Genomic DNA, 72,089 nt, shown 5'->3' on the forward strand with positions numbered 1-72,089 from the left:
CTCCAGGGTCTACTCAACCTGCTCTCTACATCGCTGCAGATCACAATGTTATCCGCAAACATTATAGTCCATCTGTCTAATCTCGTCTGTCAACCTGGACATCACCATTGCAAATAAGAAAGGGCTCAGAGCTGATCCCTGTGACATACTGGGATCAGACTTGTGAGAAGTCAGACATGGAGACACAGACATAAAAAGGTGGTAATTTCCAAAAACAACAGTGGACTTTATTTACAGGTGCACAAAAACACAAAAATAGTGTCCCAATCAAAAACAGTGAATTATATTTACAGTAGTTTTAGAAAGTCAAAAAATGAAAAATAAAGACAAAAATGTATATACACAAAACAATCTGGAAGAAAATACACACATCAATATCCAAATATTTACAAAAAAAACTGTATATACAAGACAAGCAAAAACTGCACCACAAACCCTAAATATAAGATACCGCCACCAAAACAATGCTACAACTAGCAGATATCTACTATATAAAAATATTTACAAATATAGGCACATGCCGCTGTTTGACATACTAAATGAATTTGATATACCACCACACTATCCACACTACCAAGTCCAAAGATGACCGGGGAACAAATCTTCAGCCAATTCTGTACATGTTGCTCCCGTACACCAATCGTAAATGACACAGGTGCCTTCTGCACAAGTGCTCCCCTCAATCCTTGCAAGGCATGTATTAAATATGGCTAGCGACCTTGCGTGTTTGCAAGTGAGCATGAAACTAAACTTGAGCGCATCTCGACACGCTCCCTTTGAACGAACTGATACACACTACAAAAGTATGTTAGTTTTTCTTGGGACTTTATTCTGGGATCCCCTTCTCAAACTAATGCATGCACTAACTTAACTAAACGCTCTGCACCTTTCTATTTACTAACAGCAGGTTAGACGTTCGGCTTTATGACGGGGTACGCGCAGTGTCCTCCAACAGGCCTGACCTAGAGGCACAACTGACCTGTCGCCGTCATCCTACTGTGCCAACCTGACGAAGCCAAAATTAAAAATGATTGCGAAATTATACCCCGCACTTCAATGATTTAAACAGGTAAGTGCTTTAACTTTTTATTTCGCAAAAGTACCCCATTACCCTATGCTTAGCACTTTTTTCCTTTTAAAGTGTTAATGCCTGGTAAACAGATTACCACAATCCCTCCTGCAAACCTCACCACTGTCAGACTTCCCTCGACCTGTACCACTCTTACATACAGTACTTCTCTGCTACTCTCGACTTCCTCATACACTACCACAACTCCTCTCTAGGCACCCTGTCATATGCTTTCTCCATGTCCACAAAGACACAATGCAACTCCTTCTGGCCTTCTCTATACTTCTCCATCAACACCCTTAGAGCTAAACACCGCATCTGTAGTGCTCTTTCCTGACATGAAAATATACTGCTGCTCACCTTCCTCCTTAACATAGCTACCATTACTCTTTCCCATAACTTCATGCTGTGGCTCATCAATTTTATCACTCTGTAGTTACTACAGTTCTGCACATCTCCCTTATTCTTAAAAATCTGTACCAGTACACTTCTCAACTCCTCAGGCATCCTCTCACTTTCCAAGATTGCATTAAACAATCTGGTTAAAAACTCCACTGCCATCTCTTCTAAACACCTCCATGCTTCCAAAGATCTCTGGGCCAACATCCTTTCCAGTCTTCATCCTCTTCATATTTTTTCTTACTTCTTCTTGCACTCGTTGATTCATGACCTCTCCATCATCTAACCTTATCTCTCATTTTCTTCATTAATCAGCCTCTCAAAGTAGTCTTTCCATCTGCTCAACATACTCTCCTCTCTTGTGAGTACATTCCCATATTTATTCTTTTTCACCCTAACTTGCTCCAAATCTTTCCCAGCTCAATCCCTCTGTCTAGCTGATCGGTACAGGTCCTTTTCTCCCTCTTTAGTGTCCATCCTCTCATACAACTCATCATATGCCTTTTCTTTAGCCTTGCCCACCTCTCTCTTCACTTTATGCCTTATCTCCTTGTACTCCTATCTCCATTCTGCATCTCTCTGACTATCCCACTTCTTCTTCTACAACCTCTGTATACTCTCCTGTACTTCCCCATTTCACCACCAGGTTTCCATACCCTCATTCCGCTATCCAGATGTCACACCGAGCACCATTCCAATTGTCACCCTTATTACTTCTGCTGTAGTTGCCCAGCTATCTGACAACTCTTCACTGCCACAGGTGCCTGTTTCACCTCCTCCCTAAACTCAACCTTACAATCTTCCTGCTTCAACTTCCACCATTTTATCCTTGGCTCTGTCCTCAGTCTCCTACTCTTCTGATATCCAACGTCATCCTACAGACCACAATCCTATGCTGCCTAACTATGCTTTCCCTTGCCACCACTTTGCAGTCTCCAAACTCCTTCAGACTGATCCTCCTGAATAGGATATAATCTACCTGTGTGCATCTTCCTCTACTTTTGAATGTCACCCTATGTTCCTTCCTCTTCTTAAAATACATATTCACCACAGTCATGACCATCCTTTTCACAAAATCTATTACAATCTGATCTTCTGCATTCCTCTCCTTGACACCATACCTACCCATCACCTCCTCATCTCCTCTGTTTCCTTCACCAACATGCCCATTGAAATCTGCTCCAATCACCACTCTCTCTCTCTGCTGGGTACACTCTCTACCACTTCATCCACTGCACACCCAGCTTGTGAAGCATAAGCACTAACAACAGTCATCATCACACCTTCAATTTCCAGCTTCATAATTATCAACTCTGTCCAACACACTTTTCACCTCCAAAACACTCTTGATATACTGTTCCTTCAGAATAACCTCTACCCCATTTCTACTCTCAAACACACCATGGTAGAACAATTTGAACCCTCCTCCAATACACCTGGCCTTACCCTCCTTCCATCTGGTCTCTTGGATGCACAATATATCAACCTTCCTTCTGTCTATCATATCAGCTAACTCTATCTCCTTATCAGTCATATTGCCAACATTCAAAGTTCCTACCATCACTTCCACTCTCTTTACCTTCCTTTTCTCCCTCTGCCTCCAGACATGCCTTCTTTTCTTTGTTTGACCATGTAATATTTATATAATCCTAATCATTAAATGAAAAATGAAAAACGAAAGTGAGCAGGATCATGAATTGGGCTTGATACTTTCCTTTTAGTGTTTGCTACTTTCTGCCAGCAATGTCTTGCTATATTTTAACTGTTACAGACTTTAATTCAGTTTGTTAAATGCATTCTGTTCTTTTGGACTTGACTAATGAAAGTACTTTTCTAATTTACCAAACAGTCTGGAATCACCTCCACAGTGAAATAATTTTGCTTTGAGTAGACTGTACAATGACACCTGCTTATCCATCCATCCATTTTCTTAAACTGCTTATCCAGGACAGGGTTGTAGAAAGACTGGAGCCTATTACAGCAAGCACAGGGCACAAGGTAGGACAGAAAACGTCTTATACTGTACATGTTTTTCTTTCTTTGTCCAGACTTCATTAATGTATGGGTGCAGGCTGAATTCAAGAAATGAAACAGAAGAGAATGCACAGAAGCGGGGAATACACAAGCAATTGTCTGTCTCAACATAATAATATGATGTAACATTCTTAAAACCATTTTACCCAATTTAGGGAATAAAGCAACCAGCACAAATCCTGGTGGCACACATGAAACTGCCCCAGACAGTAATATTCTTTTGCATGGCCCACTTACATATACACTGACACTCGCACTAATACACTGCCAGTGTAGAATTGCCAATAAACCTAACCTACACATGCTTAGGTTGTGGCAGAAGAACAGAAAATTCCCCTGATAGAACAAAACCCATAGAGATAATGAGAAAGCACAACCTAGACATGAACAAACAGGCACAGAATTAAAATTCCAGGCTCTGAATATATAAGGTGACAGTATTACACACTGCACCATGCTAAGATAAGTAATTATAATATAAAATTAAAAGCTTAAAAAAATTATGTGTAAAATAGTAAAATAATAAGGGATAAACAGAGTAATGGGGAACCAAGCAGAATTCAGGTGAAAGTAAAAACTATGAAGCTGTATATATATATTTTTTTTTTAGTAAACCACATTGATGTAATATGCATTTAGGAACTACCATGAGCAACTGGGATCCACTAGCCTGTAAAGAACACATGAGCAACTACACAATTACACATGGACCCAGAGGTATGTATATGTGAATTTAATAACGTTAATTTTACTGCTATGTGGTTTTTCTGATATTTGCCTACCAAACCCATTTAGACAAGTTACTTATTTTAAAAAATCCATTTGTACATAAGATTTAATTGAAGTAAATCATAAAATGATTTCAGAATTCTTATTAATATTAAAATTGTTCAAATATACCTTTAATGGATTCTTATTTTAAATAGCAGTTTTTGAAATAAAAGGAATTCTTTTTAATAGATTAGGAAGTAAACTGTTATGGATAATTTTTAAAGTGTTCCCAAATGAAAAATATACAGTACTGCTTTAGGAGTGTTCAGAAAGAGAAACAAAATGAACAGTACTTAAAGCTTTTAGGAAGTAAACATTATTCTATAACAGATTAAATCATTTTCAGACATGTTTGTCAGACTGAACTGCTGTGTTAGCAAATATTTCTTACCAGAATAAGGGTAATTTGTTCCAAACAACTCAGTCCTGCCATAGCAGACAATATGTTTGAGGAAGTTCAGCAGTATAGGAGTTAATACTGTAATGTCTATCAGTTTGTAATGAAACTGTAAACTGCACAAGTCAAAAAAACAGATACTCCCAAAAAAAATAGAAGTGAACGATAAAAGTAAGGAAGAGTAAGCTTTGAATTTTTAAAGCCTACCATCATTTCATTTAATATTTCAAAGATAAGGATCAACTATGATTGACCTATAAGTGACAAATGGAGAACATAAAAATAATAAAATGATTATTAAGTATTAGTAAACCAAAAAAAAAATGACCAGTGCTTTTACAAATAGACCATAACAATATTTATGTACAGTACCTGAGTATAATTTCTGACCTTAAACCTATTAAGAATCTGTGGCGCAAATGGGCAGAAGCAGTTGCTAGCCATTTTCAAGAATTGTGAGAGGGCTGGAGCAAATATAACAAGAGAAATGGGCAAACACTTAACTTCCAAGGTCCATAAATGCTAACAGACCTTTACCCAAGAAGACCTAAAGCTGTTGTTGCATTTTTATACAATATTTTACAGTATTTGAAAAAAAAAAACATAATTCCCTTTATTCTCTCTTCACTGAGTGCTTTTACATAATCTTATGTTAGTTCACAAAAGACTTTTTAATGGAATACTGCTGGTAGCGAGAATCCATTCAGAGCACTGATTTTACTTCCATGTAAATGGAAGTTTGATGATGGAGTCCAAAATGCACTAGCAAGTTAACTTTAGATTTTGATTCTACTATGTTAAAAAATCAAGAAAAGTTGATTTTAGCATGGTGTTTGTATGTGTGTCAGTGGAAAATGAAAAGTGTTTCTCTTGTCTTAAAAATTCATTTTCATCAGAAAAATTATGCCTTTTTGTGTTGTTTGGAGATTCTGGATGACTGTGTCCCAACAAAGATTAAAAAAATAGAACAAGCAATTTACAAGAAATCTGCTCTGAATGCTTAGACCTATGTACCAAGGTAACTTCTGAAAAAGTGGACATTTTTCAAACAGGTTTTAATGTGTTTATCTTGTTACAGATTTCAGGCCTACTGGACCTTTCTTTTGGTATAGTCTGATTTCATGCATATCTCTTTATCAGGTCTATTGATTTGATAATTTTTTGCATGAGTAGTTTTTGAGACACATTTTTTAATATACATGTATGTACACACAGAGGCACAAGCAAGTGCATGCACAAACACACACTCACACAATCAAAGAGATTTATAAGAGTAGATAGCAAACAGATTGTTTACCCTAGCAGAGCACATGCTGGATGATGAAGAAAAATAAATGAACATGTACAGACACAAACACAGTTAGATCTGTAAAGGTGGATATGGAGAGAAGCATTAAGCCAACCCTGTACCAGTCTATCTATGCAGCATATTTACTTAATTTGACTCGATGTGTTTAGTTTCAAGTTAAATATTATTGAAGTTGTTGTCTTGATTCAGTTTCCTGTTCATTTAACTCTGCATTTTTGTGTACATTATAAATACTGTGTATTACTTCACTTGATTGTATATTATTGTGCAATATAATCAGTTGTATAGTACTGTATTGTAAAATCCCTGGTTGAGTGATTTCCTGTGGTATGTAATTTATAGCAATAGGAAATACTGTATGGACCTTTGCAAACCTATTTTATATCAGGTGAAGAGGCATTATTGGTCCATAATTAGGTTGTCTTTTGTGGCAGGGCCCCATTGACTTTCCTTTTATCCATAAAGACAAGTGAAAAAAATATATAAATAATGGGAAATCCCTAATAATTTTGAATTGTAAGAAATACTTCAGGAATTTTCAAAAGACTGATGGTTTACATTTAAATGATGCTTCACAATATCACTGCATACACCATTTTCAAGTCATGTCATTTTCTAAACCTCTTTGTCCTAAACAGAGTTGCTGGAGCCTATCCCACCAATTTCAAGTGCAAATTAAAAAAAATATATTCTTGTTACAAATGCTTTCCTCATTCGAAAATATTTTATTAATCCTTGGAATCTTGAGTAGTTCTGCATATTCAGTTTGTAATGTACACTCTAGTATGAATATATTTATTGATAGGTTATGATAAATACATATGGCCTGGCCATTTACAGCTTTACATGCAAGAAGAAGAACTTTGAAACCACCTCTAGACTTAACTGGAATCCAGTGTAAAGACTGGCATTAAAATAATTAATTAATTAAAAAAAACTTCTATTTAGAAAAAATACTCCAATTACATTACTTAGTCCAATCTAGAGGTATATGTGCTGAAGACAGGCACTCAAAGAGGAGTAATACTAAAAGATTACTTTTATTTTCTTTTGAATATTTAAAAAAATTGCTCAGGCTGTGATCTTTGATGCCTAGACAGTATTTTCAGTTTCAATGTAATCTTGTATAGAGCTCATCAGTGAGAACAGGCTCAAGCTGCAATGAGTATGATGAAACTAAAGCTTCATGGCAGCCACTTTTTCAAGTACTATAAGAAACAACAAATGGTAAATTCTGGCTATTGATCTGACAATTGACACTTTTAGTGTTTTAGGAACTATGCTAGTCAATAAAAATCTGTTTATACTGTCAAGAATTGCTGCTACCAGGACAGTGATTTTTTGAAAGGATTAGATCAAAGGGAGTATATTTTAACTTTAGAAATTAAAGTACTGCTGTAAAGTTGAAGTTTTTTTCCTTGCATTGTGCAAAAGAGAGATAGGGTTTAACACCACAAAACTATACAAAATTGCTTTAAAAACTTATATTATTAATTGTATCATTAAAACTCTGTGGTGCTAATGCCTATGGTCATTTTGCATTGCAGTTAAATTTAAATTTGTCAAATTAGCAATTGTTCTATAAAATACTTCTGTTTTTATCTATTAGTCTGGAATAGCTTTTGAAGTGGGCATGAAAAAGATCTTATTTTACCTTTTAACACTAACTGTCCATGCTTTTGGGAAAACGAGTAGCTTTCTTGCTCACTATCTCTGCTCTAGTTTTTGATATTCTATTTAGGTACAGAAGCACACCCTATAAACTAAAGTGTGATTTTTTGTAATTTTTTATTTTGAGTTATGTTACAGTATCTAAGTATCAGAGAGTAGTATAACTACATGTTCGCTGATCTACATTATTTTCCAGAATTATGAGCTATGTAAAGTTGCAGTCTACATGTAGTATTGTTCTAGCTTTAATCAATAGTTATATTGGTAAAAAGAGGAAGAAGTCAAATGTAATTAAGCACCAATCAGAAATAACAGCATTTAGTGGAGTACCACTTACATTTTCAATTTCAATACCATGAGTAATAACTGGACTGAGTATATGACTGTGATAATAAGTTGAACTTTTACCATTTTGGAAAACCCTACTGAATTAAGAAGATGAGCAACTTAAAGTATGTAAACGGATATAAAATAACCTAATATTTTAGAAATAATATGTAGTTCATTGTATAAAACTATTTCAGGGCCAATATATCTTTATTTAGAAATGTAATACCATGTGATGTGTCTCAGTTAAAAGACGAGCCAGATTTATTAAAGCAGTTTTCTGTAAGCAGATAGAAATCAGATTGCATAGTTAGTGTATAATGCAGATACCCCAGGAGAAGGATACATCTGTGTCTATTTATGCCTTCTGCTGGTTGGCTGGCAGTTGATGTGGATTTTGTTACATACAGTAAGTTATTGTATGTGCTGCCCTATAACTGGAATTTTGGGTAGCAGCTAATAATGAGTAATATGTTGGATTGAAAGTGGATAATCATTTAAAATCACAAGGCTGTGCCCTTGATGGTACTCTGATAGTTAACCAAGCAATTCTGTTAGTTTATTTTATTATAAAATATAAGATTCCCTCGGATTAGGATAAAGACTAATCCACCCATATCAGTGTCAGTTTTGCTGGAGAGTCTGGTTGTTTCAAACATCCAAAAGATGTGAATGTTGGGGCAAGTGGAGACTTTATATTTCCCTGGTGTGTGTGAGTGTGTGGTCTCTGACAGTTTGATATCATGTGATGCTACAGTCGATATAATACTGAACTAGATTAGATAATGGAGACAGATCAATTACTGTACATCCCCAAATGGCAACATACTGTAATGTATAAAAAGCAAAATGAATTGGTTTTAGCAATGACCTCTTAAAAATGCAATGCATTTGCAATAGTTGTCTCAGTCTTCAGACTTAAAAAAATCATATAGGGTCTTTCTATAGCGATTACTGTCCATGGACAATTTACAAGCCTTAGGCTCTCTAAGCCAAGCTGCTAGTATAAATATAATTTGGTAGAAACTTAACAAGATCAGGATATATTTTAATAGTTTACAACATATAATGTAAATATTTAATTTGATGTACAGTTTGTTAAACTGGTTTAAAGTCCACTCCCTAGCTACTTCACTATACTGTGTTTTTGAAACGTGATTGTAAACTCATGACCTGAATTGAAGGGGCTGCAATACTTCTGCATTGTGGAATGGAAGACCCAAAGAGTGTCTGATTTAAAAAGAACATGTCGTAGAGCTGAGCGTAAATGGAGGAAAACTAAACTCACTATCCATTATGAGATATTGAAGGTTAAAATAACAGAATACAATAACACAGTCCGTCTTGAGAGGCGCTGCTATTTCTCTAATATTATAAATAACAATGCTAGTAATCCCAGAGTCTTATTTTCTACAATTGATCGTCTGTTAAACCCAGGTAACTCAAAGGAATGCCCCCAGAATACTTCCAGTGAAACCTGTGAGAACATTGCTGTATTTTTCAATAAAAAAATTAATGATATTAGAGATAACATAGTATATCTCCCCAACACTGCAGAACCTCCAAAGCCCTGGTACTCCATTATAAACAAATTAAATTCTTTCACCAGGATAGATTTACCTGAATTACATAGTATAATCTCTCAACTGAAACCCTCCACCTGCGTCCTTGACCCAATACCAACAAGGTTTTTTAAAGAAGTATCAGCGTGCTAATTGACAATATTCTTGACATAGTAAATTCGTCATTAGATACGGGGGTCTTCCCAGACTGTCTTAAGACTGCTGTAGTTAAACCCCTGCTCAAGAAAAATAATCTTGACCCCTCTGCTTTTGACTTTGATGGGCTTTAGACCCATCTCTAAACTGCCCTTCTTAAGTAAAATTCTAGAGAAGGCAGTCATTATGCAGTTAAATGACCACCTCAATAAACATGCTATTCTTGATAAATTTCAGTCAGGTTTCAGAACAAATCACAGCACAAAAAACTGCACTTGTTAAAGTAGTAAATGACTTGCAGATAAATGCAGACAGAGGCCATTTATCTGTTCTCATCCTCTTAGATCCGAGTGCCTCATTTGACACCATTGATCACAATATTCTTAGAAATCGCCTTAGTCAATGGGTGGGCCTCTCTGGCAGTGTCTTAAATTGGTTTGAATCCTACCTGGCAGGTAGAAAATTCTTTGTGAGTTGTGGTAATCACATCTCAAAGACACATGATATCCGATATGGTGTTCCACAAGGCTCTATCCTGGGTCCGCTGCTCTTTTCAATCTATATGCTTCCGTTAGGTCAGATTATCTCAGGTTACAACGTGAGCTACCACAGCTATGCTGATGACACACAGCTGTACTTATCAATAGCACCTGATGACACTGACTCTCTCGATTCACTAACACAATGTCTTACTGGTATTTCTGAATGGATGAATAGTAATTTTCTCAAGCTAAATAAAGAGAAAACTGAAATTTTAGTAATTGGCAATAATTGATTCAATGAGGTTATCAGAAATAAACTTGATGCATTAGGATTAAAAGTTAAGATGGAAGTAAAAAATTTAGGGATAACTGTTGACTGTAATCTGAATTTTAAATCGCATATTCATCAGACCACTAGGACAGCATTTTTTCACTTAAGAAACATAGCAAAAGTTAGACCTCTTATATCATTGAAAGATGCTGAGAAATTAATTCACGCTTTTGTTTTCAGTAGACTAGATTACTGTAACGCACTCCACTCAGGACTGCCCAAAAAAGACATAAATCACTTGCAACGAGTGCAGAATGCAGCTGCTAGAATCCTAACTAGGAAAAGAAAATCCGAACACATTTCTCCAGTTTTGATGTCACTACACTGGTTGCCTGTGTCATTCAGGATTGACTTTAAAATACTGCTTATGGTTTATAAAGCCTTAAATAATCTCGCTTCATCTTATATATCGGAATGTCTGACACCCTATATTCCAAATCGTAACTTTAGATCCTCAAATGAGTGTCTCCTTAGAATTCCAAAAGCTAAACTTAAAAGAAGAGGTGAGGCGGGCTTCTGCTGTTATGCACCTAAAATCTGGAATAGCCTGCCAATAGGAATTTGCCAGGCTAATACAGTAGAGCACTTTAAAACACTGCTGAAAACACATCACTTTAACATGGCCTTTTTATAACTTCACTTTAACTTAATCCTGATACTCTGTATGTTCAGTTCATGGTAATAACTATTTATAGTGGCACCAAAATCCGTACTGACCCCAACTCTCTCTTCTGTTTCTTTTTCCGGTTTCTTTGTGGTGGTGGCCTGCGCCATCACCACCTACTCAAAGAATCATGATGCTCCAACATTGATGGACTTAAAGCCAGAAGTCTACGTGAAACATCATCATCAAGTCCTTCCATGAGAACCCTAAATACAAAGAGGACTGTTTGATTTATGTTAGGTAGATTGCCCAGAGGTGACTGGGCGTTCTCTTGGTCTGGAATCCCTACAGATTTTTTTTTTGTTTTTTCTGTCCACCCTGGCCATCGGACCTTACTTATTCTATGTTAATTAATGTTAACTTATTTTTATTTTTTATTGTGACTTCTATTTTTCTATTCTTCATTTTGTAAAGCACTTTGAGCTACATTTTTTTGTATGAAAATGTGCTATATAAATAAATGTTGTTGTTGTTGTTGGTACAGTTTTTTCCAAACTTACTATTATTAGCTAAAATTATAGGCTTTTGGACATACAATTTAAAAGCTGAATTAAAAATAAGGAAGTATTATACTGCCAACCATTTTGACATTGGACAAAGCCTATGAAGATCTGAAGTTTACATAAATTAGCATCATACCTCTTCCTTCAAGCACTTTTATGATATACATTCAAATGTTAAAGCAACTAAAACACAGTTAAAATCATTGAGTATAAGTAGTTCATTAGGAGATGTATATATGTATAGCACTTAATTGTAAACAGATATTTAGTTATGTTAAGGGCATAATGTACATTTTCTCCTATGACATAGCAGACATTGATAATTAGCAGACAGCATTTGAACTGGAAAATATAATCAGATTGCATTAAATAAATTAAGGGCCAAACTGCTATTACTACAACTTATAAAAATTGGCACCTTAATCACATTGTCATGGTGGGTTTTAAATTGAATCATCACTGTGTTATACTGAAATATGAGCTTTCCTATGACATTTCACACGAACAGCTTTCCAAAAGGTAGTTAGTTTCTAGTGGGACAGTTTGCAGATAACTTTGTTACCCATATCCATTGAGTTGTAACCTCCTTTCATTTTATTTTCTTATATTAAAAAACAACAGGCTAAAAAGAAATTTGATTTTGATGTTCCATTGCATTGGGAGAAATGCCATACCCACTAAATGCTTTTTTTTGCCATAAAAAAAACTTAAGAGACTCATTAACTGTTCTGGAGCTTAAACGGGAGAACATCTGCAAGCTTAAACAAGCTTGTGTTTCTCTCAGAGTTCTGACTGATGCTCCACATTAACGGAACAAACTTGGGAAGCATGACTTCACAAATAGTAACTCTAAAAACCTATAGCTTGTGAAGTAAACCGCTTTATGTTCTAAGTTGAATCTAACATATGATCTCCAAATTTCATAAACATAAAAATTTGGTCATGCATTTTTAAACTCATTTTCATTTGTTTACTTCAAGACAAAAAACAATCATTTTAGTGGGCTAGGAAGTCACTTTTTGTCTGATGTAGTAAAGAAAGTGATGAAGTTTTACTTGCATACATTTTAGGAAACCCATGAATTTGGCAAGTGTGACAATGGAAGGCAAGTGTGGCATGGAAGAATGCATAGATGGATTATTACCTACTGGTGCTTTTTGTTTGCTTTAGTACAGATTAACAATAATTCTTGAGCCCAAATATAAGTAAGTATACTACACACAAACACAGGCATATTCATTTATGGTTTAGTACTGCTTTTTATGTTCCAGTGAACTGGTCCAATTTTCAGCTGGCTTCCTGTCAGCATAAACTGTAATTTTTTTTCTCTTGGGTGTTCCTTGTTTCCTCTCAAATTTAAAAGATGTGTAATTCAGGTTATCTGGACGCTTTAGTCGATTTCTGTAATGCACTGTATTAAACTACTGCCAAATATATTGTCATATTTCCCCTGAGTACAAGTACCAGGGTTGATTTCTGCCTTGCAGCAGATTCTGCAGTTGGTTATCTCTGGTTCGCTATTAACCTGCTTTGCCATAAAAGAAGCATTTGCCTTATCCTATTGCAGCATTTTGAATCTGAATGTTTTCAGGTCTTCTAATATGCCGGCCCAGCACCTAAGTAAACAAATAATAACACTTTTTTTTCGTAAACATATGTATGCCATTTGTTAAATGAACAAAGCTGACCAATACCAGTTGGCGACAGGCAAAACGGAATTGCCCCGAGTTAAATTTGCCAAATAAAAGGGATTCATAGGCACATACAAGCACATCCACTAAACCACTGATTCTTAACGTTTTTGTGTCACGGACAGCTTTAAGAATCTGATGAAAGCTGTGGACCCCCTTCACCAGAAATATTCATATAAACACAACTTTGCGTGCAATGAACAATGAACTTTATTTATCGAAAATTGACTGTCTCATTGTGGTGGGCTGGCGCCCTGCCCAGGATTTGTTTCCTGCATTGCGCCCTGTGTTGGCTGGGATTGGCTCCAGCAGACCCCTGTGACCCTGTAGTTAGGCTATAGCGGGTTGGATAATGGATGGATGGATGATTGTCTCATACATATATGACACACACAAATTATTATTAAACTTTAAAGTAAACAATCTAAAAAACACTCATTTGTATTCAAAAACTAATGGCCACTTACTATACTTATGAAATACAATCCTCTTGTGCAAATTAAAAAAAGATCTACTATATGTTTTCTACTACCATTAACACTACTACTACATCTACTGTAAATCAACAGTACCGGTCTGTATAGTGAATATAAATGTTAATTTTATGTGACCCTAGGGGTCCACGGAACTCAGGTTAAGAACCGCTGCACTAAACAGTCGGTTAACTAATATTAAACAAAGGCAAATTGAAGGTACGAGTGTTATTAATATGACATATAATCAAACAAATAAAAAACTGTAGTAGGTACATATATAAAAGAGCTATAGTTCATATATCTTACATTAATAAATCATTCTCAGACAAGCACGAAATACCTTTTATAAGAATGAACATAAATCTCACGCACATCAAAGTACACAAAGTGGACGCAACACATGAAACCCTAGACGCCCCGCCTTATTTGGACACGTGACCAGGAACTTCAGCTCTCACGTGACCGTAAGCCTTCTTCTTTGATGGTGCTGGGCGGCTAGCGAATTCGTTGAGCTTCCTCTTTAAGTTATAAGTGAAGACCAGTTATTTGGTCGCAATGTTTGTGCGATGTCGGCTTCTTCAGCTAACCAATGGCACTTCCTGTTCATGGACCAGTGTTATTCGGTCGATCTGCTTTGTTGCTGTTCTGTTGCTGCAGTCTGCTGAAGCGGACGGTCAGGTGAGAGGTCTCGTGTAACGATCTTGACAGGTTGAAGATAGCTCGGTTTGAGTGAAGATACTGTTGCATACTTGTCAAGTACTTTTTTGTTTTATTATAATAACTAAATAATTGATTAAATGTATTTGTATTGTTTTATGATCGGTCAGTATGTTGCTACAGGATACAATTAAATACATTGCTCTGAAGTATTAGTACGCAGGGTGTAATAAATGTGTGAGGACACATACTAAGCCAGAACAATCTCTGTCTCTTACAATACATTTTAAAAATCATAACATTTATATCAATATAAATCTCTACAATAGTTAAACAGAAATTGCTGAGGATTTGAAAATACGTCAATTAAACAGGTTTATGTGTGAGGCTGAAAAACACGATTTTGATTTAATAATGCTGTGCATTTGTTTTTAAAAGGAACTGCATTTTACAGTCTCACGTGACATCCATCACCTGCTTGGGATAGATATTTGCCTTTACTTACTCTGTGAAACCTCAACATCTTTTAAGTCTTTTTCAGTTCCTATTTAATCCTGCTTTGTCACCAAAAAAGTAAATGTATATCTATTGGTATTTTTTGCAATACTGCTTTTTTGTTCTTAGATTTGTTGCCTTCAACAGAACAAGGTCAGTGGCAAACTGTTGAAGACTTTTTTTTTTTTTTTTTTACTTTTACTGTTTCTCCTTTGCAAAGCAATTGACAATACCTGTATATAGCTGGTCTCTTTTTGTTTTTGTATCCTTACTGGGAGCAAGTAGTAATCAATAATAGCTTTTTATACAATGAAATATGAAGATGCACGATGAAGGTACTAGGGCAATGTAGTTTTGCAGTTATAACAAGAATAGGAAAGAAAATTTAAAGTGACAAGGAACTGCTTTACTTTTAGAAATACATAGTTTTAATGATCTTTATTACAGAGTTTAATTGTTTTCTTTCTGTATTTTTTATTTTATGCTGTCTGTGTTTGTGTGGGTATGTTTGTCATCAATCCATCCATTATCCAACCTGCTATATCCTAACTACAGGGTCACGGTGTTCTGCTGGATATTCTAGGTTTTTTAAGGTGATTTATTTGGGGTTAATTAGATTACTAGAAATATTAAAAGTTGTATTGTTGCATGATTCCACACTGGTAAATCTTAACTTTTTTATCAATATTATTTACTTCTAAATACATTTACTTTGTTCTATTTAATAGTTTACATTTTTGTTTTATTTGAAACTAGGATTTTCTAAAGAAGGCCCACTTGCTGAAGAGTAGACAGTTGGTTCAAATGGAACTCTGTATGCTTCTTTTGTTTAAGATTGTCACTTGCACTTTTTAAATGTATTTTTATCAAAAAGGTGTAAGTGGTCACGGAGACAAAGCCAAATGTCCTTTCTAAAATGTGTTTTCCCAGTACAGAATTCATAAAAAAGGAAGCAAAACCAGGTGTCAAATATTTTTATCATCTTTAAGTTAACATTCTACCCAAGTTCATGTGTGCTGTATGTGAAAGAAGCCAGTCTCTCTTAATGAAACCTATTTACGTTACTTGCACTTAACAGCTAAGGCTGTCTGCTGCTGTCACACGTATGAAAAAAAAAAGTTAATTCACTTGATTTTTTAAAGGTTTCTGTGGAAATAGAACCTGGACTTAAAGCATCTGGCTTAAGACAGGAGCCAAGTATGAATGTCACAGCAGTCCAATGTAGCACAAACACATGCACACAGCCTCATTCACTGATACAGGGCCAAGTTAGAGTCACCAATGAAGACAAAATGTATAAAGGAACAGCATATGATAAAATCTTTGACAGCATTACAAATGAATGTAAGTTCCTGAAAAACCTTAAATATCACACTGTGGTGTATCTTTAAGTGTACAAAATATAAGAGTAACTAACTGAGCTTGATTCAGAGGTAGTAAAATAAACTATAGCAAGGTATCTCAAATCCAGTACTTGATTAGCACTATGACTGTCTATTTTATAACTACTGCAGTAGGGGATTCAGTAAGACACTGCGAGTGCTTGTGCAGGCTAAGCAGAGGAAGATGAGGCTACAGTGGGCATGTGACCACAACAACTAAACAGCTTTAAGAAAAATGTTATTGGGTATTTAAAATCTCTGAGACTTTCAGATGGTTGAATTAGAATTTGGTATACATAGCAGGAATCAATGGATCCAACCAGCCGCCAGATGAAATCAACTTTTATTTGTCATATAAAAATTATACATACAGTACAATATATATAGTAAGTTAAATATTTAGTTGCTCAATCCCAATGACTGTGCCTTTAAGACGAATAAAAAATAAAATAACAGTAATATATGACTTTATAAATATCAGTGTAATTAATAGAATTTTAAATATGTGATACATAATAATAAATAACTTGCTTACATTAAGTTATTTAATTTATTATGTTAACAGTAAGACATCATGTAGATCTAGACACTTTCTTTATTCAAGAGTTGGAAGGACTGTGGGGAAAATGCTTCTACTCTGTCTCCCTGAACTGGACTTTAGTCATTGGTAGCATTTTACTGACCGCAGCACAGAAAAGAGGTGTATGCTAATCAACCTCATACATATGCAATCTCGATGCTGCAATCCTTTCTGTTTTTCTCAATGCTTCTCTGTGAGATGTCTCAATGCAAAGACTGCATCAGTTGTTCCTCTCCCTAGCATACAACCAAAATTGTTCCTCCCGTCAGACTTTTCTCTGAAACCCTTTCCCAAATTTTTATTGTGTGTGACATCAGCCTTTCACCTCTATAGTTTCCACAATCCTGAATATTGCCCTTCTCCTTGTAATGGGTACAATCACACTGTTCTTTTACTCCTCTGGTATTTTCTTTTGCATCAAATCCCGCAACGAATGTAATCCCTTTTTTTTTCTAAATTCTTTCACACTTCCACTGGTGTTTTTTCTGGTCCTGTTGTATTTCCATTTTTCATTCTTTTCAGTGCCAACTTTACTTTCCCCTTCATTATTCATGGTACTAGCTCTTCATTTGGGATTTAAAACACTACCTTTTTCAAAATGAATCCTAAAGCATTCATCATCACAAACTGTTTCCACAAATGTCCCAGTGACTTCAGTTTATCCTAGTGGCCTGTATAGTCTCAAAATCTCAGTTCTGGGGAACACCTTTTTAGAATAAGGTGGAATGTGTCGTTTAAAATGTGCAGTAATCGTATGACATTAAGTTGGCATGGATTAACATATGTAAAGTGTTTGCAGAGCGCTTTGTTGAATCCATCACACTAGGAGTCAGGTTGTTCTATAAGCAAAAAGTCCTGTACAGTATTAGGTAATTGTACCTAATAAAGTGGCTACTGAGTGTGTATTTCATATTAAAATAGCAGCAGTTGTTCTACTCTTTGTTTTATAAGTACTCATTGTTCAGTTAACTGTTTTAACTAGGTGTTAGTTTTAATCTCCATTTGAGTTTTAATTTCCTTCAAAATATAATTTCTTGCTTCAATAACTAAAGCAGCTTTAATGTATTTTCTTCATGTATGTTGAAATAAATCAAGATTAGGTTGTAACTAGCAAAAAGTACTGACCCATTTTTAAATTTCTTTTGGGAAGGTTAATTCACATTCTCTAATTATTATGTTTGTCCATCTGTCATTATATGGGTACATATATCCTGTATTGAACATCTGTCTATCACACGGTTTTCACAAAGAAATAGGCGACTGACCACCTGCAAGACAGAGTTTTAACTAGTTGCAGATATTTAGACTCAGAGATGAAAAATGTGCAAAGCAGGTAGTTTTAAAATAGAACCCAGTTATGTGGCAATATTACCAGATGCAGCACTTAGTTACCTATATCTCACAAAATGTCTTAATAAAAATACTATAAATGCTATAAAATTTCATTTGAATGCACATTTTCTGAATATGAGAAGTTGTTTTAGATCAGTTGGTGAGGATTGTAGGTGTGAGCATTGTAGTACAAAGTTCAAGAACCTTTTGAAAGTGTGGATGTGTTGCAATAATTAGTAATTGGATAACTTGTTTAGCCAGCAATGTACCTTTTTATTTTAATTAGTCTAGTTATAGTAAGGCATTTGTGGAGTTATACTTGCATTACATGATCTGTATGTAGTCTTTCAGTTGACATGTGGTGTATCATATGATTCCTCTGTTGGGTAATACATACCAAGCCTTAGAATGTCAGCTCTGTATCTTAATGTAAGATTTGTCAAACTAAAGCCACCAGCTATGAGATCTGAGTGATCTTTTTGTTTTGGTTTGAGTTACAGTACAAGATCGGTATAGAATTCATTTTGAACTGCCTTTCATGTGGTAAGGGTTCTTTAAAGGCCACATGCAATATAATCGTTAATTATGATTAGTCAGTCCAAAGTACTGAACAATGTGAACAGCTTATATTGTAATTCAAATAATGTTAAATGCATTTTTATTACCTGTTATTGTAATAAAACTGTCTTGCTAAATTGGAGTAATTGGTCGCTGGTATCAGGTAATTTCCATTCTTTTAGTATAATAAAATTAATTTGAAATCTATACAAGAAGCACAAGTGAACTACAACAAAAATGTAGTTGATCTTATTTCAGCATTCATATATAGAGTGTTTGTTCTTACTGTGATATTCTGAACGTGTTAAAACATGATTAACAATTATAAATAAGTAAACAAATGCCATCCTCATGTAAAAGCATATATATCTTAGTACTGTAAACCATCTTCTGAAGTCAAAATTGGACCACATCTGACATCTTTTCCTCCATCCATTTACAAATGGGTAATCTAATTTATGGCCACAGCCTGGGTATATCCTTTCAGCTGTGATAAGCTTTAGAAATTATACTGCTACTGATTTTAGTTTGTATAGCAAGGTGACTTAAAAAATAAGGCATGAAATAACTGGGTAGATGAGATGTGAGTGACACCCCGTTAGCCCTTAATGCTGAGCAAAGTTGCTGATAGAAGTAAGAATAAGATATAAAGCTAAACGTATTACAGGAATTTGGGGTGACATCTGCCAAATAGAACACCCAAAGTGTACTTGATTTACAGCCTATTGGTAATGTTTGATTGAGTATGGGTGAATGCAATTGCTTTTTTGGATAACTAGACTAAGAAGAAGGGCTCTTTTGTTCACAATTTATCCATCCATCCATCCATCTATCCATCTATCTATCTATCTATCTATCTATCTATCATGTTATAAATGGTTTCAAGGGAAGTATAAAGGTCTTTAGATTCAGACTTGAACGAACTGTTACATTTCATTTTAGGGGCGGGAAAATGAAAATTGACTTGATTAAAAATCAAGGGACAGAAGGGCTTGCCCAGCTCGGTCTGAATGCAACACTTAGGCCCAGTGATAAAATTCCAAATCGGAAAGTAGGACACCTTCATCAGACCTGATGCAAATTACAGTTTAATTTTATACCTCGGTTTCTTGTTATTCTAAATAAGTCTACAGAATCTCTGACCAGCAAGAAGGTGTAAGGGTAGGAGAATATAGCTTATATACAGAAGGATGTAATCTACATAGAGATAAATCCTGTCGTGTATATTATGTAGTGGAACAGGAATTAATATTTTAGATGTACAGATACCAATGCCAAGCTGCAGGGTGTGGAAAGTTGAAGACTGCAACAGGATCAGATAAACTTGGTTTCATTTGGGTGGGCCAGTTTTTGAATGACCGATTACAGATGGTAAACTAGAACTTTAATAAAGATTTTAGCATTTGAATTCATTAAGGATATCAATCCAAAAGTCTGCCATTGAGATAGGTATATTACATATTTGGATGAAATTGCTGCATTAATCACTGAAAGGGAGGAAAAGAAGTTTTTTGCACAAGTTTGATGCATACTCTGGCTGAAAGCTAGACCTTTAAACTCTAAGTAATAGGGACTGTTCAGAAAATATTTTGGTATAATAATTTTAATTTTTTTTGTGTGTTAATGGTTGTTATACCTGTTTGGTTGTAATCAAAGAAATTGACTCATCAGAGGTGGAGTGCCAAGAGCTTGATGGGCCTAAACCAACATACAAATCTCAACAGGTTTCGTTATTATATATCTTAACTTCTGTTCTGAATCTATTTAGTTCAGCCCTGACTATTGCCATTTTAATTTTATAGCTTTTATCCACTATGGATTGGGAGCGACTCAGGTTCAGGTTTTGCTCCAATTTTACAGCAGTTACAATATGATGCAAATGAGGCAAACATTTTTAAATGCAGACCCCTTTATATCTTCCCTGGGAATCACTGTATCCTCCACAAAACCCAGCTCCAAAAATTAATTTATTCTCACAGATAATTGATCACAAAATTGTTGTCATATAGGAAAAAATGTATGGAAGGTCTATCTGCTGGCATGGGTTTGGAATTTCCAAATTAGAAATGAAAATGATATATTTTGTAGAGAATGCAAACACACACACAAACACACTCTGCTAAATAGCAGTACTACCACTGTGCCACAATGCTGTGAAACTTACTGAGGGTCACACAAAACCTTGTGGTTTGAAGGCCAGTGTTGTGTTGCTGCCCAAATGACCGCAAATACCATTAATGATATTGACAGTGATGAGGATTCAGTCAAGATTAGCAACTGTGAGGCCAAAAATTTTTTATTTTATTTCATGTTCTGTTTGTCCTGGCAATTTTTGTTTTTCCAGTTTCACTGGTAGAGCTTTCTCTTCCATCTTGGCACATATTTTATCAATATTAGTTTTTATTGATCTTTTTATAAAAATAAATATTATGCACTTAATTAAAAAAATGCCCAATCACTATATGTAAGACTATAAACTATAGTGGATATCTTATTCTATTGGTTGGTAATGTTTTAAAAGTAACTGAAAACAACTCTGTTCTTTCCTTTTTTTAGTTTCAGATCAAACCATTAATTTCTGAAGAGCAGTTGCTGTGGGTAAGTGGGTTTGAAGGAGCTGTCAATACATATAGGATCCCACTTTTGTCCTTCACTCCCAAAGGAAGTCTTGTTGCTTTTGCAGAAGCTAGGAAAGGTTCTTCCTCTGATGGAGGGGCAAAATTTATTGCCATGCGCCGTTCAGTTGATAAAGGTAAGAGAACTTTCAATGTAATCTGATACCAAATTGTACTTGATTATCAGTATAAAGAATTATTATGATAAATAATGGTAACCTGTATCAAATTTTAAAAATAATTTTGATATGCATTATTAACAATAACATAGTATTACAAATTATTTTTGTTTCTTTTTTGATGAACTAATTCCTTTTCTTGAAGCATGCTTAGGAGACTGTAATACAGTTTTTCAAACTGTATATTAAACTGCAGTGCAAGAAGTAGGTTTGGAGTACATATTTGTAATCTGTAACTTCTCAGAGCATAACCCTATGGAATTGTGGTCCATTTCCTTGTCCTGCTCAAACATACTTAAGGGCACTTTACTGACCAAATTGTAACACACTTTGGGCTTGAGTTTACTGCCTCTCTCACACATACATATAAACCTAAAATGTGTGCTTCAACAAAAGAAAAATATGTGATTAATAATCACATGGTTATACAGATGCATATGATTTATTCATTCCTTTCCACTTTTTTGTAGCAGAACTTAAACCAATATTTATTTTATTGCTGAGATTCATTTAATATGCAGGCAGCAGCAAAACAATTACATTGATTACAGACATCTTGCTTTGTGCAGTCACAGACAGGAATTGCATATGTAAATAAGATGCTCACTATTAACCGATATATACATTGGGCTCCTAACAGGTGAACTGGATGTGGTAAAAATGCTTCTTAACAATTAGCCCAAAAACTGCGTGAACATGGTTTTTCAGGCCTGTTTGTCTACTTTCTTGTTTGCTATTTTGTTACAATTTTTGATAACATGGATCACAAAAGACTTGAAAGCCCTATTGAATAGGAAGAAGAGAGCCTTCAGGTCTGGATATAAAGGTGAAATAAAGCGGGTGGAGTCAAAACTGAAGAAACAGCTCTGAAAGGGGAAAGCCCATTACAGATACAAACTGGAGCACAAGTTATAACAAAACAACATGAAAGAAGTATGAAATGGGCTAAGTAAGGAATATCACGGGCTACAAGGAGGCTGTTAAACATGGCAAAGAAGGGAACAAGAGCAGAGCTAATGAACTGAACTAGTTCAACAGGTTTGACTAATTATTGTCAGTACAGCCCTCCCCCAACATAGCTACCCACTGTGAGTGAGCTGAGGAAGTTCTAAAATCCCAAGTGCCATCTGCACCCTGCACAATCTCCCCCACAATGACTTCACAATTGTGGTCTCCAGCTACTCCCTACTCGCTGGGCTTTGTGTCTCTGCAAACAAAACATGTGCTAACTAGCTGTGAGGGGTCCTACAACACCTGTTCCCCCTTTCCCTGAATTTGCAGAAGGTTCCTGAGCTGTGGAAAACATCCTGTGCAGTCCCAGTACCAGAAGAAAGGTCATTCCAATGATTCCAAGAACTTCAGACCAGTTGCTCTCACTTCCTACGTCTTGAAGAGCTTTGAGAGGCTGATCCTACTAAAAAAGCTACGGCTCCTGGTATTAGAACATCTTGATCCTCTGCAGTTTGCCTATCAGATTACATATAGGTGTGGAAGTTGCTCTCATCTAAATGCTCCACAAAGCCTACTCCCACATGGACATAGCAGATTTCCAGCACAATACCAATGCTTGCCATATACAGAACTTTTCAGATGACTCCTCCGTCATAGGCTGCATTGATAATAGAGATTAGTCAGAGTACAAGAAGGATGTGGAGGACTTAGTCTTGTGGTGCAGGAACAACAATTTGCAACTGAACAGCAGCAAGACAAACTTTAGGCTTGCCAAGGAGCCTCGGAGAGCAGTCACCATTCGGGAGAGGATGTGGAAGTGGTGCAGAGCTACAAGTACATAGAGCTCCATATAAACAACAAACTGGACTGGTCTGACAACATAGCGGCACTGTATAAGAAAGGCCAGAGCAGACTGCACTTACAGCAAGCTACTGGAAATGTTCCATCAGTCCATAGTAGTCAGTGTGGTGTTCTATGCTATGTTCTCCTGGGGAAGCAACTTGAGCTTGAAAGAAGGATAAAACTTGAATAAACTTATCAGGAAAGCCTACGCCATCACAGGAAGCACCTTGAACACATTGGAAGCTGTTGCGGAAAAGAGAATAGTGACAAATTTAGATGTCATCATGAAAAATCACCTCCATCCCCTTCAGGAGGCACTTTCTTGGAGCGTTTTAGCCATAGGTTCATTCCACCACAGTGTGCTAAGAAGCGCATCTGGGGTCTTTTCTGCCCAGTTCAATGAGGCATTCCAATGCTTTCTACTGGGGCACCTGTTAATTTTTTTTTTTTTGGAAATACCACATTGAATTATCTGAACAGCATACATTTATTTATTTATTTATTTTTATTTACATATCGATTGATTGATTGGTTGTATTATTTGTCCTGTGAGTCTGTTTCTTTGTTTTTATGTTTCTGCTGCTATGTATGCATGTGAATTTTGCCTTGGGATTAATAAAGTTGATCTAATCTAATGAGGACCCTCTTAATGGTCCAAGCATGACAAATTTTAATGCAGCTGTATACACAGGTCACTGGATGTGGTTAGCTAAAGGTGTATAACGATGTAAGGGACATATTGCATCACAGAATAACACTGAAATTCAAACTGATATTTTTTATATATGAAAACAAAATTTTAGAATACAGTATTAATGCAATATTTCAGTTTGTTTTTTGATCACATATCTTCTTGTACTTTGGAGAAAGACCACACATCATCATGACATAATCCTTTAAAAATCGTCTACCGTATTTACTTGTGTATCACGCGCCCTCGTGTAAGATGCGCACCCTAATTTTTACAAAGAAAATTGCGAAAATCGTTTTGCCCCATGTACGACGCACGTTGTGATTGTGTAGGACACATTTAGAGAGAGCGCGAATGCGTGAGCGAGCGAGCGAGAGAGAGAGAGTAGTGCGTGAGCGAGCGAGCGAGAGAGAGAGAGCGCGAGTGCGTGAGCGAGCGAGCGAGAGAGAGAGAGCGCGAGTGCGTGAGCGAGCGAGCGAGAGAGAGAGAGCGCGAGTGCGTGAGCAAGCGAGCAAGAGAGAGACAATGAGCCCAAATAGAAGAAGTAAACATTACAGAATTACATTTCCTAATGTATGACGCACACCTGATTTCTAATGCTAATTTTCAAGAAAAAATGTGTGAATGGTACACACGTAAATACCATATTTGCTAAAATATTGTTTGAAGATGCCAATTTTGTTTGTATTATGGAAGAGTGCTACCCTCCACCCATTATGTAAAGGTGGACAACCAGAAAGCATAATCTGGCTACCAGTTTGGAAATGCTGGTAGCCCAGCAGACTACCATTTTCATTAACAATTTGTCCACCCCTACTTTTAAAGAAGGATAAGTAGAAAGGCTTTCTATTGTTTTATTTCACTTCCAGGGTGTGGGACTTGTAGGTCACTGATGAAAGAGCACATTCATTTATCCAGTATGTGCAAAGTACTTTTTTGTCAGCATCCTCATAAAAATCCATACTCACCCCAAAAAATGTTTGCTAATAAATATTAATAAAATTCAAGAAATGTTATTCAGAGTCCCTATTATCCACTTAAAGTTGTAACATACAAAAATGATTAACAGTCCTAGGAAAGACAGTTACTTTTCTCAGTTTACCGTATCTCTCTCCCACATCAGCCAGCTTCAGAAGATTTTTGTTTATATGTGTTATTGAGTAGCTTGGGGTGACATACAGCATAATTCACTATAACAGAGATGAAAATGCTCATTGTTTAAATGCATCTTTTCAGTGTATTAACAAAGATAATGTATTTCTATTCAGGTGCCACTTGGAGCCCAACCTCTTTTATTGTGGACGATGGCATTGTGCCAGATGGTCTGAGCCTAGGTTCTGTGGTTGTGGATGAGGAGACTGGATCTGTTTTCCTTTTCTACACATTGTGTGCTCACTATTACCTCTGCAATGTCTCAAGCACCTTTTTAATCGAAAGTACAGATGATGGCCTAACCTGGAGTAAACCACGTAACATTTCTAAAGAAGTGGGGACCAAAATGTTCTGTCCTGGGCCAGGATATGGAATTCAGGTGAGATTTGTAAGATTAAATGTTAAGGTTTATTATCTTATATTTCCTACTTTTATTCATCTCTGTCTGTTAATAAATGTTACAGAAACAGATATTAAATAAAGAAATGTAAATAAAATTAATATGAACTCAATTTGAAAGGCATTTTTAATAAATTGCGCCTCATTGTTAACAGAGGTATAAGTTTGTTTCATTGAAATGTTATTTATAAAGGAAGCTGAAGACATTTTAGTCTTAGTCTGTGTGAGATTTAAACTATATATTTAAACTGGTCGAGCCATTTAACTATTTTCAAAACTACTGAAGTTCATTTTGGTATAATTACATAATTGTAATTGTTTTCTCTCAATTTATGGAGAGCATATAAACCGGATATATTGTAGCTGTATTTTATTTCATTTTATATACTGCATCGTCTAGTAATGTACAAATAAATTACTGGACTAAGATTACTTAATTTCTTTTTAATACAATAATAAATTCTTATGAGCACAGTGACAATACTTACATATCAGTTGTGATTTTTGATGTGTTTGTTTTTTTAATTTACTTGATCAGACTTGGCATTTCGTAGTCTTCAGTCATCAGATATTTCTACAGAACAGCATACTTTTCCAACTTTATTTTAGTTTTGGCAGAGGATGGTTGCATTTAAATTATTTGGTGTAGTTGTATTTTTGTCATATTGTGATACCTCTTTATGTGCAGAAGTTTCAGCCATGGCCTCCAAAATATAGCCATATTGAGTGAATGTTCTTGTTAGTAAAAATTGTTATTAAAGTATACCCTGTGTCTTTTAATAGTAAACTATAATATCAGCTTTAAAGGAAGCCACTTGCTACACAGACTATAAATTTATTTTAAATAATCCCTGTATTGTTCCTTTTTTCAAAGCACAAAACTGTAGCATTCCATAAATTATCTGACTTCTATAGAATACACACAAGGATGATAAACAAAAAATAAAGTAATATACATTGGAGAATAAAGGCAGTATGGGTTCTTATAATACATACTGGTCTCTTTGTTTGATTTTAAATACAGAAATTAATATGTCATCCCTTACATTAAGGATTATTAAAACTTTGAGAATATACACATACACACATATATGTATATGTGTGTAAACAGAATCAAGAACCTGTCTCTGCCATTATTGTGATCCATGGTACAATAAATGGGTTGTTGGGAATTGTGGTTTGGATAGTAATATAATATGGCAAAAATATTTCTGTTTCCTTTCTAGTTTCTTTGCACCCTCCACTACTGTGCCATTTTTCCAGCATCCAGTGTAATTTCTGAAGCAGTGAGGATGCTGCATAAAGAAAGTTGTCCTACTTATCTTTTTGTGATGCATGACAATTTGTGATTTAAAACAAATTTCAGTAGATTGTTTGTTACAAACAAATGTCTTGCAGATGGTCTACTAAAATCTGTAGTGCAGTGGTATTAAAGGTAACCTTCACTAATGAAAACTGTTTTGATTGTGCTTTTAATAAAGTGAACTTCTGTCAGTCATTCAACATAGTACAGTATATTTGAGAATCTTAATCAATATTTTTCATTCTTTTTTCACACTTTCTGGTGATCAGTTTTATCTACATAATGCAAATTGCTCCAGAAACTTTTAAGCAGGACTGGTAAATGTACTATTTAAATTTTAACAAAATTTACATTTTTAAAAATGTATTTATTGGTGTTTTGACAATGAAATATTTATGAAATGCAGACTGTGGAAAAAATGCTAGGAATATGGAATATAAAACTAAAACTTGCTCTTGATAAACAGTGTCACATCTAATAGTTTAATATGTTCCTACAGAAAAAGCTGCCTCCAAACAAGGGACGTTTGATAGTCTGTGGACATGGAACAATTGAGGGTGATGGAGTATTTTGTCTGCTTAGTGATAATCATGGTCAGAGTTGGAGATATGGGGCCAGTTTAAAGAGCATTCCCTACAACCAGAAAAAAAAGGCCAATGATTTTAACCCTGATGAGTGCCAGGTGAGAATACATATTAGTTGTTTTCTCCATGATAAGTTGATGGTTTCCTAAATACCTGTCTGAAGTGCAAGCTACTGAACTAATTTTTAGTACACTTCCTTGGTATTCACTTAACCCAACCTGCCTGTCTGAAATGGTATTTTTATTTTAAGTTATGGTTTCAGCATTTTCACACTCGCAAAAGAAAATACTACAAGGGAAACTTCATCCATTATCCAACCCGCTATATCCTAACTACAGGGTCATGGGGGTCTGCTGGAGCCAAACCCAGCCAACACAGGGCGTAAGGCAGGAAACAAACCCCGGCCAGGGCGCAACCCAGGGCACACACACATTAGGGACAATTTTGAATCACCAATTCACTTAACCTGCATGTCTTTTGACTGTGGGAGGAAATCGGAGTCCCCGGAGGAAACCCACGCAGACACGGGGAGAACATGCAAACTCCACGCCGGGAGGACCTGAGAAGCAAAAACCCAGGTCTCTTAACTGCGAGGCAGCAGTGCTACCCACAGCTCCACCATGCCACCCGGGAAGCTCCACCTCCTCTAAAATATGAAAAAAAGTCGTCAAATATGTACCGTTGTATTTACATCGCTATTACAAAGAACATGTTCAACTGTTACAGTGAACATCCTAGAACATGTTTAGCTTCATGACTAATTCATTCAGAATCAGCAATAAGTTCTTGCAGGTCATCTAACATGATTTTTTTTTTTTCCTCATACATTTCCATTGCAGCACGATCCATTAAAACCTATTGAAGTGCAGCTTTACTGGAATTTAGTGGCACTTCAGAATACACTTTGTTTTCAGTGCAGCAAAGCTAGAGGTTTATTGAACAAATGCTTCAAAACGTAATTTCCAGGGAGGCTTAGAGAGAATGGGGCAGTGGGCTGACCGGACGCTGGGCTACTGTATGATGACTGGAGGGACTGTCAAAGTGGCTGGACATTTTTTTTGATTGAGAGCATTTTGGCATTGGAGCATTTCAAGTCCAACCCCATATGGATTTTCGGCATGTGAAGCTGTGATTCATTGTCTCTTATTTGCTAGCGATATAGCCCACTGTTTTCATTGGTACATATCCAACTGTAAATAAAATCATAAATACAGTGAACCCTCGTTTATCACGGTTAATCCGTTCCAGACTCTACCATGATAAATGAATTTTCGCAAAGTAGGATTCTTTATTTATAAATCAAATATTTTTGCAGTTAGAGTATAGAAAACCTGTTTACGACATTCTAAATATGTTTTTTAACATCATTAGAGCCCTCTAGACATAAAATAACACACTTTAGTCACCATTACACTCGTATTACCCAATATATTAGAGAAAATAAGAATTATTAGACATTACAAATATATTACTACTAGGCTCACCCGCCTTTTAAGGCGACCGACTTCTATCCTCAATTTGTGTGCGCTGCATGTGTACATCAGGCATGTAAGTGTAGGGAATAAGAACATTAAAGTGCCCATTCATAACATCTCCCGAATACCTACGTTTTTTTTATCATCTCGAGTGCCTGTCCAAAGTCGTACAATGTCAGCCCGAATCTGTACTGCTAAAGACGGAGTTTCATGCACTAAATAAGCTATAGATGAGAATAAGCAAGCACCATCTCCCCTGATATTTACTACGCGGTGAGGCATTTGTACTCCATCAACATTAGTTATTTCCAGAGACATCATTTTGTCTATTTTTCCAGCGCATTGCACACAAAAGCAAGGGAACGATGGGAGCACCAGAACTCTTCTCACATTGCATCGCTTCGTACCCCAAGTAGTAAGTCTGTGATAAGCGGAATACCACAACGCTTTGCACTCACGGGATGGAAGGACAATCCCGACCGCTTTTATATAGTAGATTATTGTACTGTACATTTAATTACACACACACACAGTTCTTACACACAACCACTAACCTATGAAGGCACAACCTCAGTAGGAGAGTCTTCAGGTGGTGCAGTATCTTCAGCAAATGCATCATTGTCTTCTTCCGCTGAAGGAGTACTAAGAGTTGGCAGTGGGTATCTGGGTGCACGGCTGAAGAACATCTTGATAGGCAGTTGCTGGCGCTGTCTTTTCATATGCGTGAGGAGGCTTTTGTAGGGTATTGCCATCTTTGATCATATCCAAGAGTTTCACCTTCTCCTGGATAGTAAGCATCTTCCTCTGGCACTTAGTTTTATTGTCAGAAGGCTTAGAAAAAGCAGCATGTTTAGGAGCCATCGTGGGGCTTAGATAAAAGTTCTTAGAAATCGCATGCGTAGTGACGTAAGTGTGTATGAGAAAAAAACGCGATAGAGTGAAACCACGAAAGTCGAAGCGTGATATAGCGAGGGCTCACTGTATAGTGTTCTTGAGTTTGTTCCTTGTTTCAGTTTAGTAAAGTTTGTTCATTTATTTTAAATTAGGCTGTTGGGTGGAACTAGCCAGCTAGGGGTAAGCTGTGTGATTTCTTGGTGTTTTTTTAAAGAAATGGAGTTATACAGTACAATGCCTTAGCTATACAGTACAAGCCATTGTCTTTAGTGGCAACAAATGGAGCTACATTAGCAGGTGTAGAGAGGAACTTTTCCCAGTTAAAACTAGTCCAGTTGTACAGCCACAACACAATGGGCCAAAACTATTTAAGAAACCTTGCTGTGCTGGCCACTGAGAGGAAACTTGTCAAATCTCTGGAAAAGTAGGTATGACAGGGTCACAGACCATTTTCTACAAAAAGAAAGGAGGGCATAATTTATATATTAATAACATGATGCAATAATTTTTATGTAAATGAGTTTATTCCAAGCATTTATTAAATATAGGTTTCCTTTACCATTTTTAGCCTTTTAAAAACAACGGCAGTATCAAATCGTAGTTATATGCTGCAATTGAATGTTACATGTTTTTGTATCATTTTAAAAATAAAATGAAATGTAGATACTGCTTATACTGTACATGGTGCATATACAAATATTTTACTTAGTGTCTAGTACATTCAAAGACATTTATAGATAAATTAGAAATGTGCATAAGCAGCTATTCAATTGATTCGAACTCTAGGACTGAAATAATAAAAACTGTGTTAAGGATGCTCAAGTATCTGTTTCGTTTTCCCTGTGAAGCAGTTTATTTGCAACATATTAACAGCTGCCTAAGCTAAACCCACATTTTGCTCAGAAAACTCAAAAAGTCTCCATTCCTCAGCGGTATGGTGCTTAATAATGTACTTTCGTCAATACTTCTCTTAAATTAGGGGAGGTGTGCAGAAATATGCATGAAGTTAAGTGAAATATTTAATTTTTTAAGACGGCAGTCCACATACCTAGTGCTTCCTAAAGCAGCAAATTTTAAATGAAAACAGCAGTCTGCAGACATCATGATCATGTTCATTTTCTTTCTTGCATATGCTTTGTCTTCTTTTCTGTGTGAGATTTTCAAGGGGCAGAAGAAAATAATGATATTTAACAATACATTTAAACATATTTTAGGGATCAAGTACCCATTTATAAACAGCTTTAGATAGATAGATAGTGATTTGATGGCATACAAACACTCGTATATCTGTAAATCAGTTGTTTAAACATGCACATGTGAGTAAAACCTCCATATCTGTTTGTTTGAATGGACTAATTTAAGAATAAATCCATCTGTTCTTGTGTGTCTCTTCATCTAGATTGTGCTTCTATAAGCAACTAATCAAATAATGCAAGTAAAGAATCTTCTGATATAATTTTCTGAACCCTGTTTTTTCTATTATTGGGTCCATAATTCTGGATCCTGTTCCTTGAAAATTGAATGGAAACAGGGAACACATCCTGTATGGGATGTTTATACTGCACTTCTGTTTATAGTTGTCACTTAACCTGCCTTTGCTGACCAAAATTCTGTATCACGGTATTTTTCTAAATTATCCCGGTTTCACGGTATTCAACGTTTTTTTTTTTTTTCCATGCATGTTAACCACATTTTCCACTGCAATTACTGCAGTAGACTAGCTAAGAATAACCTATTCCACTGTCATGAGCATTGTACATTGTACAAAAAAAAAAATTTTAATGTGCAAACAAATATTAATACAGGTTTGCATGGCCCCATAAAGTGATAGTTTTCAAGGGGGTGGCACTAATGAAGAGAAGAAATCACATTGCATGATAGTTGCAGTCAAAATATAGAATAGAACTTTTTTGAACAAATTTTGCAAACAACTTAAACTATAATTTTGACAACGTATTTTAAACTATCCAAAGAGGCATTTAAACTTTAGTAAAATAAAATATATACAGAGGTATATTTTATCCATGTGCATCCATGTGACGTATAACTGCCCATGACTGAATTTCTTTTCTTTCTCTCTATTAAATAAAATGACTTTTTTGAATGTTTGGCTCTGAGATTTTTTAATTGTCTTTGCAGAAGCTATTCTAACTGGAAACTGTTAATGTTTTAATACAAATGGCATATCAAGATCTCCTTTGTTGTCTAATGTTACCTGCTAAAGATGTACTACATTACCTTTCTTGGATACATCATTCTATGTACAGTAATTCATGCGGTGGAAGACAGGACGGTGTTAATAGTTGTAGATATTCTTTGTGATATTGTAAGTTGTTGTTTTCATCTTCCGCACGATTACCACCAACTGTTTCAGCATAGTCTATTGATACGCATTTAACCATTTTGCCGTGTTACCGATCGACATATTTGGCGTAAATTCATTTGACTTCCTCGTTTCAAGGTGCTAGGATTGCCCTTGTACTCATTTTTTCTGTTGATAACCCTTCGTGATGTAATTCTTCAATTAGATTTGGACATAATCAGTCTTGTTTACTTCTTTAATTGGGAACTTAAAAGTGAGGAGAACATTCAAATTTATAAGAGCTGAGAGCGCAGAAAGTGTGTCTGACAAAAGCATTCACAAGAATGATAGGTGAGAGTACCGTGGTCTTGTTTCAAAATAGTTGCTAGGAGGGTGTGACTTTTAACACTAGAATTACCAGAGCCTACGAAAACACTCGTAGGTCTGTCCCACCTTCTTAAAACCGTTCTCACCTCTCCGCCAGCGTCTTTTGTTAATCTAAATGTGCTGATAAAAGAAAAGCTGCAAGTAGCCGGCTATTCCATCCCCCCACCGACTTAGAACGTGCTCAAACTTCTCCCAGCTCATGCCTTGATTGATTACCTGGGAGTGAAGTGGAGTTTTAGAGTGGAAATAATAGATCATTATTTGGAATACTGTACACGCATTGCACGTGTGTTCCGTTTCTACAGTAATCCGTGTAAACACATTTTTAAAACAGAAACGTTTTTCATATTGTAGTAGTAAATGACAAAATGTAAGCATAAACTATATAATGTATGAAGCCTGAAGTCCAAATATCAAACACTTTCACAAAAGGTACAAATATAACAAAACAAATATGCTTTTATTCAAAAATATAACTGCAGAAAAAAGCCGCTTTAGCATGCCACATTGACACATAGTACTACAGCTGCCACGGTAGCGTAATGGTATCAACCGCCGACTAGTATTCAAAAGGTCACGAGTTCGATCCCGCACTGTTCAGTTTTGAGAAGTAAACTGCTCTTATTCTGACTACTTTAAAATAAAAACATACATTTGATTTCCGTGTGTAACAGCCGGTTAAATTTGTGATACTTGTAAAGGTTAGTTTTTTTTTTTATTCAACTTTCATTCTCTCAGTCGTGTTCAGGATCCTTCCCTAAACCCCAACACCCCCACCCCCCCACCCAACCAATCTGAGAATGCTGTTTTCACATAAAGATGCGCTACAGCTCTTCAGCGTACTTGTGACTGCATTCTCGTACCAATGCTTGCAAACTGAAGTGCCTGCGTTCACTTTTCGTGGCATTACATGCTCAAACACAGGAACATATGTTGGTGTATAAGTATAACAAAACAAGGGCACTTTTATTCTAGACTATAAGTGAAGAAAAAATAAAGCAAGTTACAGTAGGCAGTTGATACGACAGCTTGCGTGGTGCAATGCTAAGAACTGCTGATTTCCGATCCGTGCTATATAAAATCATCACATTCAAATATTAACAATTCCCACACACCCTTCCTACATTCACGACATGTGTACTTGTTGCAGTGTACACAGCTCTCTGTGCTATGGTTCCTATTACACTGAATGAGCACCTGACATTGTACTTTCTTCCCTATATAAATAACATTCGAGTATAGCGCGTCTCCATATAAATCACATTTGAGCTATAGTGCGTCTCCAAATAAATCACATTCGAGTTATAGCGCGTCTTTATGTGAAAACAGCAGTATCAGATGGGGGATCGTGAACGCGACTGAGAGAATGGAACTGAATTAAAAAAAAAAAGCTAACCTTTACAATTATCATGCATTTACATTGGCTCTTACAGACTGACTGAAATCAAATTATGTTTTTATTCTAAAATACTTCAGTACATGCAATATTATTTGAAAACGAACAGCATCAGATCGGGTTTGAATACACGCTGACGCTGTTACAGAAGAAGTCAGCTTATTCAGTGCAGCAGTTTCAACGCACAGTACATGCAATATTATTTGAAAACGAACAGCGTCAGATCGGGCGCATATTCAAACCCGATCTGATGCTGTTCGTTTTCAAATAATATTGCATTAGTGCGATGATGTTTTTACATATATTGTCTCTTTCATTCATCTTGCGGTTTGTAATCAGTGGCCGCGTGTTTTTTCCCCAATCTTGCCAGTTCGCACATGTTGCTGTATGGTGGTGTTTCTTTTGTACTCCAGAACATGCAGAGGACAGAATAATACAGAGCAGTAAGTGCAGCGCTATATGCAATCAGACAGACAGACAGGCAGAGAAGGCACTAGATATATAAATAAACAGGGAAGGCACTGTATAATAGATATATAAAAAACAGCTAAGGGGATAGATATATAGATAGGTAGAAAGGAAAGGCACTATATGATAGGCAGACAGGGAAGCTCCTATATAATAATAAAATTACTGTTAATACTATATAGATAGACAGGGAGTTCAGGCAGGCAGAACAGCGAAGGTTAAAAATAAATAAAGTTTTTCTCCAGCAGGGAATTGAACTCGGATCTCTTGAAGTACAACAAGTCTGCTGTGCTCTAAGTGACGAAATCTTACCAGTACGCCACGGAAGCTGTTGTAAAAGTCTTGAACCTTTTATGAAAGTGTTTATTTTCTCTTTGGCTGTCAGGCTTCACACATTTTATAGTTTATGTCTACATTTTGTAACATTTATTACTAAAATATGAAAAAGTTTCTGTTTTAACATTGTGTTTACACAGATTACTGTAGAAACGGAACACACACTATTATTTCCATTCTAAAACTCCACTTCACTCCCAGATAATCAATCAAGGCATGAGCTGGGAAAAGTTTGTGCACGTTCTGAGTCGGTGGGGGGGATGGAATAGCCGGCTGCTTGCAGTTTGTTTTTATCGGCACATTTACAGGACAAAGGAGGCTGGCGGAGAGGTGAGAATGGTTTTAAGAAGCGATTTAAGGTGGGACGGATCTACGAGTTTTTTCGTAGGCTCTGGTAATTCTAGTGTTAAAAATATCATGGCAATATTCTCGTCTTGCGGGACTTGAAAAAATCTTTTCCATAAAGTCTCGTCTCCTAAAAAGTCTCGTTCTATCGAAAGATTTTTTTATATAATAGAGAGATGCATTATCTGACTGAGACACCAGTATCAAAGCATGTTTTAATCCATAATTATTCATTTTTGCAGCGTTTGCAATAGGTTATTTTTACCATAATGGAAGTTATCCTACACTAAATGGTGGTGAATAAAAGTAATAATTTCATCATTTTTGCATTTACACACTACATAATTTTTAACAATTTACCAGTTGTTTTTTTTTGTCCTCAAGCCCATGGAACTACCTGATGGCTCTGTAATAATCAATGCTCGAAATCAAAATTTCTACCATTGTAACTGCCGAGTAGTTGTGAGAAGTGATGATGGTTGTGAAACCTTGCCACTGGAAAATTTGACGTTTGATGAAGAACTTATTGATCCTGCTGTAGCTGCAGGAGCACTTATCAAGAATAATGTAATGTTTTTCAGCAACCCTGCTGATCTTCATAAGCGTAAGTATTATTAGTTTGATTAATGTACTTTTATGTTTTTTAGTATATTGTTTTTGAATTTATTGTTTCATCAACACTTAAGAAGATTATGCTATTAACTTTTCAACAGTACAGTATAAGTAAAGTTTTTGAGCCAAGAATACACAAAGGAGTGCATGTGCCTATTTTATTCCCATAATCAGCTATGTGAATATAGGCTTATTTGAGTTATTATTGTCACTTGTGCAGTGCACAGTGAAATTTTTACTTACATGTGCTAATACAGATGTCACCATTCTCTGGTTCCATGATTACTGAATATAACTACCTACACCCTAAACATCTGTCTACCTTACTGTGAAACTGTCTTCTTTATCTGAAAAGTCTTGAAAGATATTTGTCATACTAGATTACAGGTACAAAATATACCTCAAATAAATTCTAATAAAAATGGAATGATATTTACCTTTGGTTTCTAATTATATAAAGAATAGCATAAAGGCTGAATAGAAAACTTTAAAGTATTCTGTAAATATTTTAGTTATATCTTTAACTTAGAGAGAAGTAGTTGTTCGATGGCGTGTATCTCTCTTTACATAAAATTTATCAAGTCAAGCATTAAGAGATCATTATAGCAATCATATCTGGTGAGTTCCACTGCTTCACAGTTTCAAGGGACAGGGTTTGAATCCTATGGCTGGTTGCTTTCTGTTTGTTGTTTGTACCTTCTTCCAGTTACTCTGTAATCTTTCCTCTAAATACTGCAGTATTTTTCCCATGTTCCAAAAATGTGCCTGTTAGATTAACAGCGCACATGTATGCACATATCCATAGTCACTTAGATTGTAAAGTAAAATCACCTAAGATGCATGGTTACCTTCTCCAGAGTTGGTTTATGTATTTTACATGATGCTGAGAGGAAAGCTTCTGCCCCCCGGTGTCACTGGACAAAGTAGGTATGTAAAGTGAACAAATGGGTTACTAATGGAGTAAAAAAAAGTGTGATGCTGTGTCATTAGTGTGTGATGTAATGTGTAATGTGTCCCATAGACCTTGAGGGTGCCATTCAAAGTTTGGGAAGGTTATCTTAATCAGTGCAGCACCTATGTAAACAACTGTTGCAGAATGAACAAAGAATATGAGACTCATATTTTTTATTTTTAAGAAAACAATGTATAGTCTCACAGCTTCATTAGGAGTACAGTATGCTAAAGTAGCGTTTCACAACCACTGGGTCATATGTTGCTATTGTTTATAATGGTAGTAGGTCACAGTGGTCGATCCCTTCCCTGCTCTGATGATTGTCCTTTAAACAATCTGCAAGTTTCTTATGCTCCAGTCTGTGAGCTGCAGTAGCATTACAGTATGAGTGAATCATTTTAAGTTTTTTCATGAAGAGGCTAAGCTGCAGCATGCCTTGCATAAAAAGACTCTTATTTGGACCTCCCTCAGCATGCTGTCACACGTGATGCTTTTAGACACCACCAGGTTCAAATAAATGTGTTTCAAACTGACTATTTGGTAAAAGTGAATATTTTGATAGTTTAACTTGTACACCAGCCAGGGATGAGACAACATCTGAGAGTAAACCTATTCAAGGATATCTGAAGAAAAGACCGTAATTAAGAATATTCATAGTTCTAAACGTATTTACTGTAAAATATTTAAGATTGTTTTGCCACTACTGGTGTATCTAGCAACCAATTTCAATTCACAGCATTACACAGAAGACTCCAGAGATGACCATCACAGATAATCTTGCTGGATCACCTTTGAATGGCAGTATCAATTTGAAGTTATATGATGCAATAAATGTTACATGTTGTTTAATGAGACAGTTGAGTCACCATCTTCTAATCTATATTATAAAGAATTGTGAGCTAGGAAAAACTGAAAAACATTTCGGTTATTAAACAAAATTCAGCTTTGTCAGTATGTGTGATATGTATTGAAAGTAAACATTTTGAAGAATAGAATTTGTTTAGCCCAGTACAAATTGCATTTCCTATTCAACCAGTATGTTTAAGGTCAAGATCACTTTATCTACAAAATGATCCTATCCACTGTACCACTATGTAACTTGCACCATATATATGTAGCTACATACAGTATGTGGACAAATAATTTCTAATATTTTTGTGAAATTTGCCCATAAAGAACTAGACAGATAGATTGAACTTTCTTTGTCCCCTGAGGGAAATTTGACTTTTTACAGAAGCCCTTTAAATAAATAAATGAATAAAAGGTAGATAAGAAAGTTAAGTAGATAAATGTATGCACACACTTCGGTCTGAACACACACCGGAATGACTTGAAAACATGAAAATTCAAAAGAAAGAAAACCTTTGACTTGTCAACCCCACTCGCAGTGAGGCATTATGCAGGCGTATTGCTGTTGGCATAAAGGAGCCTCAGTAGCGTTTCTTGACACAGTTCTGCTGAATAACTTGTTGTAAGTATTCTACAGTATGTTAGTGTGACAGAGCGAGGATGTGCTGCATTATTATTATGGTTTTAATTCTCTCTTTAGCTACTAACTCCAGGGTGTCCAGAGTGCGTCTGTAACTGAGCTTACACATTTAATTAGCTTTTTGATTTGATGGGCCCTCACTTAAAGTGATGTTACCAGCCCAGCATACCACAGCGTAGAAAATTGTACTGGCAATTGCTGTTATAGAAGATGTGAAGGATGTCACTTCCCACATTGAAGAAGTGCAGTTTCCTAAGGAAGAAGAGCCTGCTCTGACATTTCTTATATAATTGCTCTGTATTCCAAGACCATTCTCACCTGTTATAAATGTGGATCCCCAAGTACTTGTAGCAGAGGACCACCTCTACATCCACTCCTTGAATAGTGACTGGACATAGAGCCTCTTTGGTGTGATGAAAGTCAACAACCAGCCCCTTGGTTTTGCTGATGTTAGATGCAGACAGTTCTCTTTGCACCAAGAAACAAAGTTCTCCACCTGCCTCCTGTATTCTGTCTCATCACCTTTATCAAAACACCCCATAAGTGCAGAATCATCTGAGAATTTCTGCAAGTGACATGACCTGGTGTTATATTATATTATATTATATCTGTGGTGTACAGAGTGAAGAAAAAGGGTGACATGAGTGTTTCTTGTGGTGTTCTTTGTTGCTACTACCTGTACATTTTGTATAATAATTAAATAATTTTACATTAACAACTGAAATAAACCTTGCATATTCCCATTTTAATTTGAATTCTTTTAATTTCAATTCATCCATGGTCTTTTGTTGAATTATATGGAGTTGTAGCTTAGCCTAGCAGCATCAGGCAAGAGGCGAGAATCCTTGATGAGATGTGTTATTTAGTTAAGAAAAAAAAATGGATATGGGTTTGGGGAGAATAATCGTTTTCATGATTAGCCCAGTCTTCATATTGGTGCCTGAAATGAGTTGCCTCTGCTGTCAGAGTTACTAGCAGAACTTGATACAAGCATCACAGCAGTAAAATTTTAAGAGCAAAAAGAAATATCACAAAAAACTGTTTGGATTGCTGATGTCCGTTATTTAAAACAAATGTTTTTTAATAACCTCCTATAATAAGTTGTTAATAAGTCATACTTTTCAGTTCAACATGATATTCTGTTTGTGCCACAGCTTATAAAGTAGATGTCTAATTAATTAAAAACCACATAAATGTAATAAATAGTAGCACAAAATAACTGAATTACAACTAATGATGAAAAGGTCTGTGTTGCCAAGTTATCTTTTCAATGTATAGCTTAGTGGTTTTTGAGAAGCTTTAATAAAGTTAAGCCAAATTCTAAAGTATCTTTAAGTTCCTGAAATGTTATTTGTCTTAGCAAAATGTCATATTTTCAGATGTGATGCCAGGTTGATGACATAATTTCTAGTCGTAGCAAATTAATAATCTGTTGTAGAACTTGGTTTACATTGTGTGCATAAAATGGCTGTGTTCTTAACTGAGTATCATTTTTGAACACCATCATTTTGCAGTTGAAGGTCATTATTTAGGAAACCATTATTTTGTCTAACAGCCGTGAACAGGCTGACTGCTGTAATATTCCATGGCTTTTTTTTTTCATACTGTCTTTCTTAATTTGTAGGTATAAATTTGACACTGCGTTGGTCAACTAATAATGGAAAGACCTGGGTCCCAGAGAAGCTTCTTATTTGGCCAAATCCTAGTGGATACTCAACAATGACATCGCTAAGCAATGACATAGATGACAAAGAACATATATTTCTCCTTTATGAAAAGGGAATAAAGGATTATTTTGAAAGCATATCATTTGTAAAAATAAACCTTTATGGGAGGATTTAGGCTTCTACTATCTGGATACCTGATTTTTTTGGACAAAATGCTTTAATATATCTTAAGACAATTGATTTATCTCCCTTGACAACAAATCCTCACAGAATTTTTTTTTAACCTTCTTCAGATATTGAGAATTGCCAGTGCAGTCTTTGGAAGTGAATGTAGATTGTCCATATAAAACCTGATATAGTGATTATCTGTAAAATCTAAAAGAAGAGTTTATATATCTGTTCACAGTTCCATCTGCATATTGTGTTTGAGAAGAAGAAATAAGCTCACTTTCACTAATTTTCATTTTTGATTTGCACTTAGTTTATGATCAGAAAAAAATCATTTTATATTACCGGAAGCTGTTTCAGAGCAACAGACTTGCTCATGTTTAAAAATGACAAGGCTTTTATTTTAAGATTTGCATTTAACTAAATAAGGAAAATATTTCCCAAGATGCTCAGTGTTTCATTGAAATTATCATTTTCTGATTAATGCAATAAAAACACATTTTTATCTCTTTTTTTACCTCAGGAAAGTCTTTGTGACACCATATAGTTTAAAGAAAAAATAAATGCACTTTAAGGATTTATTCAAGGATTGTTAAAAGAAAAATGTTTACATTTTATAGTACCACGAATATTATTATGTAATTAGGAATTGTTTCCTTTTTTCTGTAAATACATTTGGAAATTTTGTAATGTGGTAATAAAGGTGAATTTCTAACTAATATGTATCCATTTCTCTCTTCTATTTATTAACAACTTTTATAATATGTTAGTTTTATGCTGTATTTTTAGTGTATGATATTTATATTTCAATAAGGTATGAAAGATGCATCCCTCTTTAGATAATACTGAAATTAATATCTCCAATGTCCATCAAACCAAAAACCTTTGTGTATTTTTTTCAAGCTGAATTAAAAAAAATGAAAAAGTGTAAAAGAAAGAAAAAATAACTTTGTTCAGTCATTTTCCAGACTCTCTTTAATTCAGTACAGTGTTGTCAGTATCGTCAGGGACTAGAGCCTGTCCAGACCGAACATCTGCCTTTCCAAAATATAGCGCAAGTCCATCAATCACATTTTATTTACAATAGATAGATAGATAGATACAATACGTACTGCATTTTATATCTGGTATCATCACAGAGCAGCTTTACAAATCTCTGGGCCTTCACTACCAATAAGAAAGTCTAAGATGTCAGTGGTAAAGAAAATTTCCTTACACTACATTAAACTTCTAAACTTAAACCAAATCACCTTGAGCCGGCACCAGATACAAAAATAAAGTTAAAAAGATAGAAATTAAATTAACATTGTCCATGTTGCCTTACACAAATTAAAAAATAATGCTATAGTTCATTTAAAAGGAAAGATGAAAACAAAAAATATATAATTGATTTTGCGAATATTTATATGCCTGACTAAACAAATCTGTTTTCAGACTCTGTCTGAATGCTGAAAAGGTGTCTATATTCAGATGTTCAAATATCTCAAAAGTGTTCAATTTTTGCTCAAGGCATCTTCCTTAAGTGGATAAGTTGACGATATTTTAGTTAAATGTATATGGAATGTTGTGAGCATACTGTATGACTTGATAATTTGAAGTGAGAATTATACCACAGAAGTACTGTGCAAAAAAATTTTAATGGACTTTTTGGTAATGTTTGCTGATACTTTAGATTTTTGGAAAGGAATGTGGCACACTTGTCAAAATAATAATGAGTTGGTCTTTCTCAACGTTAATAATGTGTGGCAAAAGACACTAGAACAGGAGGAATGGATAGAAAATTTAAGGAAACAGGTGAAAGGTCTGGAATTTGGTGACGAGAAGCACAGAATTTTAGCTTTCTGACATTCTTTGCATCCCACGTGTGTTTTTACTACTGGAGATTCAAAGTGTTTAGCAGTATTTTTACTCTTGTCTCTCATTCCAAGTACATGAACATGTGCAGCAGTCATAATAAAAGAAACAAATCTTGTAAGACAGAATGTTCCAAGTGTTTTGATTTCACATCATGGTTTGGACAAAAAAAAGTACACACATACGTTACAGTACAGATACAGTATTTCATTATGTAAGATTTGTAACACAGCATCATGCAGGAACTGACTGTCAACAACACTTTGCAACACAAACATTCAATCTCTTTGAATCGTTTCTTTTCCATGTTATCTATCGGTTTTCTGAACCTTATTGTACCAATACTGGATCAGGTTAGCCAGAGTCTATCCATCTTGACAGGAACCAACCATGGGAGTCAATTGTAGGAGAAGCTCCCATATTACCCATGCTGTTTTGGAAGTAGCGAAAAGGAGATGTGAAAGTAAAACAATCGTGTCTGCCACTGAATACCTGCAAAAAGAACTGATTATATGTGTATATATATTCCACTAATGTGACCAACTTTGAATGATTGTGGTAACAACAGAACTGGGTATGACTGTTATAAACTGTAATAGATGCCATCAATGTCGGGGAGGATCAGCCTGCAGAGGCACTAATGTTATACGATTTCATCTTAAATCCATGAGGGGTGGTGACTAGAGATGGAGAGGAGAACCCAGAAAACATCGGCAAATGGGTAGAGGCCTCATTGAAGTAAAAAGAGATTGTGATTGGGGCTGTCCTTCTTCTTGATCTCCTCATAAAACTGCTAAAGGTGGCAAAGATATTTATGGAAATTTTCACGAGATGATTCTTGCTATTAAATCTGATTTTCACTATTTGATTATTATATTGATTATTATAACCTTTGTACTATTAGCTTTTGCTCTTACCACTAGGCGTTTGTATTGAAGCCCTGTGATCTGTGACCCAGACTCAGGCTGCGCTGAACTTCCACTACAAGTACTAGGTTAAGCATTGATAAAGAACCTGTTAAAGTAAGAGTAACAGGTGTTACAACTCCAAGGGTCCATTTATCATTAACTTGTATGGAGATGAGAAATGCCCACTGATCACATACTCCTTTAATTAACCGCATTTAAGAAGTGTAATCAACAGCTGTCATTCAGTCATCTCCTTGTTGGTTTACTGCTGGTGACTCAACGCACATGTCATTAAAGGTATTCTCTTCATCCTGAAACTGCCTTCATTAATTTGTATTTGACAAAGAATAAAACTCTGATTAAGCATAAAACATCATTCCAATTTGATGCAATTTTCAAGTAAACAATGTGATTTGTAAATGTGAGCATATTGTGGTGTGTTGATTTAACCCAATGTATACAGTAGGCCTGAACAGCAATTAGATTTAGTGATTTGAAAATAATCAACCACAATGGTAGGCATTGTGTATGTTGAAGTTTGATTTCCCCAACCCCTCACCCGATTCAGTGATGCAGAAGACAAACAGATGTCCTGCCTTACTGATCTCTGGCCAGCTGATTAATGTCTATTTCCACCTCCTCCTTCAGTCATTCCAATCTGTTATTCTCCCTGTCATACTTCAGCAAACACAGCACATCCACCATCTTATTTACATATATTGTTATCTGTTCTCTTACTCCCACACCCTGCTCTAATGAATATCAAGATGATAAAATGGTCTAGTGTTCTTATTAACTGATTAACCTAAAATATTTTCTTCTGATTTATCCATCTACTCCATCTCACACCCTTTAACTCTGCCTTATTCTTTCTCTTCCTTATGCTCCGATTTTGTAATTGTTGTGAATCTCTGGCTTGATTTCACACACCAGGGTCAGCAGCTGCCTTAACATCTTCTCTCGGTTACGTTGGTAATTGGTCTGCATGGTCTGAATCTTCTTCTTGGTCTGCTGCTCCACCTCTGAGGACAAATTGCCTTGAGAGCCCATAGCCTAAAAAGAGAAAATAGATACATAAGTTCTTCATATTAACAGGGCATACTTTCTGAACTAATTCAAAAGACCATCGAAAATGAAATTATTATGACATTAAGCCATCACCAACATTCAATTAACAAACCCCTTTGATCCAATTCATGGCTGCAAGGGTCTAGAGACCATCCCAACTGCACTGGATGCAAGGCAGGAGACAATACTTAACGAAGAACCAGTCCATTGCAGGACCAATTCAGAGTCATCAGTTAACCTAATGTGCTCATTATTTGGGAGGAAACCCCTCAGATGAATGGAGAAAATGTAAACTCCACCTAGACAAAGTTGGTGTGGGCATTCAAACCAGCCAGAATTCTGCCTCCTTTTAAAATTATACTGCATTTCTAAATGATCAGTCTCATAAGTGTTTCACAAGATTGATATATTCTGGCAACAACAAACAGAAGAAAGAATCTGTCCACTAGAGCACATTCATTTTAACAGACTGCCTGCACGCACTTGAACTGGAGAAGAGAGCACTCAACTCTGTTTTTACTGGCTCAGATTTCAACTTGTGATGAGAAACTGGCATTGAAACTGAAAAACATTCATGAATGCCATAGAAATAATAAGGCATATACTCCACAAACGGTATAATATTTAATATAATTGTCACCTGTTAAGAATTTAGACTGAATGATTCTGTCAAGTCTGTCATCCGACATTTACAGTATGTTCTATTAAATAAATTATGATGGTATGCACTATGAAGGGGACAATATAAAGTAAAAACTGACTTGATTACTGGCACAGTGGTGAGTGCTGTTGTCTCATTATTCCTATTTCCCAGGAGCTTATACATTTTACAGTTACGGTTTGCAATGTGTCGTTGTTGTACTTTGGTAGTCCAATTTTTTTTTTTTCACCTCCAAAGATCTGAATTAGGTTAACTAGTGACTGCAACTTGAGTGTAAGTGTGGGTCTGAGTGGATTCTACAATGGACCAGTACCCTGTCCAGGCATATTTCCTGTCTTGCCTCAGTGTGGCCTGGACAAGCTGCATTCATGACCTTGAAGTGAATTGCATGGGTTTCAGAATGTTAATGCAGAATGTAAGTACTGCCTATTACTTTTAGTAATTAAAATGTAATCATTTTGTAACTCTGAATATCATCAACATGTTATGAATGACTAGTGATGAGTAAACCAGAACAGCTTCAAATTGAACATAACAACATTAGAAAAGTTGTGACAAAAACTGCCCTTTCAGCTCAACAAGCTTGTCCATTCTGTTCACTAAGACTGTCAAAAATAACATCAACTTAAGATATGAAGGTCCCTAAAATCCTTGGATCTCTTGTATAAAACTTGGTTATGCTTGTATGTAAGCCATTTCATACATAAAAGTAAGGTTTTATAAAACTCAAACTTGGTGTGGAAAATTGGCTTAAAGAAACAGAAAGTTTTGATCATCTCTAAATCCTATGCAGACTTTTTTAGTGTTTACAATTTAGTGACTCCAGGCAGAAGAACAGTGATGTGAACAGAAAATCTCATTTCATTGACCCATCAGTCACATTCTGATGTCCGTCCATCTATCCACCCATCTATTTTCTAATCCTAAAATAGAAAAGGGATTTCTGGGTGATGGTCTCTGTAGTGTAGGGTCCAATTCAACACACAGTTCCAAGAAGACAGGTCAAGAAAATTTGAAGCGGCTTATAAGTCAATCATCTTCACGAAAAAGGACACAAATAGAATTAATAACATTTAAGTAACAGAAATGTTTGTGTGTGTGTTTTATTTGTGACAAAATACTGAACACACATTCACACATCAGAGACCTATGTAGTTTCACCAGTTCACCTAACCTGCATGTCTCTGAACTGTGGGAGGAAACCGGAGCAAACCCCATGTAGAAACTCCACACAGGGAGCAACCAGGTCCCAACCCATGGGCTCCTTCATTCAATGTAACATTGCTACCCCTGCATCACATAGTTACATCAACTGTGGCCTTAACAAAAATACTGTTTATTTAGTAACATACCCTTAGTTTAGCAACATAGTGTATCCACTGGTTTCAGGACCCTCTCGCCATTACTTAAACTCCAACAAAATTCATTATTCTTAAGGGTCACAATTGCTGAGTTTTCTCTGTTCTCCCATGGTTTGAAAGTACAGACGTCACTCAGCAACATGGCCAAATTTACATGATGATTAGGTGATGAATATTCAAAAGGGACTTTTTTTAACCATATATGGTTACTGGTAGGAGGTGAGAAGGAGTGGCTAAAGAAGTGCACGAGTGCATTATTTTAAATTCATTTGAGATTTATAATGGAGTTTGGCACGGGACCTGGTGTACTTATGTGATTTTCTTTTGTGTGTGTATACTTCTCTTTGCCTTTCTAGAATGAGCAAGATTTTAGTATGGAGTCTAAGCAAGGTTTTATACTTGAGGCCCCTGCCCTCTACCACATTACTTTGTAGCTTATTCCATGTGTCTACATTTTTGTTGCATGAAGAAAATTTTTGTGTGAAATCTATCCTTAACAATTTTCAGAATCTATTTTGACCTAACGACTGGAATCTACTGTAAGAAATCATTTCGTAATTTTAAACACTTCAAACATGTCCCCTTTTAATCTCCGTTTGCTTAAACTAATAGGGTTCAGCTTCTTCACTCTGCCCTCATAGTGTATACCTTTTACTACTGGAATCAGTTTAGTCACTCTAACGTACAGTTTTGCAAAAAATAAAAATAAAATTTGCTTTGTTGCCGATTTCCCAAATGTTAAAAAAGAAACTCACTAAAAGGAGTTGTCTATTGGGTGGAGGGATTTAAAGGTTTTATTCAGGATAGAAAACAATGACTAGTGCTCCTTGAAGGCTCATTCACATAATTTTTTTTGGTCATAAGCTGCACACCACTGAAATCATATCTGTTTATCCATCTGATTCACATCATGGTAGAGGTGCAGTAGTTTTATTTTTCTAAATATGGCATGCTGTGTATTTTCTAGATGAAGACAAACCAAAACACAACATTACTGCGTTTTCTCCACAGGAAAATAAAACTATACTTTGCAAGTAGCCTTTCCTGTTTCTTGAACGCAGAAGATGAGGGATCACTTGCTCCAAGTGCTATGGAGCTTCAAGTTTCATTTGTGTCTCTGATGCATCTTTAGGATTTTGATCACCAAAATTGTCATTATAATTGTCAAAGTGGAGTTTCTCTTACCAGAACAAACAGGGCACATGTCTGAAGCTCAAGAAAATAGTTCCACGTGTCAGGAATTAAGTCTGGTGACTTTGTTTCACTAGATCAATCAATTAATCAACATTTATTTATATAGCACATTTTCATACAAAGCAAATGTAGCTCAAAGTGCTTTACAAAATGAAGAATAGAAAAATAGAAGACACAATAAAAAATAAACATAAGTCAACATTAATTAACATAGAATAAGTAAGGTCTGATGGCCAGTGTGGACAGAAGAAACAAAAAAAAACTCCAAAGGCTGGAGAAAAAAAATAAAATCTGTAGGGGTTCCAGACCAAGAGACCGCCAAGTCCCCTCCGGGCAATCTACCTAACATAAATCAAACAGTCCTCTTTGTATTTAGGGTTTTCATGGAAGGACTTGATGATGAAAGATAGATATATTTAGAAAGTCAGTCAGTCATTCTCCAACCCACTATATCCTATATATTTATTAAAATATTAAAACTCCTGTTGAATTAATGCATGCAAACACTTCCAGACTGGAAATAAACACCATTCATTCTGTGTCAATTGCACAAGTTTTGCTGGAAAAAAGCACAAATAAAATACTATGTTTTTCTCTGAACGCAATTTTGTGTAAATCATTTTACTCATCACTATGAATGACCAAAACTCAGTTTGATTAAAATATTAGGTAATCTTTGTTCTTACGGCCTACACCTCTATGTTTGGGCTACTGGATTAGCGTTCAGCTCATATGGTGAGAGAGCTGATATTTAGCAGAATACATTTTCCCCTCCTCTTTCGGATTCTCACCGCTTGCTGCTTCTGCTGAAACTCCCTTTCTCTTTCTGTCCTGTACTGTTCAATCTCAGCTTGAGCTTCTTCTTTGGCTTGCTTCAAACGTCGGGTCTTACCTGAAATATAATACATATTTAAGTTTTCATGGGTCAACTCAAATCTGATTTCTCAATAAGTAATTTTACAAAAAATAAAAAAGTTTAGCAACTCAGAACTTGCAATGGTTGACATAAAACTAAATGATTTAATATATATTGTAATGCTTACAGCACACTTTACATCTCATTATCTTTAAACAGCAGATACTAAATCAGTAAATACCATCTAAATATTCTGTGTCAGTGCAACTTCACCAATTTCTAGCTATTTTTCCATCCCAATTCCAAACCTGATACATGTCACTCAGGACATTCAGCATTAGAAATAAGGACATAGGACACACACATGCAAACATCTATCCTAACACATAGAACTATTAACCAGAGGTGCATTTCTTCTTCTGAAGAAGAACCCAATGAAAACTCTGCTTAAGGCGCTTTCCAATCTGAGGAGCTTTTGTAGGACCTAGAGACTTTTTAGAAAATCAGAAACTTTTTAGCATTCCCAACATTGGAACCCAAGCCATTTTTAGTTCCTGGTAGGTAATTCCTGGTCTTTTTTTCAGCTCCTACTCCAGGGTATGTACTTTTCATTCACTAGGAACTATCGTGGGTGGGGCGTGGAAAATGGATTTGCCGATTGGTTGACCACGAGCACAGGTACCATCTTACAAATCTTTTAGTAGTTTGGATTTTAGGGAGTAATCAGTGAAAATGGAGGTCCACACTTCCCACCGCATAGCCACCTATCTGGAGCACCACCCCATGCACCACATCAAAACAATCATTTTCCCTGTGAAATTGTGATTGCTTTGAAGAAATAAATTGGGACAGGGTCCCCCATGAACTCCCAAACTTCTGATCACACTGCTCTTTGCAGTGCATCATTCTTCATAGTCTCCTCTTTGGTATGCTGCACCATGCACCTCACTGAAGAAATAATCTACCCTGTAAAGTCGCAATCAGTTCGAAGCTATAAGGTGGAAGGGGCCCCCGTAAATTCCCGATCACGCTACACTTGCACTGCCTTGAAGCAATAAGTGCTGGCAGTGGGTACCCTATGAACTCTCAAACTCCCATCACTCTTCTTTGCATGTTACATATTTTGCAGAAAGATTACAGGTCTTGTTGTGTGGGTGGAGTGCAACACACAACAGCAGCCAGGGACCACAATCAACCCAGGGCCTACATCATAAAGGAAGTAACTGTTTTCTGAAATCAAGGTTCCTGTGGTGGGAAAATGCCTGCAGACATAAGAAGAATGCACATATTTCACACAGGCAGTACAACGCTGTCTTGTGAAGCTGTGAGGACGTAGTGCTAAACAATAAGCTGAAATACTGCCCTTAGTGTCACAGAATGCAATTTAAACTTTCCATTAACGATGACCATCCTTGTCTGGGGAATTTTACATAAAAGAGCCATTTTTTTTAATAATTTAATGGCTTCCATTCTGTAATGGGAGCATTTAAACAAGAAAACCACTACAGGAATTTTGAGCTGTTGACTTCATTTATATAATCATAGTCGGAAGCAGATGGCAGTAAGCTCCCATGAAGCCCATTGCGTAATGTAACATCCCCCAGTTACTCTCTCTGATAAAATTTATCAAACAGGTTTGATTTCTGTTTGTTTTAAGGGTGGGCTTTGTGTGTATGAGAGCTGACAACCAAAGAGTGTCCACCTGGAAATTCAATGCATTTAATGCAGCAATAAGGAATGCATATTTTTGCACTTCACAAACAGAAGAGAAGTTCATCTGTCTGATGTCTCATGTTTTATTTAACACAACAGAGTGGGAAAAAGAAAAAAGGGCAGAGAATGCAGCTGAATGTTAATGCCATACCTATTACCCATACCTGTTCACATACCATAACCATACCTGTTAACCTTTTATACAGCGCCGACTCTATCAGGCAGCATGCAATTGGCTGTCAGAAAAAGGAACACGACTGTGCTGCAAGGTCGGCCCACAGTCAGTAAATTTGACATGTCCAGTGATTTTCAGTTGCTTAAACTGACACAATCTGATGACGGTATCAGCAACTGTAGTCAGAAAGTCTGACGTGGCCCACAAGTAAAAGTTACATAATGTGGAATTGGCTTGAACAGGGTGCACAGAACATAATAAATAATTTAAAAATAAAAAGTAGTGACTTGATTATCACACAGGTTTTGACAGAAAATCAAAGATTAATTTTATTTTAAGAAGTAAATGCAGTACTTTAACAAGTTTTGATTTGAGGTATTAAGTGTCAGACACATGAGCAAATACTAGAAGAAGTACTCACCAATCAGCTTCAGTCACACCTTACGCATTACAATTTATTTGAGAAATTCCAGTCTGGTTTCCGCACTGGTCAAAGTACAGAAACGCCACTAACGCGGGTTGTAAATGACATTCTGATATCCTCTGATGAAGGAAACTCCACTGTAATTATGTTGTTAGACTTACAGTAAGTGCAGCATTTGACACCATTGACCATTCTATTTTACTGCACAGGCTAGAAAATGATGTTGGGCTTACAGGCCCCGTGCTCGCTTGGTTTAGTTCTTATTTATCAAATCGATTCCAATATGTACAGAAATGTGCTGACAGTACTCCATCTTTATACACAGAAGTGAGATATGGTGTCCCGCAGGGTTCAGTACTGGGACCTTTACTATTTTCACTTTACATGTTTCCACTTGGATCTCTCATTAGGAAACAATGTTAATTTTCACTTGTATGCAGATGACACCCAGTTATACCTTTCATTTAGATGACTTTAATTAGCTGCGTTAGTGAATTAAAGGAGTAAATGGATGAGAACTACTTGTCTTTAAACACAGATAAAACAGAGATGTTAATTTTTGGAGAGAATGACGCTGATCACAACAATATTTTGTCATCATTTAACTCAGTTGGAATCACCATTAAATTTACTGAATCAGCCCGCAATCTAGGAGTTATCTTTGACTCTAGCATGTCATTTAAAGTGCATATTACAAAGTTGTCCAAATCATGTTTCTTTCATCATAACAATATTGGGAAATGAAGGTGCTTTCTAAATAAAAAGGATTGTGAGAAATTAATTCATGCATTTATTTCTAGTAGGATTGACTACTGCAATGCGGTGTTCACTGGATGTTCAAACTGTTCGTTATACAACATCCAGTTAATCAAAAATGCTGCTGCAAGAATTATTACAAGAACAAAAAAATACGAACACATAACTCCAGTTCTTAAATCCTTACACTGGCTCCCAGTTAAGTTTTGGGTAGATTTCAAAATCCTCCTTTTAACATATAAAGCATTAAATGGCCAAGGTCCTGCTTACTTGTCTGAACTTATCATGACTTACAAACCAGAGCGCACATTAAGATTTCAAGATGCCGGTCTGCTTATGATTCCAAGGATTAATAAAATAACAGTGGGAGGTCGAGCTTTTAGTTACAGGGCCCCTAAACTGTGTAATGGTCTTCCTGCTGCTATAAGAGATGCCCCTTCGGTCTCAGCTTTTAAATCCCGGCTGAGGACTCACTACTTCAGTTTAGCATATTCTGACTAGAGCTGCTGATTAACTGTACAGACTGCATCTCTGTTGTTAGTCATTAGAACTAAAACATAAGTAACACGATAGTTATAATTTTATACTAACCCTCACCTATTCTGTTTCTCTTCTCTGTACTCAAATGTGGCACTTGGTGTCACGGCCAACCTGCCAGGTTGTTTTGCCTGCCTACGGTAAAGTCATCCCTGCTGGAGGATCGCATGAATCGTGTGGTAGAGGGGTCCTTTCATCGGATTGGCTAGCCCAGCACTATTTCAGCTGTGGAATGGCCAAATGGGGGAGGCAGCTTGATGGATGAAGTCTCCAGGACTCTAAACAAATCCAAATCATGTTATGTGATATCATCTACTGTTAAATTCTGCTCCGTACTTGTAAATTTTTTTATTTTATACTGTACTGAGGATTTGTTCTGTTCTGTGTATTGTATTGTATTGACCCCCTTCTTTTGACACCCACTGCACACCCAACCTACCTGGAAAGGGGTCTCTCTTTGAACTGCCTTTCCCAAGGTTTCTTCCATTTTTTCCATACAAGAGTTTTTTTTGGAAGTTTTTCCTTGTCTTCTTAGAGAATCAAGGCTTGGGGACTGTCAAGAGGCAGGGCCTGTTAAAGCCCATTGCAGCACTTCTTGTGTGATTTTGGGCTATACAAAAATAAATTGTATTGTATTGTATGGGTAACTGTAGAGAGGTTATTAATTAAATCTCTTTCTATTCCCAGATTATCTTGTCTAATGTATACAGTGTACACTGCGTGTTTTTTACATGCATCCTAAACTGCTGGAAGAAATTCTGACAATCTGCAATCTTGTACAGTACTAAATAAAAGAATGAATGACTAAATTAATAAAATACAAATACAGAGCAGAATCAATTGTCAACCATACTTTTAATGAACTTTCATTTTTCACTTCCAATCAGAAGATTATTGTGCAAAGTAGACATGTGGTGAAATCTTTAATAAGGCTATGGTATATTAAGAAAACAAATTATTCCATTGATAAATGTAATATACAATGTTTCATGAAAGGCAATTATTTGAAAAAAAAACATTAAACTAAAAAGCAGTATATTTTTAAATTTATAATGTTTATTTGTTTATCCACTCATTGAATTCACTGAACAGTGGCACAGTGGGAGTGCTGCTGCCTCACAGTAAGGAGGCCTGGGTTCACTTCCCGGGTCCTCCCTGCGTGGAGTTTGCATGTTCACCCCGTGTCTGCGTGGGTTTCCTCCGGGTGCTCCAGTTTCCTCCCACAGTCCAAAGATATGCAGGTTAGTTGCATTGCCGATCCTAAATTGTCCTTGGTGTGTGTGTGTGTGTGTGTGTTCTGCGGTGGACTGGCGCCCTGCCCAGGATTTGTTCCTGCCTTGTATCCTGTGTTGGCTGGGAATGGCTCCGGCAGACCCCCGTGACTCTGTGTTAGGATATAGCGGGTTGGAAAATGACTGACTGACTGACTGAATTCACTGAATCCTGTTAGTCTAGATAAAGGGTTGTGATGAACCGGAACCACTCCCAGTAACACCGTGTTAAAACTGGCAACCAGACATGGTGGGACATCACAATACAATTTTCATCACCAATACCTGGGTCACATTAAAATAATATTCCTTTTTTGTTTTAAAATACTAAGCAATTGAACAGAACATATTGCCATTTATTATTCCCTTTTCATGACTGAATTTATAGCTTAAAAAAATCCTATATGAATAGAGTACTGTACATGTATTCGAAATGAAGGACAACTGCATTTAAGACTGAAGCCAAATAACATTTTTTCACAGTACTTAAACAGGAATCAGATTACTGGCAACACTATATTTGTGGAAATACATTGGGGTCTGGTATTTGCTGGAAACTCTCAGAAAAAGTGTCGATACAGTGATCGTAATTTGTTGCAATACAATGACAGTCGACCAAAGAGATTTCGGTTCATAATGAAGAGGTGTCAGGTCTCACAGGTACATTAAGAAAAGGTGAATGCATTCTATGTTGAAACTGGTATGAAGTGCACCAGTGAGTACTGGCCCAATGCATGCACTGTTTTTTTTTCACATAAAGTATCCTGGAAATCTGAAACAAACTACCAACTCGTGTAGTTAAAAGCAGAAACCTTGACATGTTTAAAAACTACAGTACAGTATATGGATTAGATTTTGGGACAATTTAAGAGCTAAACAAATAAGCTTGATGGACTGTGTCTCCTCTCATTTGTCAAAAGCCTCTTGTCATTTTCTTATATTCTTTAAAATCAAACAGAAGTCAATACATTATACGGAATAAGAAAAACCCTTCACTCAATTAATTCCAGTTAAATCACTTTTCATTGTGGATGTCTCCTGAATGGATAGTCATAAGGTTTCACCTCTCCTTACTGGGCCATGTATGATATTTAAAAGCTAAATTATTAATGATGTGGTGGTTACAATTGTGCCTCTCGGATTCAACCCCCCAAGATTAACTCCGTGTGCAATTTGCACGTCCTCAGGCTTTACCGCACACACGCATGCGTGTTAGGTTAGTTAGCGATCCCAAATTGGCCCCGTGTGTGGGTACTGGGTTCTGCTATATATTGATACCCGTCCAGGGATGGCACTGTGGTACCGAGTTAAGCTCCGGCCCCTCGCGACTTTGAACTAGGTTAAATAGATTTGATTATGTAAAAGAAAAAACATTATAAAACTGCACATTGTATTCAATGTAAATGTGCCCTTTTCTACATATCTGCCTTAATCTTTATTATTTTGATCATTCCTTATGAATATACCAGCATCTGTCCGTTCTGCGAGTTATCCAATGTCTAAGGGTCGAATTCGTTATAATAATGTTGTATACCGTATGTATATTACAAAGTGTAAACACTGACAAATATTAAAAAAACGGGATGCGTCATCGCCAGGAAATCAGAAGATAACTGGGCATATAACAGCATACAGAAGTACATTTAACAAAAGATGCCTTACACGAACAGATGACGAAATGAGTCGAAACGTGACAAATAATTGGAAGTAAATAATCTGCGTATATATAGAAAAATGGCCTTGTTTTGAAATAAATCAAACATATTGCGCTAAACTGTTATATATATGCAAGTCAATACAGTTTATTTAAAAACAGCACAGGTCAATATGCAGCATGTCCTTCAAGCCCCCACGTAATCCGCAGCACTGCCACTTGCGCGCGCACCCCTGCATCTTTTTGCCTGCGCCCTCATAACAACCAATAGGCAGAGCACCCCAATAACCAAACGACCGCTATTTTCCTTACGTTTTCTCGCTTCGGCGACCTTCTCAGCGGCTCGTTTTTCTGCTTGCAAAAGCTGTTGGATGCCTTGGGACTGGCTGGCCATTTTCCTTTTTATTCGCAGTTCTTTATTATGATTTATTATCTTCTCCGGTCTTCCTCTGCATCCCTCTGTGCTGATGAGGTTGGAAGCTACGAGAGAGGTTGACTCCGCCTGGTCCTAGCGCGTCCTGATTGACATGCTGATAATTTATATACTATTTCAGTTCAGTACATACCAAAGCACATTACCAGTTAAGAGCTACGCAACAAATACAAATACAACATGAATAAAGAAATGCAACAAAAAGAGAATTCGTAATACTAATACATTAACTGAGAAACAACACGTAATAAATACAAAATATATATAAACATACATTAAAATTAGAGTGTTCTGACTCAGACTGTACAAGGGCATAATCAAATTAATAATTCCACCGGTAAATAGTGACAATTTCATGTCGATAGCAGATAGCTGAAAAATAAGTTCATTTTATTGAAGACACAGCCATTTCAAGTGAGATCAGGTGAACCAAATTTGAAAAGGGGGGCAATCTCAACAACTGTGTGTGTACGTAAAAGAAAGCAACACAAAATCTGTCAGCAATCGTTATTTAAGTGCTGAGACAGATGTGGTAGGTAGATCATTAGAGTATGAGTGTCTTATAGGTAAAGGTTCTGTACCTGAATTCCTTTTTTTATTTTTATAATTATAAACAGGCCTGCAAGATGGAATCACAATATATTGCAGTGGTCGGATTGCTGCTGAGGCAGGTAGGCGGGTCAAGGATTCAGAGCGGTGAGACTTTCGGGAAGACGAATGGAGGTGGGCGGAGTCTAAGTGCGGAGAGAGTTAAATAGGAGCCGGCGCGACAAGGGCCTAACTGCAGCTTACAATATCTATGACATAGGTCAGGTAATGGGCACGACGCCAGTCACAAAGCGGCCTTTGAGCCAGATAACCCTCCCACAACCCTAATCTTAACCATAGTGTAACGGGGCGCTAATGAGACTAGCGGGTTAAGATGTTAAGTACCTTCTCGGGAATTTCCTGTGCTCAAAGAACAAGAGGAAAGTATTGTAATATTCCTTCCCAGACGGGCAAATGAATCTCGCAGGCAAGTGGTGGTAATTATCAAATAAAAAACTAATCAATGGTTTTATTCACTTTTCTTCTTACTTCAACAAGCCGAAAACAAAATGTAGTCAGGACAAAAAAATAACAGCAAAACGCACCACACTAAAACCCAACCCACATACGAGTACCCCACCTTCCCAGCACCGCAGAGGCTGTTTTATTAATAGTGGCAGTTGTGTCTCTGCCCGCCCCCTTTTTTTCTTTTAACTATTTATAACTAAACACTCTGCCCAGTGGCAATTTCTTTCCTAGATCGTTACGTGTATCTGGAGTTGTTTTTTTGGTTCGAAATAAAAAGCCCAGTTCTGCTTTCTTTAAGCTGGTGTGCGTGTGTCGTTACTGCCGTCCTATTGGTCCTAACAATATATATGACTTGAAGCACGACATTAGTAATACTTTACTGTTTGGTGTGGGATGCAGTGGATACAGTAAATCATAACGGTATATGGAAGAAGGATATTTTTAGAATCAGCTTTCAACCTACTGTATCTTTAAACCATTCAAGTGATTAAAGTACTGGATTAATGTATGTGGTCAGTCTTCCTATATCTAGTTATCATTACCACCATTTTGTGAATTAAACTATAGCAAATGAACATTTCAAGTTGTCTGACCTGAAAGCATTACAATAGCAAATTATCCTTGAGGCAAATTAATGAGGAAGCTTTTCTAGATCTTGCACTTTAAGAAACCATGATTTTTGCAATACAAAGAGAGTGGATTTTAGAAAGAATAGAAATGTGACAAGTGAAAGTATCAAAGATCCATCCATCCATTTTCCAACCCGCTGAATCCGAACACAGGGTCACGGGGGTCCGCTGGAGCCAATTCCAGCCAACACAGGGCACAAGGCAGGAACCAATCCCGGACACGTTGCCAACCCACCGCAGGACACACACAAACACACCCACACACCAAACACACACTAGGGCCAATTTACAATCGCCAATCAACCTAACCTGCATGTCTTTGAACTGTGGGAGGAAACTGGAGCACCCGGAGGAAACCCATGTAGACACGGGGAGAACATGCAAACTCCACACAGGTTAGGTGGATTGGCGATTCTAAATTGGCCCTAGTATGTGCTTGGTGTGTTTGTGTGTGTCCTGCAGTGGGTTGGCACCCTGCCCAGGATTGGGTCGTGCCCTGTGTTGGCTGGGATTGGCTCCAGCAGACCCCCGTGACCCTGTATTCGGATTCAGCGGGATAGAAAATGGATGGATGGATGGATGTCTGTCAGTCCTCATATCTTATGCTTCACATAGAGACTAATTTGAATGATTATTCTGCTTTTTGCCGAGATTTTGTTTACTGGCTTTTGTTGATGAGACACGCGTAGGCCTTAGGTCTCAATAACACTGAACAAAAATCATGTGTGGAACTGTTTTAGACATTTAGATGTACATATGCCAGAACTATTGGGTGGACTACACACATGTGAGGTTGGAATTGTTTGTGAATGTTTCCAGCAGTTGCTGACATCCCTCGCAGAGTTTGTTCTGTACTGTTGGGATTCCCTTGATCCTGAACTGGATTAGCTGGTTGGAAAAAAGGTAAATGGACAGCTGGATGGATGAAAGTAAATGATGGACACCCACAATATGTTTGTTTCGATAATTAATTATCTCAAAGTGAAGTGGCTTTTGCTTGTAACCATTGAAATTCTTTTACAATTCATGAAAGGTAATTCATTGTTACTGCTTTGTCATTTTCATATAATAAAATATTTTAGCAGCTGAGTGGATTAAGATATTGAATATACTCTTTATGCATCCCTACATATCTGTTAATATTTTCACTTACTGTATTAATTGGATTTTCTCTGTTCTGAATTGAATTTTGCCGATATTGGATTATGGTTTTGAAAATGGTTGGATGGGTGGCAAGACTGATTTCTGATTGGGCCTACTTGTGATAATCTGCTTTAACTGCATGAAAAAATTGGAAATAATTTCTAAAATACTATTAATAAAATTAATCACAGCTGAAACAGTGCTGGGCCAGCCAATCCGATGAAAGGACCCCTTTTCCCATGATTCCTGCGATCCTCCATCAGGGATGACTTTACCATAGGCAGGCAAAACAACTTGGCAGGTGGGCAATGGCACCAAGTGCCACATTTGAGTATACAAAAAAAGAAATTATTAATGTTTTATAATGAATAAGGTCACATGCATCATGACCCCATGATCATAAGAGGTGACTGTGTGCAGAGATTGGACTGGACTGCCAATACTGATGCTCTGTGCAAGAGAGGACAGAGCTGACCATACTTCCTTAGAAGGCTGGCACCCTTCAACATCTGCAATAAGATGCTGCAGATGTTCTATCAGATGTTTGTGGCGAGTGCCGTCTTCTACGCGGTGGTGTGCTGGGGAGGCAGCATAAAGAAGGGAGACGCCTCACGCCTGGACAAACTGGTGAGGATGGCAGGCTCTATTGAAGGCATGGAGTTGGACAGTTTGACATCTGTGGCAGAGCGACAGGTGCTGAGCAGGCTCCTGCCAATCATGGAGAATCCACTGCATCCACTGAACAGTGTCATCTCCAGACAGAGGAGCAGCTTCAGTGACAGACTGCTGTCACTGTCCTGCTCCACTGATAGACTGAGGAGATCATTCCTCTCCCACACTATGCGACACTTCAATTCCACCCGGGTGGGTAAACATTAACATTATACAAGATTATAGACTGTTATACCTGCCTCACACTCTCCACCTTGCATTTTTTAACCTGCACTGCATTTTTATCACTATTTCATTAATATTGTTTTTATCAGTGTGCTGCTGCTGGAGTATGTGAATTTCCCCTTGGGGATTAATAAAGTATCTATCTATCTATCTATTGTGATGGACAGCGGGGTCCCATGCCCGGCCGGGACGCCCCTGCTGCATATGTTCCGGGGGAGCCACCATGGGTCAGATCAATACCTCCCCCAGAACACTTGGTGGCAGCCTCCCTGGCCGATGTTCGTTTCCCAGTCTCCCGCATTGCTCCATGGGACATGGCGTCCTCCACAACCTGGGTGGGAGCTGGGGTAGCCGCTAGGGGGTGCTGCCGAGACTCGAGAACCTGGCTGGACGAGTCATCAGCCCCACCCGGAGGTGCAATTGGGATCAGGTGGTCAAGCACCTGGAACACTTCCGGGTGGGCTATAAAACGGGCCAGCCTACACCACTAAAGGGCCAGAATCGGGAGGAAGAGGACGAGGTTGCCTGGGAGGAGTGGTGGTTCAAGGCAAAGAGTTGTTGTTGTTTGTGACAAAGTGCTTTTGGGACTGTGTATTGCCTGTGGGTCACGGGGAAGACGGGCGCCCACGGGTGAAGAAAAATAAAAGCCTGTGTGATTTTTACACGTGCCTCTGCATCAGTCTATGCCAGGTTGGGCGCTATATAGCATCTTTCACACTATCTATCGTATCAAAGTTTGATGTTATGGTATCAATTTTCCCATATAAAGCAGGGACATAATACAAGCTTGTGAGACTTCACTTTTGTCATCTTTTTTGTTACCTTTAAGCCATTTTATTACTTTGGTGGTTGTGATTTTGGACACTATTTCTGTATCTTCGAACAAAGGTTATTTTATGATTTTTTTCATTTGTTGTCTGGTTCTACCATAATGGTTTTTTTGTGCCCTTCAGGAGTTTGTTAAAGTAGTGGGAAAAAAGATGTGAAAGAGCTGGGGTCCCAGGTGAAAATACCCTACTTAATAGTAATAGGTAATAACAGAAAAAGTGAGGAAATGGAAAAAATAGCCTCAGGGCAACACCACTGTAGGCTGCAGTGTCATTCTCTCTGTGCAATGTATTCTTGTTTTTGGAAGAGATAGTGAATGTTTGATGGTGTTCAATGCTCCAGAGAGTGGAGAAGACGGGTCATTGTTTGGAACTTTAGCAGGGTAATGGGTCTTCTACCAGGTCAGCTACTTCCTGATTGCAGAGAGCAAATTGAGTCGTGATTCCTTGTGCTGTCACAAATGCGGTTCCTCTGTGTTCACTTTAAGTTGGTCCCTGTTACAGTAGAGAGGAGGGCAATTTTGGTTTTAACAATATCAGATGGACAAGATGGTGCTAAGGAAAATTTTAAAAAGTGCTGTTAAACTAATTCTAGAATTGTGGAATCTTAGTTATGAGGTAAAATGGAAGGAGTTTAAAATTTTAAGCCTAAAAAAGCAAAGACTAAGAGAGATGTAATAAAAGTGTTTAAATTACGAAGAAAGTTAGTAGGGTAAAAAGCTGTTACTCTGAAATGAAGTAAAAAATATCAATATCACATAAAGGATACATTTTTGACAGGTATTTCATCCCACAGAGTATTTTAAATGCATACAAATTTATAAAGCATTGTACCTTGTTGTTTCACCATTTCCATCAAAGTCAGGCTGACATTTTGTAAAGGTTACCTCAACAAGAATTGATATGCTATATTAAGTTGAATGTTCTGCCCTTTACAAAGTATTTCTTAAATTACAAATTACAAAGTATTTCTTAAATGGAAATACTGAAACATGTACAATTTTTCAATTTTTACTAATAAACTACAGAATAGTTTTCCAAACCATTGAAATTGCATTTAGAGACAATTTTATGTCTTCGCATCAGTACCTTGGAGTTTTACTACTTGCTCTTCCCTGAATATTGAACTAATATAAATTTATAACACTATCAACCCTCAGTCGATTGCACTTTAGTTAATATTTTGTCTAGTTTGTCTTGTTATCAATTAATTACTATAACCACAGTACCAAGCATAATATACTCTACCTGGTCTTCTTCATTACTTTAAATTTCCCCCACACACTATATTTGTGCTTTCTTTAATTTCCTAAGCTTGCTTGGGTAAAGCTATCAGCTAAATTGTCCCAGTGTGGAAAAGTGTGGAAGAGTAGAGCAAGAATGTTTTTAATACTTGTTTGCTCCTACTCCTCTTCAGTCCTGCCTACTACACTGTTTCCTAATAAACCCAGTACAATCCTCCAACATAAATAAATAATAAAAGTAATTTAAATTCTGTGAACAGAGAAGACAGATTTGTTATATCAGTGAAAACAAGTCTGCCATATTCTACAGCTATGAAGTATTAACTAAGCTGCTCAATCCTTTTACCAGCCACAAAATACATTTTGCTTGCTAATGCTAATAGGGAGCACATCTTGGAAAGATTTAAAAAACATGTTGCCACCATATTTGTCACAGCTCAGATTCTTCATCTCTTTTCCAGTGAAAACCTGATCCACATATCTGTCAGCTGCATTTCCTCAATATGTTTCAAGTATCTGGAGCTTATAAATAACCTAAAAATAATGCCATTATGAAAGGATTTAAAAAACATACACTAGCCAGAATTTTTATAAAGTGTTGATTTTTTTTTTGTTTTTCCTATTATTTTAATTCTGACCACTGTAAAAACTAGTTGGACACAGGTGCAAAGGCTGAGGTACCAAGCTGGCAACAACTCATTTAATTGGCATTTTTTTTTAAAGAAAAAGTCCAAAAATAAACAGAAATCAGTACACCCCATTGCACCTAAGTTATTTGCAGCTTCTGAGAGTTCCGTCATTTCTGTTGTTCTGTGGTCTAAAGTCGACCTCCTTTGATCAGTTGTCTGCATTTGTAGGCCTGAGACCTGGGAGGGTAAGGTCAGTGCTATCACTGCGGAAGGGCCTGTCTGGAGGATACAGACAATCCTGTTAGTGACAGCACACCCTCTCGCCCTGGGGTGGTACTTGTAGATTTACTAGTCCCTTCTGGGTGATCCCTAAGTGTACATGTGTGACACCGTTTATTCTCACCTGAACATAAATCAAACAGTCCAAGAATTGTTGTGTTTTGTGAGAATCTAATCACAATACACAGCTTCCTTAGCGACTTTTTTGCATTAGACTGGTGTTCCGTCCAGGAATGGTCCATGTCCTCTTGGATCAGATGCTGCCAGAATGTGATTTATTTCCCCATTACCCTATTGTAGATTAAGTGGCCTAAAAAATTAATAATGAGCACAGCTTAATGATAGTACGTTTTGACTTTGAGGTAAGGTAATTATTTCATCTATGGAAGACAGATGTTTCGAGGTATGGTAATAATGTTTACTAATCATTGGCCCAGAGGTTGGCAGCATATTTGATAAACACATGAATGTGTAAATTTCACTGTACTCTGCACATCTGACCATATTGACCCTATAAAACCTCAATCACAGTTCTGGAGGGCCACGGTGGCTGCAGGTTTTTGCTCCAACCCGATTGCTTAATAAGAAGCACATATTGCTCAAGTAACACTTCTGCTTCACTTTAGTTGTCTCGCTCGTTAAGATTTTGAACCCTTATTGCTTATTTTAGTCTTAAACAGATGTATTCCTGGTTTTTAACATGCAAATGACAAAAGACACCAGCATTTCTCCATTTAGCTTGTGACCATTTACACCTGTGTGGATTTATTGTGCACTAGTGGGTTTAATTAAATACTTGGAAGGATAGTGAAAAGAAAAAAAGTGAGAATTACTCCTTCATTTTAGCCTTCAAATCATTTGGATGATATCCTTAGAAAGGGGAAGAAAATCTAGGATATGAGAACTACCTGACATAGCAGAGTTAAAGCACTAACAAACCATGAAATTAAAGTATTGGCAAGAATTGTTTTCTAATTAAGCAACCAGGTTAGAACAAAAACCTGCAGCCACTGCGGCCCTCCAGGACTGTGAGTGAGGACCCCTGCTATAAGCCTTTTATAAAGAAACAGTGTAACATCCTGTTGTAAATGCCATTTTGCACCAATGGATGTCGCCAGAGTCAAAGATTTTACAAATTCGACTTCTCCACATGATTATATGGTAATCACAAGCTGCTTATTTTTCCATTCTTTCTCGTCTGTAAAAGCTGCTGCTATGGGCTGTTTCCTTCCTTTAAGCATCCTAAACTTTTAAGCCTCTGAAATCTTCTTGAAAGGATATTAATTCCACATACAACTACTGAATACCAGAAATGTTTGATTGCTTTTAAAGGCGACATTAATTTTAAACATTTTGTTTCTATATTTCTGCTTAAAGAAATAAGTAAATTTTGAGTCATTTAGATTGAAAGAGAAAAAAACTTATCATTTATGAGAAGAAAGTACTGAACTAAAAGACCCTTAAATAATTTAGGTTATTCACTCATCTTGCACAATCCCTTCATCTGAAAGCAGATTGTGGTGCTGATAAAACATACCACATCAGTAATAGTTGTAAAGGTGTGCATTTCTTTATTATTATATAATATTTTACAATCAGACACAATTCTGCTGTTTGTATATGCAGTCTGAATTTTTCTTGAATTTTTATTGTTATTCTACAGTCAAAAACACATTATCAAAAATAACTAAACACTAAATTCTATTTAATGTCTGTTGGGTCTCACTCTCAAGCAGGTCCCTTAAGAAAATTTTCTTCAAGAGCACCTTATAGTGATTAAAAGCACTGTCTTCCTAAACTGCTATGTAGAGGTGTAATGTGTCTACCAGCTAAGGATTCTTTATTGCTCTGTCTCTTTCTAAATGTGCTTGATGGGCTCTTCACCACTCCTGTGATACCCTGACGATATCTTGGTCCTTAGCGATCTCCTGTCAAGTAGGTAGGCATCTAAACCATTCAGTCAAAAAATCAGTATAAGCTAAGGAAAAATTGTCACCACTAGCTAAATCATTAAAAAGAAAATTCAACCTTCTTAAGACATACAATACTTTTACATACTCAAAGAAAATCCATCCATCCATCCATTATCCAACCTATATCCTAACTACAGGGGCACATCCCATTTGAATAATTGTAATTAATGATATCATGTGTTCATAATATTAAAAATAATTGTATGGTCACAGTCTGAGGTGGTTTTGCATGAGACCATCTTGCCATTTATTCTTCTGAAAACGTAACTTGTGTTTTTGTTGAAGAGGGAGATTATTTGGTCTACAACAACACTAAATAAATAAATGGACATGCTGAAAGATATCAAAGACACTATTGAACAGCAGATAGATAGATAGATAGATAGATAGATAGATAGATAGATAGATAGATAGATAGATAGATAGATAGATAGATAGATAGATAGATAGATAGATAGATAGATAAAGTAATGCCATACTGATAAAATTACTTCTTTATTCAACATAACATTCCAAAACCTACTTAATCTAATTGAGAGTTCATACCACTCATTTACAGGGCCGCTTAGGCTGATACACACACTTCCATCATCAAATAATACAATGGAACCTGAAAGAGAAACCTATACAGTCACAAGAAGAATGATCCATCTTCATGTATACAATGAATGACTTCAGGATCCAGGGTACCAGATGTGTGAGACGGCAGTGCTAACTGTTATGATGCCTTGCTGTCCACTTTTAGAATAAGGAAGGTTAAATGTTTTATAATTCATTTTAGAATTTAAATGAAACATTCCAGTGCTGGCCACACTCATATATACATGAGTAATGTTCCCTCCACTGTGGGTTTGAGAAACATGCAAAGTAAAACTGGACAGGTTCCAACAGATGATGATAGCAGGATTTTTTTTTTATTTGCTGTTTGTGACCACAGAGATCAGACATACCCTTAAGTCTTAAAAGAACTTGTTAGAGCCTACAGGATGTTAGTGTAGGTTACTATGGGGAAAACCCTTGGTTTCAGTGCACTTTAATTATTAGACCATTGCACCCACAAGTTTGAAACCAGACAAGCATAGTCTTTAATGCAGATTGACTTTTGTAATATTTCAATAGGCAAGAAAAGAAACTTAAGTTGATATGTAGCCATAGTCGCTCTGGTGTTGGGTTATACTGGGTAGTCCCTATTGCCTGACAGGATAGGTCTCAAAAATGACCTGAATTAAAGCAATGGCAGAGCTCCAAAAGATATAGAATTAATGGCTTTGGTAAGAGAAGAGTCACAGAGTGAATACTAAAAATTTATATAAATATAACAAACAAACTGTTTTTTCTACTAATGTTGTTGGAATCTGTCTATCTCCTGTGTAGAGATTTGTTACCTTGATGTCTACAAATTCAGTACTCCCTTTTGTCTCCCTCCTTTAGCTCTCATGATATTCAATAAACCTGGAGAAGTTAGAGAAACCCTGCTGGCCTCCTTCTTATTTTGGGTCAAGCCCCACAATGACCTCCAGAACTGGAAGCGGTCCTCCTTACTAACAATTAGAGTGTCCTCTGATGAGCCTGCGATGGTGAACCCCAAGTGACTTTCTGTTTCAGCATGTACCCTCGCTATGACAGTAAGGTTTCATTTGACTATCTGGGAACCATCTGGTTATCTGTTTTTCTGGAAGGTTTTAACCAGCCCACTGCCAGCCAGCCATAGAATTAATTTCTGCTTGAATACCGAGCACCCGTAGTCTGGGCAATGTTACCTGGCCTATATCATTAGCTGGAAACTACCATGCTAACTGCTTTCCCCTGGTTTGTGAGGGAATCTCCTTCTAGAGCATATTAGTACATCATACCATCTGTCATGAGGTAACAAAATGAGCCGGATACTCACAGCAATATCTCTGAATGGCCACACCTTATGAAGAGTGTGAAGTCATGTTTCAGTGGTTATTTAGCACATTGACATTTTAATACAGACAAGTGTTTTCAATCTTCTTTAGCTTGGGTTAATTTTTCACCTCCCACTCCTCCTCTACCTATTCCTCTTCTTGTGTTAGAGCACTTGATAATGTCTTTACAAAATTCTCATGCTCCTTCTCCATACAAGAAGTATCATAGTACAAGATGTGTCCTTTGTGTCATATTTTTGTTTTTGAATGCCATACATCCACGCATGAGTGTTCAGTTTTTTTTTAATTCATTAAGTCAGGTTTAACCAAAGATGTATGTTTCATATTAAATGTTAATTTTGGGGCACAAATTTTTATCAAGCTATGTTTCAGCTTCATCATGATCATGTGTGCTTTCAGGTGATGTCTCTTGCCTGATCCTGTAAAGGATAACAAAACTGAACTTGTTTCTCTAATGCCACTTAGATAGCTCAACAATAGCTACTCCAGTAAAAAGATGTAAACCATCTACATAACTCAAATACAAAAATCTGAATGAGCTCTTTTGTGTCCACCTGTGACAGGGTGTGTCACAGGGTGCTTTTACAACATTCATTTCTTGATTGCTTTTAGCTTTTTACACTTTTCCAGATGGTGGATTTTAAAGGCTTGTACATGTGGCTGTGCAATCACTAATGCTAATTGTTGACGATGTGGCAATTAGGGAGGTGATGGATTAAATAGAGAGGGGTGAGTGCAGGAGTGAGAAGATAGTTGACTTGAAGAGTAAGGAATTAGTTTCAGTTTGGATAAACCTTTTCATTGGCCAGTTATGACCACATCAGAGCTGGTGTGGAGAATGTGTCAGAGCAGGGATAATGTTGGGCAATGAGTCTGGGAAGGCCGGGTCAAGTCTGCTAATGTTTCAAGAGAGCAGATAAGATAGAGAGACACTGCAGCATTAGGGGACTCTGGTATGATATACTGTCTGTGGTAACCAAAAATGATGACAGAGATTGGAAAATTACCTGGGGCCTCATGTATAACGCTGTGCGGAGAACTCGCACTATAACATGGCGTAAACACAAAAGCCGAAATGTGCTTACGCACAGAAAAATCCAGATGCAGGAATCTGTGCGTACTCCAACTTCCACGTTCTTCCGCTACATAAATCCCGATCAGCGTGAAAACTAACGCCGTGCACGCGCTTTATGTAACGCCCCAACTCCTCCCAGAATTACGCCTCTTTGAATATGCAAATGAATATAAATCGCCCTTAAGCTCAGCCTTCTATGAAAAGACAATGGGAAAAGCACGGGGGAAAATATAAGAATTTCAGCGAATACCAAGTGGAGGCAAAGGAAAAACATACTATTTGTTCAAATAAACCATGGTATAATCAACAAAAGGAAGTTGATTGAGTGACATAGCGTGTTGGAGAAACTTGGAAGCTCATGTTCACAAAATCGCACAGTGCCGGAAATAAAAAAGAAGTCACATATCAAAGTCGCAGTGAAAAGGCGAGTTGTAGCCCACTGTCTGAGTGTCATATGAAAGCTCATTAGGGTACAGAGAAAAAAAGGCACACAGTGGGGAAAGAGCAGGAAATGTCAACTTCAGTCTTGACATTTCCACTTTAATCACGTAGTTTATTTTGTCATTAAAGTAGAACATCATAAACTTCATCTTAAAATTGTTTAATTAACCAGTTTCTCAAATCACATCGTAATTAAAGTAGCACGTTAAATGCTTTGTTTTGTATTTGATCTTCTATGTGAATTTCCCCTTGGGATTAATAAAGTATCTATCTATCTATCTATCTATCTATCTATCTATCTATCTATCTATCTATCTATCTATCTATCTATCTATCTATCTATCTATCTATCTATCTATCTATCTATCTATCTATCTATCTATCTTATCTCTATGTGTGTGAATCACTACTTGCTTCTTAAACCGACTCTCTTCCTCCAACTGGCACAGAATCCATTACATTCGTGATATTACAGCTCTCTGAATAACTAAAGTACTGAGATGTATACGTGATATCATTTTTATGATGACAGGAGTTAAAGCACGTTATTAAACATGAGTTTAATGGCACAGTGATTATGTGCGACCTACAATGAAATAATTTATTGCAGCAGTACTCAGGGGCGGCTCTAGGCTTGTGGTGGCACTGGGCAGAGGAAGAATTGGTGGCTCCTTTGCCCGCCAATGTCAGTAAGGTAGCTTATGCACGGTGGATGGCCACGTCCGTTGCAGACACTGCATAGCCGCCTCGTGCTCATGACACAAGCATTTAACTTTTGCCGAAATTTGTCGCTGCATTTTTAGCTGTGTTATTATTGTCTCTTTCTGTTTTATATTCAATATATATTGGCGTAGCTGCCACTGCAGTCCTTGTTTTTCTTTCCCCAAATACCCAATCACCACACATTCAGCTCTGTAATAGAAGTTAAGCCATCTGTAAGCTTAGAGCGCCAATTCTTCAAAACGTTCAAGGAACATTAAAATATCTTTGTAGTACATGTTTAATTATTCTATCCTTCATGCCAGTCCCAGTGAAGAATATAGATTATTTAAATGAAGTTAAAGTTTTATCTGTATAATATAATATACATATTTTGCTGCATTTGACCTTAAAACTGATATCGTCTTCATATGTAAATACGCGCTTTATAAAGTGGCTCAGGTTGTGCGATATTATAACTGTAGTGCAAGTTTACAGTGGGGTGATTGTACTTATAAGTACAAACGGTTCTACAAGGTGCAATTGATTAAGTGCATTTAAAGTTCTTGGGATGAAACTGTTTCTGAACCGCGAGGTCCGTACAGGAAAGGCTTTGAAACATTTTTCCGTGGCTGTGACAGCGTGTGCTTGAAGCTGTATACCGATAATTCTCTTTCCGATCAGCTGCTGCTGTGATTCACACTCAGATACAGCGATATAAATACTCCGAGTGGTGCAGTGAGAGTAATATGGAAAAAGATGATCCGCTGTGGCAACTCCTAACGGGAGCAGCTGAAAGAAGAAGAAGAAGAAGAAGAAGGTGCAGTGAGAGTAACAACGCTAAAGCAGTTGTGGTATTTGGAATACTATGGCTATTCCCTGGCCACCCTGCTGCGCGCTGCCGAGAGTTGATTCTACAATAAGATAAAATAAAAATAAAAAGAGTAATAAAACTCATCACCCCGAAAGTGGATAGCAGACGTCACATAGTATATGTGTACCAAATTTCAAGTCAATAGGTGAAACGGTTAGCGAGCTACAGGTGATTTAAAATCCTGGACAGACAAACAGCCACGATAGCATATTATATAAGGAGTTTTAAGCACTGTTTTACACCTTACTTATTTGAGTTGCACTTTAATTCTTTTTCTGTCGAAAATAAATACTGCACTTTTTACATATTGCAATCTTGTTTGTGTTCTCACTTGCCCTAATCCATGCTCAGTTCATGACTATCAATGTTCCAAGTAAATGAAGATGCCAAAGGCGGTGGGTCAGAGATGTCACAACAGCACAATGCAAAAATTGCACGATATAGTTTTTCCTTGCCCCTGTGAACAGCGCTGTTCTTAGACAAATCACAGTATTACCTAAGAAGTATTTGTTTGCTTTGTTTGTTGGTTACTAATAAAAAAAGTAATTTCCTCTGGGATCTGCAGATCACCCATCAAACTTTTATGGTGAATCACTGATTTTGCCAACTATTTTCATTATTTCCATTACCACCTTTGGGATTATACTTTTCAGATAAAATACATTTAACAAGTGACAAATGCTTCTACTGGTGTTTTTATTTGGATTATACATCAAAAAACTATATTATCCTTAAACAAGCTTGATTCACTGGGCACATTGACCAATATGTGACAATTGCCAAAACTCTTGATACCAACAGAGAAGGCTTTGAATCCCAGCCCTTATTTTTCAAACTCAATTTTTCATGGCGGCCTTATTTGATAACAGCTGGCACAAGTCAGGAACAGTCACAATCGTGGTACAAGAAAAACATCCATGGTTCAAGAAAGACATTGCAGCACTTGGAGCTGTGCAAAGGAGATCAAGCTAATGCATCCTAGGAGTTAAGAACATGTCTGACGCTGACAGGCTCAGAGTACTAAACCTGTTTAGTCTCAGACAGAGGAGACTGTGTAGGAACCTAATCCAGGTATTTAAAATCCGCAAAGGCATAGATGAAGTAGATCTAGCAGCATTCCTCTGTTAGTTAAACAAACAGAATTCTTGAACTAAATGGTCTCCTCTAATTTGTCATATTTCTTATGTTTCTTATGTTGATTCACAATGAATTACCAGGAACTATGAAAGACTTTCTAGATTTATAGGGCAATGGGCTCCTGGCAGCGATAGGCAGGTGGTCCCACCTCTTGGTGGATCACTCACAAGACACATGGAACATAAGAAAGGCAACTTATACAGTTTACACTTAAACGCTAAAGAAATAATGATGCACATAATCTATATAAATAAAATAATTAAAAATGAGCAAAAGAGACAAAAGAATATGAATTTGAACCCTGCCAAGGAAGTAACACTGGCTCAGACACAACACTTTGCTGGCAGGAGTACCAGCATGTGTTACCAAGCTGCTCTTTATGATAGAAAATGCAGCAGCAAGTCTTGTGTTCAACTAACCAAGATGAATGCATGTGAATCCTTTTGTTGGAACCCTATAACTGGCTCCCTGTTGCAACAAATATTAGGTACAAAGCCATGATGCCATGGCTTGCTTACCGAGCAGCCAGTGTGAGCACCTATGTATATGGAGAGAATCGTGAAGTGCTATGCTCCTTCTCATCCACTCGGTTCTGCTACAGAACAGTGTCTGATGATGCCAGCTCTGGGTGGCATCGAATTTCAATCCAGACTTATTTCACGTGTAGCTCCAAGCTGGTGGAATGAGCTGCCCATCTCCATCTGAACTGATGGCTCTCTCAATGCATTTAAGAAATGTTTAAATACTCTGAATATCTGTCTAATTGATAATGTCTTTGATAGGTTTTTGTAACTAGCTAAAGATTAACTAATTTTGTGTTCTGTTTAGTAGAGCTCTTCCTTTGTGATGATCAATGATTACATCTTGCTTGAAGAAGGGGCCTGAGCTGCCTCAAAAGCTTGCATATTGTAAACTTTTTAGTTAGCCAATAAATTGTGTCATTTTGCTTGACTTCTCACTAAATTCATAATGGCTAACACGGTACAGTGCCCTAGTAACCTTGTCCTGTAACATAGTCCCAAAGACTGATATTTACTTAGTTATGTGGACTAGTTTATTAAGTTGCTTTGGGTAAAAGTGTCTGCTAAGCAAATAAATGGAAATGAAAATGGAAATGAGTTATTAGTTAACCATGAAAATCCTTGACTGTGATGTCTTAAAGGTTCACTAAATTGATCTCTGGCTTCTAGTTTTACTCCAGTGATTGCCTCAGGGAAAAGCAAAACACCAAGTAACACTTGATAGAAAGACAAACCTGAATCTTACAGAAAATGATGAAATGGTTCTCCTTTAACCATCATCTAAAATGTAAATGTGTGTCACTTGCAGTTGTGAAATCATAAAGTATGTATGCTACTTAAGGCATCGCTGTTGATATATCTGACTAAGTACTACTGACAATCATACAAACCCAGATTAAGACCCCAATAGACCCAGTGGTGATTGAACAGTGCTGCTTAACAGAGAGATATTCATACTTTTAGCAATTCAGCGCATGAACACCTGATCATTTCATGTAGTTTTTACCACATGATATTTCCCATTCTTGCTTTCAGTATGTGGAGACTTGAACGTTTCATCAAGCACTTGGGGCAGGGGTTTGTTCCATTTGCTGATTTCGGCACACGGACTCTACTTATTCTATAGAGTGGGTGGTAATTGGGGACCTTGGTGATTTTTTGCATGTAGACACTCAACTGTTTAATCAACTAGATTTTGATGAATTTGCAGTGATGGGCCCCTGGGCACACACCCAGAATGCATTAATCATAGATCCACCCCTGCAGTCATAGAAATATTATTTTAAGAAAGATATTAAGGTGCAATAGAAAGGCCAAAGAAGAGGTACTCGATATTTAAGAGCCACCTTATTATAGAATTGTGGAACAGGAATTTTTTTTTTTTCCCCATTTATTTATCAGTTTTCCAATTAACAGCAACATACATACACACACATCTCTTCAAATACATAAAAATGCCAAAGGTATCGACAAACATATTAGTATTGACTGTCAGACACAAAAAATAAACCTATAATGCCTAAACCCCATATCCCACCCATAGGCCCACAAAAAAGACAAATAGATAAAATAGATAATGATTAATTAAATAATTAAACAACAAGAAAGTAATTAAAAAAACCCTAATACACAGGATGTTACAAAAAATAAGTAGATAAATAACTAACAATTAAAAAAAATAATAGTAATAAAATAGGAAATAAATAAAGTTCAATCAGGTGCAATTGTTTCCAAGGATCTAAAATAAGAAACAAAAGGTTGCCAGACCTTCAAAAACCCATCAGCTCTCCCTCTCAGACTAAACTTGATTTTTTCAAGTTTTAAAAAGAACATAAG

The 72,089-nt window shown here is 36.7% G+C and overlaps 2 protein-coding genes across 2 annotated transcripts; one reads left to right on the top strand and one right to left on the bottom strand.

The window, feature by feature from the left end:
• Positions 1-14,305: 14,305 nt before the first annotated feature.
• neu1 (neuraminidase 1) lies at positions 14,306-40,773 on the top strand. The gene is made up of 6 exons (XM_039768683.1): positions 14,306-14,520; positions 21,403-21,598; positions 25,394-25,656; positions 27,479-27,661; positions 35,551-35,770; positions 39,844-40,773. The coding sequence occupies exons 1-6, from the start codon at positions 14,398-14,400 to the stop codon at positions 40,059-40,061; spliced, it is 1,203 nt and encodes a 400-aa protein (XP_039624617.1). The 5' UTR covers positions 14,306-14,397; the 3' UTR covers positions 40,062-40,773.
• Positions 40,774-41,011: 238 nt separating this feature from the next.
• Positions 41,012-54,981, bottom strand: LOC120539008 (V-type proton ATPase subunit G 2-like). The gene is made up of 3 exons (XM_039768684.1): positions 54,799-54,981; positions 47,892-47,992; positions 41,012-43,869 (listed from the first exon to the last, which is right to left on the bottom strand). The coding sequence occupies exons 1-3, from the start codon at positions 54,878-54,880 to the stop codon at positions 43,696-43,698; spliced, it is 357 nt and encodes a 118-aa protein (XP_039624618.1). The 5' UTR covers positions 54,881-54,981; the 3' UTR covers positions 41,012-43,695.
• Positions 54,982-72,089: the final 17,108 nt, after the last annotated feature.

Source organism: Polypterus senegalus, chromosome 11 (genome assembly GCF_016835505.1).
Source record: "Polypterus senegalus isolate Bchr_013 chromosome 11, ASM1683550v1, whole genome shotgun sequence".
NCBI lineage: Eukaryota > Metazoa > Chordata > Cladistia > Polypteriformes > Polypteridae > Polypterus > Polypterus senegalus.

Excerpts from the sequence above, each read along its gene's own strand:
- LOC120539008 (XM_039768684.1), bottom strand. The coding sequence starts at position 54,880 with ATGGCCAGCCAGTCCCAAGGCATCCAACAGCTTTTGCAAGCAGAAAAA. Across the intron at positions 47,993-54,798 it reads GGTCGCCGAAGCGAGAAAAC|GTAAGACCCGACGTTTGAAG; the intron begins GTAAGGAAAATA and ends ATTATATTTCAG. Across the intron at positions 43,870-47,891 it reads TTCAGCAGAAGCAGCAAGCG|GCTATGGGCTCTCAAGGCAA; the intron begins GTGAGAATCCGA and ends TTCTCTTTTTAG.
- neu1 (XM_039768683.1), top strand. The coding sequence starts at position 14,398 with ATGTTTGTGCGATGTCGGCTTCTTCAGCTAACCAATGGCACTTCCTGT. Across the intron at positions 14,521-21,402 it reads CTGCTGAAGCGGACGGTCAG|TTTCAGATCAAACCATTAAT; the intron begins GTGAGAGGTCTC and ends TCCTTTTTTTAG. Across the intron at positions 27,662-35,550 it reads TTAACCCTGATGAGTGCCAG|CCCATGGAACTACCTGATGG; the intron begins GTGAGAATACAT and ends TTTGTCCTCAAG.